This window comes from Numenius arquata, chromosome 32 (assembly GCF_964106895.1).
Source record: "Numenius arquata chromosome 32, bNumArq3.hap1.1, whole genome shotgun sequence".
Taxonomy (NCBI): domain Eukaryota; kingdom Metazoa; phylum Chordata; class Aves; order Charadriiformes; family Scolopacidae; genus Numenius; species Numenius arquata.
In genome coordinates, this window is record NC_133607.1 from 962,686 (window position 1) to 1,033,257 (window position 70,572).

Here is a 70,572-nt window from a genome sequence, read left to right on the forward strand (position 1 = left end):
GGCTGTCATCACGGGACAGTTGGTGGCTCTGGGGCTGGGGGGGCTGGCTTTCTGGGGGGTGCAGGGACGACAGGGAGCTGCCAGTGCTGAGGGGTGGCAACGATGGGAGGGAGGGCCGGGGGCCTTGGAGGTCTGGGGGGGACAAGGGGCACATGGAGCTCTCCCTGCTGGGATGGGCTGTTGTTGGCAGGGAGGGCAGGGAGCGCTCCCAGTCACCAGCACAGGCCCGCCATGCAGGGAAAAATGGCCCCGCCGGTGGGTCGGTGTCGGTGCCCGGGGCCTTTCAAACATCCCGGGGGGGATGGAGGCTCATTGGGGTGTTTCTCGTCGGGATCTTCTCAAACGCCCTGGAAATGAGGGGAAAAAAAAGGGATTCCTCCATAAATCCATTAGACCCAGCTTCATAGAAACGACACCGTTCTGGATGCTGGTGGTTAAAGAAGATGGATTTTGGGGGGTTAAAATAGGAGAATTAATTGGGCGATCACTTCAAATGAGGTCAAATTAAAACTGGAGGCATTTCGCTGGCTGTGAGGGACTGGAGTGTGGAAGCCTCGGGCCACAAAACTCAATGGAACTTGAGTTTGTCCTGGGCAAAAAGGGGAAACCTGAGGGTTTTGCACAAGGAGGGGCCGCTCTGAACCTCACGGCTCTGGGGAAGGTCTCCCTGACTCCAAAAATACAGAGTTTTTTTGGTTGAAAGTCAAATAAAACCACCAAGCGGCCCCGGGCAAAGGGAAATCCTCGAGCGGCCCTCCCCCTCTACCTCTACCCCTCCCCCTCCAACCCCAGGTGGTTTTTTGAGCCCAAAATAGGCATTTGGGGGAACAAAAAAGGGATGGCTGACCTTCCGCACTCGCTGCAGGACTCCGGGATCCCCAGTGCCACCGTCCCAGCACAGGGAGGTGCCGGGATCCCTGGAGGAGCCACCGGTGCCGTGGGGCTGCGGGTGGTGACCCCTCGGCATCGGCTTTTCCTTAGGAATGACATGGGGTCTCTTCCTCGAGTTGCAACTGGCCTGTAAATGGGGCAAGAAATTGCTTAAAAGGTCTCAAAAATGGCAAAATGTGCTGGATTTAAGGCGTTTTCTCAGCCCAGGTGAAGTCCGAGCACTAAACAGCTAAAAAACCGCTGGGAAAATGCAAAAACCATATTATTTCTACTATTCCAAAGAAAAAGGGATTTTCCTCCATGAAAATCTATCAAATGCGTTGAAAACGTGGAATTCTGATGTGCTGAAGCCACACGGCGATCCCGTTCCACCCCCAAAAATTAAAAATAGGTGTATTTCCGTGAACCAAATCCCTGTTTCCTGGCAAGGAGCGTTTCAGCAGATGGATTTGTTGAGGAAACAAAACCCCCCAGCAGTTTTTTTGCCTCCTCTTCCCGCCTTGTCCCGGCCTGTCTTGACCCTTTTCTGTGTCAGGCAAGGACGAGTGCTGCCGAATCGGACTTTTTTCTTCCATGTGTAATAATATTCCATGCACTGGGACACGGTTTTAGTCTGTATCTATGGGGAGAAAACCGGGGATATTAAATACTCCGCTGGAATTCCAAATTAGGGCAAACTGTGTCTTGTAGCGGTGGGGTTTTTAGCAGGAAGAAGGGTCCTAAGATCAGGATTCCAACGTGTCATTGAAAATACGACTTTCTGGGTTAAAAGCGTCCCCGCTAATGAGCTCCGCCCCAGTCCAAGGGCTTTACCTCCTTCTGGATGAGGCGAAAATCCTTCTTATGGATGTAAAAAGCCTCTTTAAATAACTGTTCTTCCAGCCGCGTCCAAGTGTCCGAGCCTTGGGATAAACAGCCACAGGCAAATTATTAGAAGAGGCATTCCCTGTGGAGGAATGGCTGAGTGAAAAAGGGCACGACTTGATTACAATGAGCAACCCAGTCTTTGATAGGGATAAAAGCCCGGAGGAGGCTGTGAACTGTCCTTGAGAAACAGAAGTATGAAGAAGTAGCTACATGATAAGTAAGTGATAAGCGGTACTGCCTCCGGGAGATAGAGAAACATCTGCTGCGCGTGGACAAGAGGTCTGCACTAATTGTGTGAGCGCTCTAGGCGCGTGAACAGAGACTGTAAGCCAATCGTATAGCTGTTGCTAGTGCGTGCTCTGCTTGTCTGTCTTTATATACTCTGTGAGAACTTGAATAAAGTGAGAACGACCATACTCATATTGAGACTCATCGTTACTCCGGGTCCGTCTCCCACTCCGACATGGGTGGAGCTGCTTTGGCAGGGGGGTTGGACTAGATGATCTCCAGAGGTTCCTTTCCAACCCCCTATCATTCTGTGACTCTGTGATTCTGTGACCAGCCCATGGAGACTGGGGTGCTGGCAGAGCCAGGGAAGGGGCAATCCCAGCCCTGTGTGCCCCAGCAAGTGGCTCCGCACCCTGTGCCAGGGCAGTGGGAGCAGAGCTGCCTCCTCCCCACGGTGGGAGGTGATCCATGGGCTGGGAACCCCCTGGGGCTGTCTGGGGTGTTCAGGGCACTGCAGGCACCTGAGGGCTCCCTTCTGTGGGGCCACAGCCCAGGGCTCACCCCAACACAGCATCTCTGTCATCACCTCTGCGCCACGGGACCAGCGTGGCCCAGGCAGAGCCTGAGGGAAAGAGCAACTGGGGAACCCCGGGGTGAGGAGATCGGCTGAGGTCCATCACGGGACCTTGCAGAGAACCATTTTGGCTGGAAACTGGGGCTGGCAGGATGGAAATGTCTCTGTCAGCAGAAATAGCTCCCAGGGACCGTGGGCTCTCACAGCCCCACGGCCTGACCCTGAGCCCGCTGTCCCTGAGACATGCCCCTTCCCCACTGCCACGTCTTGGTGCTCTGGTTTCCTCCAGTGCCCCTCAGGGAGACACTCAAGCACCCGGGCAGGCAAGCACAGCTCTGGCTCAAAAGCTTTTAATAAGAACCAGTCTGGGGGCAGGGGGTGAAAACAGGGGAATACAAACGGAGGAACCCCCTGGCAGTTTGTGCTGCCCCTGGGAAAAGGGAGAAGGTTCCCTGGTGCTCAGGGCTCTCCCAGCTGCACAGACCTCTCCTCCCTCCTGGCTGCACCCAGCTGCACTGCAGGGACGGGCTCTCCTGGCCCAGGGCTCAGGGACTCTTGTGCTCTGAGCTCCGCTGTCACAGCCTCTGTGTCCTCAGGGGGATGTGCCAGAGACACCTCTGCAGCATCGTCATAGCCCGTGCTCTCTGGGGACAGGGACCAGCCATCCCCCTTAGCTGCGGGGGCCCCAGCACTTCTCTGGGAGAGCAGCTTTGCCCCGGAGAGCAGCAAGGCAGGCCATGGCACGCTCAGCCCATGGGGTGCCCCTCCTGCTCTGTGCATCACCTTCCTCCCTCCTCCTCACCACTCCTGAGAGGGTCAGCTCCCTCTCCCACCCACGGTGCCCCCAAGGAACACTCCTGGGGCAGGTTCCCCCATCCCAGCAGCTTGGGCTCTCAGGGTGGCAGCGATTCATCCAGCACCAGGGATGGCACCCCAGGAACCGGCCGCTCTTTCTTTCCCTCTCACCTCCAGCTGCATCCCTGGGCCCTGCTCCTTCCTCTGGCACCCTGGGCATTTCCCAGGCTTCCTGCCCAGGGTCAGAAACCTCCCTGGCATCATCATAGCCATCTGCTGGGTCACCTCCAGGCAGGACAGGGACGTCTGAAAGGGGAGGGGAGCTGGTGACAGGGAGCAGATGCGTTCTGCAGAGCAGAGGATGGGAGGATGCGCAGGGACGTGGGGATCAGACATTGGTGTTGGCAGCCCCACAGGAGATCCCCCATGTCCTCCCCAACTCTGACGGTGACCCCCCGTGACACTGCTGTCCATCACACGTCTGCAGGGAGGAGAGATCCACCCCTTCCCACCCCCCGGTACCTGGTGCTGACCCCGCACCCTCCTCCTCCTCGCTGTCCCCGGGGTAGGACTGCAGCTTGGTCAGGGACCCCTCTGAATAGGAGCCTGGAGAGAGGCCCAGCGGGTGTTAGGGGAGTGCGCTCTGCTGACCCAGCTTGTGCTCAGCGCTGCTGGGGACGGGGGACCCACAGAGCCACGGCTGCATGGGGACGACGGCTCAGGACTCACCCTGCTCCCCTGGGACAAACCCCATCTCCAAGGGCCTCCCGGGGCTGCCCTGGCACAGACCCTGCCCTCACCCCTCAGGGGTCCCCCAGGGTGCAGGGGCCGGCAGAGAGGGGCTGTCCCCACCTGGGACGGGCAGAGCTGGGGCAGAGAAAGCTTCTCTCCTGGGCCCAGGGCCCGGCTGCTCCCCCCACACACCCCACAGCCCCAGCGCCACACAGACCATGGGCCAGGGGGATGGAGGGACCAACCCTGGGTGGGAGCCAGGGCCAAGAGCACTCTAGATGTGTCCTCCATGAGGGACGCACACCAACCTGAGCCGCTGAACCTTGCCTGCTTCTCCCACGCTGGGCTGTAACCGATCTCCTCGTACATGGCCTCCGGGAAGGGCTCCTGAGCTCTCTCAGAGCCTGCGGACAGAGGCAGGGCTGGCCCAGGGATGGTCAGCGAGAGGATGGGATCCCCCAGAGAGCTCACACTCCTGTCCCCCCGGCTCTGCCTGTACCACTCCCTGACACCCCAGGGCACCCCTGGCCTTGCCAGGAGGCATCTTCCCCTGGGAAGGGACCCACCTCTGTGGCCAGCCCTGGCGCTTCGCACTTGCCCGGCCAGGAGGGCCAGGAGCAGGCAGAGAAGGGCTCCCAGGATGATGCAGATGATGATGGGCAAGGAGACTCTCCCGCTGCCAGTCGGACGGCCCCGGGTGGGATCTGCATGGCAGGAACACAGACAGGGCAGCACCAGGACTGGGAGAGGTGGGGGCCGGGACACCCCAGACCTGATCCCCATTTCATACGGGGGTTCAGGGGATGAGTGATGGGGAAGATCCCACCTTCCTCGGTAAGTGACAGCCCTCCACAACCTCTCCTCGTCCCTCCGCTACCCCAGTGTCTTCTTCTGGGAGTTCCACAGCCCAGCAAGGAGCCCTTCCCTCCAGCTGTGGGTCACAGCCTGGCCCCAGGAAGACCCAGCGCTGGTGGGGAGGACGGGTTACCTGCTCGAGGGGTTGGTGCTGCCGTCCTGGGCGCATCTGCAGAGGAGGAGAAGGAGAGTTGGGCTGAGAGGGTGGGGGTGCAGGTACCAGGGAGCCTCCTCTCTGACACACCGTGTGTGTGTGTGTGTGCGCGCACGGGGGCATGTGCAGACATCCCTGACACATCCCACCCAAACATCCAGGAGCTCTGGAGCCACGATGGGACCCAAAGCGGACAGCGGCTCCTCGTGAGGTGTCCCAGCCCTGCCGCTCACCTGAGCAGTTGATGGCAGCGTCCTCCTTATGGCGGCAGGCACCGCTGTCCCCAGGCCAGGCCCAGCAGTCCTGCAGAGATGGCTCTGTGCCCCGGCACTCCACCTGCTCCAGCCAGATGGGGCCGGTCCTCTCCCCAAACGCAGCCTCGGCCGGGACAGACAGCGGAGGTCCACAGCCCAGCTGCCTGCAGGCCACCTGGGCATCCTGCATGTCCCACGAGTCGTCACACACACCAGGAGCCGTGGTGCCAGACCTCCACTCGGCCAGAGCAGCCCTTCTCGCCTCCCACTGCACGAATCTTCTCCCTGTCTGGAGAAGGCAGAGACCTCCCAGGGCAGCGGGACAGCAGGCAGAGCCCTGCCAGGAGAGAGGGGCACGCAGAGGAGCAGCTACCTGTGCAGCTGGTGGGGCTGGGGCACGCAGCCCTTGGGGCCGGGGGCGCTTCTGGCTGACTCCCTGCGGAAGGAAACGCTGTGGGGAAGGGGCTACTGCAGGGGGGTCGTGCTGCAGAGAGCGGGGCTCAGCTCTGCTCCTGCCATCTCACTCATGGCAGCAGCTGAACCCCGCTCGTTCAGGGGACACGCACGGCCGTGGGGGGGAACCCTGCCTGCTCAGCCCCAAAGGGACCCTGCATCACAGAGCAGCAGGAGGGTGTCCACGGAAGGGACACTCCTCGGAGCCCTGGATGTTCCCTTCTCAGACCTTGCCTCCAGAAACCTCTGCCTCGCCCAGGCGAAGTTGGGAGCCTGGCTGGCAACTGTGGGGCTCCGAGAGCTGGAGTCCCATTTGTGCTACCAGCAGCAGAAGCCTCTGGCGTGGAAAGGAAAAGCCCCTGCGGGGCCAGGCACTTGACCATGCCCATTCGGGAGCAGGAACGGAGGGGATGCCGGTGCCCAGGGAGCTCAGAATTACCAGTGCAGGTGATGTGGGTCTCCTCTCACAGGTCATCGCACGACCGTGGGTCCCAGGGAGCAGAGGGACACTGCCAGAAGGAGCTGTTTCTCTCCCCACACTCCACACGATCCAGCCAGGCAGGGCCAGACAGCCTGCCAGGGGGGCGTTGTGTTTCCAGGGACACTCTGTCCCCGCAGCCCAGCTCCTTGCACGCCAGTGACACCGTTTTGGGGGTCATCGACTTGGAGCAAACGCTCCCCCACGTCCCATTGTAGAAAACCTGCAGGCGCCCGGAGCAGTTGCTGCTGTTCTCCAGCCTCAGGGCCACGAACTCTGGGAGGAAAGGCACCGAGGGGGAAGAGGCTGGTGTGGGGCTGTGGGAGCAGGGACACCCCTGCACCCCCCAGGGGCCCTCAGCCAGGCAAAGGCATGGCCAGACAGTCCCCCTTGCACCCCTGGGCAGAGAAATATCCCTGAGGGACAGGCACCCCTGCCCTCCCCACTGACCCTCAGGGACAGCTGAGCTCCCCAGAGACCCCCGCTGGCACTGAGGGGACCTGTGCGCGGGTGTCCCCAGGGTGGCCTTTGCCAGGGGCTCAGAGGTGGCCAGGAACAGCCTCGGCCGTTGCCGGCTCTCCCCTCGTCCCAGCCCTAGTGCCTGGGCACCGGGCTCCCAGCACAGCTCCTGGCACAGACCTGAGCAGACGACTCCTGCGTCCTCTTTGTGCCCGCAGTCGTGCTGCCCCCAGGAGCCTGCCGGGCAGTCCCAGAGAGCAGCTTCGGCCCCGGAGCAGTTCACGCTCTCCAGCCAGATGGGACCAGAGCCTTCCCCGAAGCCAGCGGAGCCCACCGCCTCCACCGCCCCTCCGCAGCCCAGCTGGTGGCAAACGACGGCAGCGTCAGACAGGTCCCAGCCGTCATCGCAGACGGTCCCCCAGCTGCCCTGGTAGTAGATCTCCACTCTCCCAGCGCAGCGCCCAGGCCCCTTCCCCAGCCGCAGCTGACGGCTCCCTGGAGCAGGAGGAAAGCCCAGCTGCCGTCAAAGGCTGCCTGCCTGTGGAATAATTCCTAAAATATAATTTTTATTAAAAATATATGGCATTGTTCACACATTAAGGAAAGGTATAAAATCAAAATGTTTCCAGGGTGGAACACAGCAGCAGCTGGTGTGCAAGGAATCCGCTACATCTATGACTCCCTGAACAATATTGCTTGCAAAAGCAACACAGAGGATGGAGTGGAGTGAAGATTCCATGGCCAAGCTCTTTCATTACGCAGCAGAATGGGAACAAGGTGATCCTATGGAAGTGATAAGCGGCATGCTTGCTACCCTGAGCCAACAGTCTGTAAATTTTGATGAAATGCTGTCCTTTGCTCATTATAATGTCATTTTAATACCAAAACACACCTCCAGCCCGAAGACTACCCACCTCCAAGGTGCGACCACTCCTCCTCGAGTCTGCGCCCTGAATTTTTCGTAAACTCTACCTTTAAATGCGAGGTGAGAGAATTTTACACCAATCATAATAAAGGTATTTATGACTAAAGTCACTCAAACTCCACCTTGAAGGTAAAAAATAATGTAAAAATAGCCCGAGAAAGGGGGGATGCTGGGGAAGACACCATCGTGAACAAGTCAGGGAAGACCCCATCACGGACTGCCTCTGACTCCCGGGACCAGTCGAGGGGCTGAGCCTTTCTTCCCCCCCATAGGGACACCTTTGGGTGAGACTTAGACTATACCGAGTGCTTCCTCGGGGAACTTAGAAATCTCTCTAGAGAGTTACTTTTTTACATTTATAGCCAGGCTGTATTGTTTGGAACTTTGTCACGCGCTTTGTACCATTAACATTTTTTCTTTTACTTGCACGTGCTTTGCAGACTGTACTTATCACCGGCAAACCAAAAGAACCTTTATATCTGTTGCTTAAATAACCTGCACTGTTTAAGTAACTAGCCATTTTGGTTTCTCATTGAGCGCGACCAGACACTAAAGTGCGGCCGTGCTAGTTCGTGAGCACGACTAGACTGAAGGTGCAGTCCACTGTCAGTGTATCCAGAATCGTGATAGTTTAATATATTAAATGCGACTGGACTGATAGTGGTGAATTGGGCATCACTCAGAATTTAAGCCCAGCCACCCCTAGCCTCTCACCTCGGTGAGGAGCATTAGAACGCAAGGGGGTTTATTTTCTGCCAAAACTTTTGCCTCTTCACGCAACACTGCCCACTCAGCCCACAGCCTGGGGGGGCCCTGCCGTGCCACTCACCCCAGCAAACCACCCCCACGTCCTCGGCAAGCCCTGCTTCCAGCGCACTCTCGCCCAGGGAGGTGTTGCAGAGGCTCAGCCTGGCCTCGTGCCCTGCACACCGCACCCCTCGCAGCCCCACGGGACCCGTCCCTCTCCGAGCCTTCGGGGGGTTGTAGGCTCTCTCTGCCTCTCCGCACTGCAGCTGCCGGCACACCACGCTGGCCTCCTGCAGCTCCCACTGCTCCTCCAGGACTCTGCCCCACGTCCCGCGCTGGAAGATCTCCACTCGCCCATCGCACCAGCATTGGGGAGCCTGGCAGCACGTCCCCAGGCTCGGGCACCCTTGCAGGAGGGCCTTGGAGCTCGCCTGCCCGAACTCCCACCTCTGTGGGGAGCTCCTTGGCCAGGGCTCCCTGGGGCTGGTTTCCCACTCCCTGAGCCTTCCCCAGTGAGACGCCAGCTTTGCTCTTGGCGGGGCAGAGCCACAGAGCAGGTCCCTGCCAGGGCACTTGGGGCAGATCCCACAGCGGGGGCAGCAGCCAGAAGTGGCTGGTGAAGAGACACGGGAAAGTGCCCACACGTCTCTGCCCATCTGCATCCCTGGGGATGGGGCAGTGGGAGCCAGAGCCAGGAGGGCCTTTACAACCAAACAGGATATGTTTGGGTCTTGTGGGTGACCAGAAGCCAGCCCCGCTCTGCAGCTCACGCCAACTTCTCTGCTACTGGGTATAACCAGGCAGCCCCTGTGAGTGTGGGATTGGGCTCTGTGGGCTCTCTGTGGGGCTTGGGAAGGGCTGTCTGCAGCCAGGGAGATAGAGACAAGCTCCATAGCCATGTCTCTGGCACACCCTTTTGTGAGAGGGTAGAGAGTATGGGACTCATGATGGCCCCAGGGCCTGAGCTGCTGCCCCAAGGGGCAAAGACACCCTCCTCTTCTTCAGCCCTCTGCCCTCCCACCGCAGAGAAGTCCATCTGAGCAGGCAAAGGGCTCCAGATCACCCCTGGGGAAGCCTTGCACGGGCACAGGGTCCCTGCTTTGGGAGCACGGAAGCGGAAAACAGAGTTAATGGAGTGTTTTCCCAGCACTCACCCGAGCATATGACAGCAGCGTCGTTCCCAGGGGAGCACGGCGAGGCCCCCAGGGCAGTCACTGGGCACTGCCCCAGGTGTTCCCCAGTCCCGTCACAGTGGAACGAGTCTTTCCAGACAGGGCCGGTTCCTCTCCCCAAAAGCCCTCCCCTGGGAATGGACTCGGCAAACCCGCAGTTGAGGTGGTGGCAGAGAACGTGGGCGTCCAAGAGATCCCAGCGGGAGGCACAGAGGGTGCCCCAGGTCCCCTGCACCTCGACCTCCACTCTCCCCTCACACGCCGTGCTGCCGTTCACCAGCCGGAACCCTGTGAACTCTGGGAGAGAGAAGGATGAGTCGGGGCAGACTTGTGTTCTCACTCCATCTGGGGATGGAGGAGAGGCCAAATGGAGAAGAGCCTGCCATCCTCCTCCTTTTGCATGACTTTGGGCTGCAGACAACCACGTCACCCTTTCTGTTCTCACAGCCAGCACAGCATGGTCCCTGCCCTTCTCCCCATCCCCAGCAAAGCCCTTGGTGTTTAACACCCAAACATGAGTCCTTACGTGTGCAGGTGACAGCGGCAGCACTGGCGTGGGTGCAGGGCTGGTCCCTGGGGGACCCTGTGGGGCAGGAGACCAGAAGGGATTCATTCCCCACACACTGCAGCTCCCTGTCCCACAGGGGACCAACCCCTTCTCCAAAGTGCGCTGCCCCAGGGACAGGCAGGGCGGTGCCGCACTGGAACTCCCTGCAGACCACGGCGGTGGCTTTGGGACCAAAGTCGGAGTCACAGACAGATTTCCACTTGTTCCCATCACGGATCTCCACTCATCCTGAGCAGGGGCTCTCCCCTCCAACCAGCCGGACAAATCCTGGACAAAGACTCCTGTGAGTTCCCAGAGCCCTCTGGCTGCTACATTCCCTTGTCCAACCTGGCCAGTAAGGTGGCCACAGGCAAAGAGCCCAGGACCCTCCCAGCAGCTCCCAGTGGGTGCTGGTGGCACAAATACACCAGGGACCCCCTGCTGTTCCTCAGACATCAGCACAGCGCTTGTGGTCTTGCTTCTCTCCCAAAGCCCCAGCCGTAGGCTCGGCTCAGACAAACTGCTGCCCTTTTGGAGAGCCTGGGCTTCCTGGCAGCACCCAGAGCACGGGGGGCCCAGGGAGACTGGCCCATGCCCTGTCGGCTGCTGACCCCTCCTCTGCCCACCGAGCTCGGGGCCAGGCTGAGGAACCCCTTGGAATGGCCAGAAACACAGCCCTCCTTCAGGGCGGTCTCAAGCTGTTGGGACACTGCTGTTAGATGGGAGATGTCACAGGGTACAGGTGTGGCGTGGCTGTACCTGCAGCCGGTGTCTGCGCCAGCCCCCCACTACAGCACCTGCCCGGGGAGGGGGTACTCAGCCAGGGCCAGAGGGCACTGCCAGGCACGCACATCCCCACCGATGGCCGGGCAGAGGGCAGGGGAGCGGGCAGAGGAGCAGCCCTGGGCTGACACCAGCTCCCAGGGCAAGGACAGGCACCCAGGAGAGCCAGAAAGTGCCGGCAAAGCCCCTGGGAACAGGGAGGCGGGGGCTGGGGAAGGTGGCTCAGCACTGACAGAGCGGGGCCATGTCCCCATGGGTTGGCTCTCACGGGGTGAACCTGGGAAAGGAATGGGGTGCCGGGTGCCACCCGGATCCTCTGGCCAAGGCCGGGGCTTCTTCCCTTTGAGCGGCCCCTTTGCTTTGGCTGAGGAACTCGTGTCTGCCAGGAGGAACAACCCAAAAGCCCCTGGACACTCTGTGCCCTTCTCTGGGGCTGTGAGTGTCCACGTGAGCAGCTCTCGGTGCCTCTGGCACAGGGGAACCTGGCCCTCAGCAATGCCAGACAGGTCTTGGCTGAGTTGGAGGAGAAAGATGAGAACCAACAAAAGCCATGGGGCAGGGAGGGGGATTCATCTCCCAACCCCAGGCACCAACTGAGGGTGGGCAGAAGCATCTTGGGGCCCGGCAGTGGGTGGACACCCAGGGTGGAACCCACTGAACTTTCCTCAGGGACCAGGGACACCAGCAGTGACAGTCCCAGCTGGGCAGTGGGACCAGCAACACAGGACCCTGCTCTGGCATCCCTTCATTGCTCCCCGAGGGCACAGCCAGGTCCCTTCCCCCATCCTGGTCCCAAAGGTGGGCAATGGTGGCTCCTTACCTGAACATGTCACTCCAGCATCCTCAGCATGACCACAGTTGCTTTGACCCCATCCAGGGTGCGTACAGTCAGACAGGGCAGACTCGGTGCCACGGCAATTAACATCATCCATCCAAATGGGGCCAGATCCTGGCCCAAAGTGTGTGTCCCAATGAACTTTAAGAGCAGACCCACAGCCCAGCTGCTTACAAACCACTGCAACATCACGAATGTCCCAGGAATCACTACACACGGTCCCCCACTGGTCCTGGTGTTTCACCTCCACTCTCCCAGCGCAGCGCCCACCGCCATCCTGCAGCCTCACCTCCGCAGCCCCTTCAAACACCAACATGGGACTGGTCGGGAGAGCACCAAGCCACAGACTGCAGGTCTGGGGTCCCCCCTGCCCGTCACAGGCACCAGGATGGAGCCCTCTCCCCTCCAGGCTCTCCCTGGGGAAGGGTGGGTGTCCCTCCCCATGGTCTGTGCAGGCTGGGGGTGCCAACTCCAGACCCGCTGGGCAATTTGCTGCCCCACAGCCCTCAGCACCTCCTCCCACCTCAAAGGTGGGCCCATGTCCACCCAAAACCTGTACCCCAGGCCCCACACAGGACACCTGCTCCTCCCCAGCCCAGCACCCCTTAACAGCACCATGTCCATGAATCCTGAGCATCCCCCAACCCATGTCCCCTTCTTGCCACTGGCATCAGTGCTGGGGCCCCAAGAAGGACATCTCTCTGGTGCCAGCTTGTGCAGATGCCCCGGTCCCCTTCTCTGTGTGGAGCACAAACTGGTGTGAGGGTCCCCCAGACCCTGGGGGCACTGAGCAGCACACAAACCCTCTGGGGCCCCCTGGGGATTTGCTGTGCCATGGGGATTGCTGAGTGCCCCGTCATCAGCTGAGCCACCACCAACTCCAGGGGAACAGCGCTGGGGAACAGGCGACCCCAAAAGGGTACCTGAAGATGGGGTGTCTATAAACACAAACAGACATGGGCTGCCCTAAATACTGGAGCCCTGGAAGTGGAGACACCCTCTCCCACCCAGATGGACACAGGCAAAGGCCCAGGGCCCATGGACTTGAGCACCTTCTGACCCTCATCTCAGTGCCCTGGCAGCAGAGAGGCAGCCCAGAGGCTCAGACGTCTCCCTGACTCTCAGCGTGTCACCCGGGGGCCGTTATTCCCCACGGGCGCATGGGGAGCCGGAGCCTGCAGGTGCACAACCCACAGCCCCCGTGGCCTCGCCGCGCTCCCCCCGCTCCCCCCGCAGCGCCCGGGCAGGAAGTCTGTGGTTTCCTCCTGGCGCCGGGCCCAGGCACATCCCTGCGGTGCCCTCGAGCCACCCCCACCCCGACTGCTCCAGCCAGGGCTGCAGGGGCTGCTCCTTCGGCCTCGCAGACACGGGGACGGGCAGCTCCCGGCCCCCGCCATGCCCCTCTGATGCACCGACCCCACAGCCACGGGGGGACACCGGGGATGTCACCTCACGTCCCTCCTGCTGCCACCCCCGTGTGCTCAGGGGTGATAGTGACAGTGACCTCACACCCTCCTGCTGCCACCCCTGGGTGCTCATGGGTGATAGTGACAGTGACCTCACACCCTCCTGCTGCCACCCCCGGGGTGCTCAGGAGTCACACTGTCACACCTCTGTGTGTGTGTGTTGGGTATGGCCTTCTGCTGACAATGGGTCTTCCAAGAAGCCCTATTTGGTGGGGTCTCCATATGACTCTAATGACGTCAGAAGCACCCACACAAGCCACATGCCTGCTCCTTGCCTAAAAGCTCCACGGTGACATCAGCGGTGACAGCACAAGCTCGACAGTCACAAGCTCTGCTCCAGCTCCTGCTCCTGATTCAGGCACCAATGGCCTCACAAACACCTACAGAAGCCATGGTTTGGCTCCTGACCCATCATCTCCTCAGGCACCCCTGACACCACAACACCCTACATAGCCTATGGCCCTGCTCCTGCCCTCTCAGGTGTTAGGGCAGCAGCGACTCCACCAGCACCTACACAACCCATGGGCCTCTTCCAGGCCCATCAGCTGAGCGGTCACAAGTGACCTTGAAACACCTGCACGAGGCAGGGGCTTAGTCCTGACCGATAAGATCCTCAGGGACCTGTGGCCTCAAACTCTCCCACACCGGACATGTTTCTCCTGGCCTCCTCAGGTACCAGTGACAGCACAAAGACACCCACCAGCCAGGTTCCAGCTCCTGGCCCATCATCTGCGCAGGCACCAGTGACCCCACCAGCCCCTACACAATCCATAGGCCTGTTCCTGGCCCACTGGCTCCTCAGGCAGGAGTGACCTCAGAAGCACAGACACGGGACATGGGCCTGCTCCTGGCCCGTCAGGTGTTCAGACATGAGTGATGTCACAAAAGCTACATGAGCCATGGGTGGGCTCATGGCCTCTCACTGAGAGTGACCTCACAAGTACCTCTCTGCCCATTTGCCATGAACTTGCCAGTGAGGTGCTCAGGCTGCAGTGACCTCCCAAGCCCCTACACAAGCTGTGGACCTGCTCCTGGCTTATCAGCTCCTCAGCCAAGAGTGACATCCCAAGGACAACCCCCAGCCATGTGTCTCCCTTTTGTCTATCATGGACACCAGCACCAGTGCCCTCACCAGCCCCTACAAGAGCCCTGCCCTTGCTACTGCTCTATCAGCTACTCAGGCACCAGAGACCTGACCACCACATCTCCCCCTCTTTGCTCTCTGCTCCCCTGGGAGAGACCAGGCAACGAGTGACCTCACAAGCTCCTACCCCAACCAGAAGCCTCCTCTTGGCCTGTTGGCTACTCAGCAGCAGTGACCTCACAAGCACATACCAGTCCATTTTCTGTGTGCTCCTCTTTTGGGGTGACCCCAGACAGGAGCGAAACCCCCTCTCACTCACTTGCTCACACCCACTGGGGGGTTGTACCAGTACATGCATGATGGGAGACAAACTGGAGGAGCTGGAAGTCACATGTAGCAAGAAAGCTGTGATGTGATTGCTGTCACTGAAATGGGGTGGGATGAGTCACAAGAGTGGAGCTGCCATCGGTGACTATAAACTGCTCAGAAGGGACAGGCGAGGAAGGAGGGGCAGGGGGTTGACCTCAATGTAAAAGAATGGATCGACTGCACAGAGAGGCCTTTGGAAACCAGCAATGAACAGGTCAAGAGCTCATGGGTGAAAATTTGTGGCCAAGCAAACGAAGGACACCTTGAGCCTGGTGTTTTCTACAGGGCACCCAGCCAAGGGGAGCCTGTTGACAAAGCCTTCCTACTTCAGTTCCAGGAAGCACCATGCTCATGGGGTCTGATCCTGCCGGGAGACTTCATTCCTCCTGACACATGCTGGAAAAGCAGCAGAGCAAGGTGTAAGCAGTGCAGGAGACTCCCTGAGAGAGTCCAGGAGAGTTTCTTAATCGAGGTGACAGCCAGCCTGGCCAGAAGAGAAGCGTCACTGGACCTGCTGCTCACCGCCATGGAAGAACTAATGAGAGAGGTCAGGACTGACAGCAGCTTGGGATGCAGTGACCATGCCCTGGTGGAATTCCCAGTCCTGAGGGATATGGGCCTGGTGAAGAGAAGCATCAGGACCATGAATTTTAGGAGAGCAAGCTTTCAGGGGTTAAGGGATAGTGGATGGACCCCTTGGGAAACTGCCCTCAAAAGACCAAGGAGCTGAACAGAGCTGAACAGACCAACAGCTGAACAGTGGCTCTTCAAGGACATTTTCCTCGGGGACAAACCACCTCCCTGAGCTGAGGTGAGGGGCTGTTGCTGTCAGGGGCAGCTGTGAGGGGCTGGTTGGTGACCATGACCCTGGGGCAGCTTCCCCGGGGTGTCCAGGTACCATGGCGCAGACCAGGTTCTGCTCTCCTGGTCCTTCATGTCTCGCCCATGGCTGGCTGTGTGAGAACACTGCTATGTGCACCCAGCCTTCACACTCCCACAGCTGAGCTCTGCACTGGTGCTTTCCTCTCCTGAGCACTTTCCAGCTCAGCCCAGGCCCTCCCCGGCTCTCCCCACCTCCCCTGCCATCTTCCCATCCCAGCAGAGCCCCCGGTCTGGCCTGGCCCCCCAGCAGTGCCTGCAGGTGCTTGGGGCACTCACCCCACAGCAAACCTTGGGGGGCAGAGAGAGGGATCTCAGCTTCCTCATGAGCCCCAGGGATGAAGGCTGGACATGGAAGGATGAAACAGAGGTCTGTGACAGTGCCTCTCCTGCTGTCATGCCCAGGAGATGCCCTCCAGCAGCAGCCTGCAGCCCCCTGTGCCAGCCCTGCTCCCCAGGACAGCCCGAGGGTCCTTGCCCTGGGGCTCCTCTGGCAGCTCCTGTGGCCCCAGCAGCACAGCAGCCGCCCCAGTGGGACACACAGCAATGGGTGGCTCTTTTTGTCTGTCCCCTCCACACATGGGGTGTCCTGCTCTTCTCCTGGGACCTCCCCACCCACAGAGAGCCTTTCCCCATGTGAGTGTGTCCGTGCTGGCCTGGCCGGCTGTTCCTGCCCCCCTGCCCGTGCTCCCCACAGGGCCCGGAGCTGAAAGTGCTGCTCTTCAGAGGGAGAGGACTGTGGTGCCCTGGGGCTACGGGGTGACCCTGCCCTGGCGGAGATGGTGAGGGTGGGAAGCAGACTCAGATGGACAGGGATCACTGTGCATGAGCCCCTTTCCATCTTCCACTTCCTGATGGGCCTCTGGCCAAGGAAGGGGCTTGGTAGGACCATGGGGCATTTCCAGTGCCTCTGCATTTGAGTGCTGCACTAAGTCTGGGCTGTGGCGTTTCAAACCGGTGTCATGGTTTAACCCCAGTGGGCAGCCAAGAACCACAGAGGCACTCACTAACTGTCCCCTGGGTGGGATGGGGGAGAGAATTGGAAGGGAAAAATTGAGAAAAATTGAGGGTGGATAGAAAGTTTAATCAGTAAAGCAAAAGCAGCGTGTGTAAGAAAAGCAAAATAAAGGATTCGTTCACTCCTTCCAAGCATCAGGCAGGTGTTCATCTCCAGGGAAGCAGGGCTTCATCGAGCGTAATGGTTACTCTGGAAGACAAATGCCATAATTCCAAGCATCCCCGATTTCCTTCTTCTTCCCCCAGCTTTTATTGCTGAGCATGACGTCATATGGTATGGAATATCCCTGTGGTCAGTTGGGGTCAGCTGTCCCAGCTCTGTCCCCTCCCAAATTCTGGTGCACCCCCAGCCTTCTCACTGCAGGGGAGTGTGAGGAGCGGAAAAAGACTTGATGCTGTGTGAGCCCTGATCAGCAATAACTAAAACATCCCTGTGTTATCAGCACTGTTTTCATCACAAACCCAAAACACAGCCCCCTGTGAGCTACTGTGAAAACATTTAACTCCATCCCACCAAAACCCAGAACAACAGGGTATCATGACTCACTGCCCAGTGATACATCCCTTGGCCTCTGCTTGCAAACAGCCCCTCCTGGGATGGCAGAGTCAGAGGAGCTTCACCCTCAGCTCCAGGACAGTTTTCAGGAAGAGGAGCTGAAAAACTTGATGTTCTGCTGCTGCCTTTGTTTTGTTTCAATTACAGAGGGAATCTGGATTTTCATGTACATCAGGGCATTGGGTAAGTAACAACACATAAATGCTTAAGAAATGAAATTAGGAATAAAATTGCCACAGATCTAAGAAAGAGACAAAGAGAGAAAGAAGAAGAGTACGTCAGAAAACAAAAATTAAGAGGGAAAGAAAGAGAGGAATAGAGGAAGGAAGGGGAAGGAAGGAAGGGCAGAAAAGAAACAAGCTTATGAACAAGAGACAATCCTGGGAGTCATAGGAGACAGTTATCTCATTGATGCCGAAATACAGCATATTGCAATAGTTTCCTCAGGGCATCCTTGATCTCCTGGTTCCTCATGCTGTAGATGAGGGGGTTCACTGCTGGAGGCACCACTGAGTACAGAAAGGAAACCACTAGATCCAGGAATGGAGAGGAGATGGAGGGGGGCTTCAGGTAGGCAAAGAAGACAGTGCTAATAAACAAGGACACCACGGCCAGGTGAGGGAGACACGTGGAAAAGGCTTTGTGCCGTCCCTGCTCAGAGGGGATCCTCAGGACAGTCCTGAAGATCTGTACATAGGACACCAAAATGAAAAAAAAGCAAATAAAAGAAAAAAAGACAGTAATTATAATAAGCCCAACCTCCCTGAGGTAGTCTGTGTCTGAGCAGGAGAGCCTGAGGATCTGGGGGATTTCACAGAAGAACTGGTCTATGCCACTGCCCTGGCAGAGGGGTATTGAAAATGTACTGGCCGTGTGCAGGAGAGCAGTGAGAAACCCACTGCCCCAGGCAGCTGCTGCCATGTGGACACAAGCTCTGCTGCGCAGGAGGGTCCTGTAGTGCAGGGGTTTGCAGATGGCAACATAGCGGTCATAGGACATGATGGTGAGAAGATAATATTCTGATGACATCAAAAGTAGAAATAGAAAGACCTGGGCAGCACATCCCGAGTAGGAGATGTCCCGGGTGTCCCAGAAGGAATTGGCCATGGCTTTGGGGAGAGTGGTGGAGATGGAGCCCAGGTCGAGGAGGGAGAGGTTGAGGAGGAAGAAGTACATGGGGGTGTGGAGGCGGTGGTCACAGGCTATGGCAGTGATGATGAGGCCGTTGCCCAGGAGGGCAGCCAGGTAGATGCCCAGGAAGAGCCCGAAGTGCAAGAGCTGCAGCTCCCGTGTGTCTGCGAATGCCAGGAGGAGGAACACAGTGATGGAGCTGCTGTTGGACATTTTCTCACTCTGGGCATGGGGACTACTGAAAGAGGAGAAGACATTGACTAGTTAGGGCAGACTTCTTTGACTCAATCCCATGCTATTTCCCAAAAAAAAGTCCTAAAAATTGCTTCTCTTTCTTTGAGGGAATTTCATTCATTTCATTTTTGTGACCTCCGGTTTGTGCTGCTGAGTGAGGGCACTGTCTTGGAAAGGGCAGAAATCCTCATCTTTCACAGCAGAATCAGAGAAGGGTTCAGGTTGGAAAAAACCTTAAAGATCACTGAGTTCCAACCCCCCACTGCTCTCAGCCTGACCACTGGTGAGCCCTGAGGGACTAAAGGGTCCCTGTGCCCTAATGCAGGGTCAGGAGAGCTGCTCTGCCCACGAGTTACCTTCTGGTCACCACGCAGGTGCCCTGTGCTTACACGTCTCTCCGTTAGAGGATGTTCTCGCTAGAAACATGCTTGAATGGATTTTTGTGAGCACAGAAGAATCCAGTTTCAAAGTCCATTTCTCCAAGCTCTTCTCTCTTTCCCCGTGCAGCTGAGCAGAGAGGGATGCAGAGGGGTGACCTGGCTTTCTGCTGCCTGGAGGAGTCCCTGCTGGGAGCTCTTTCTCTGTCTCCAAGTCTCCTCCCTGTCAGTGCTCACAGACCCCATCCCACCCGCTCTGAGCTCAGCTCTGCCCTGCAGACCCCTCCTGGCAGCAGGGCACTGCCCAGAGGCATCTCCCTGGATGCAGGTCCTCAGGAGGAGGTCAGGTAAGGGCTGGCGCTGCAGGCAAAGGTGATGCTAGTGCTGTCTGTAGGGAGAGGAGTGGGTGAAGGCACTTAGGAGGCTTCTGGCAGATCTGCTGATCCCTCAGTGTAATGGTTCAGGACTCTCAGTGACTTAATTAACATCCACAGCTCCTTTCCCCTTTCTCTTAGAAGCAAGCTGAGATCACAGAGCCTGGAAAGATCTTCATCTTTAAGGTAGCCCCTGCCTTGACATTCCTCTTGAGATGCTGCTTCTGCCAGTGTCCTGGCTGTGACCTGGAGCTGTGAGCAGCCCCGACCCACACGGCAATTTCTTGACAGCAAAAGGACCCTGCCCTGACAGTGGTTGCTCCTTCCACCCACAGCTTCTCCCCACAGCGCCATGAGGAGCTCCCCAGGCAGGCTGAAAGCTGACCCTGGACGGCAGCAAAGTCCCTGCCCTGACTATAGCTCACTGCAGCACAGGGACCCTGCTCTGAAGGACACCCCTGGCTGCACACTCAGGTTCAGACCCCGGCAGCCATCCCCGTCCTGCCCTGTCCCTGATGGTGCAGCAGGGAAGCCCTGCTCTGGAGCACGTCCTCCACCTCTACAGAAGAGAGAGACCCCACAGGCTGTGGGTTATGCCAGCTTCAGAAGATCCCTTCAGGAACTGCAGCTTCATTGCCCTCCGCCCAGAGACTTACTGTGCCAAGGACTGCAAAGATTTCTCTTCTTTTGAGCACTCTCCATCCTCCCACCCCAGACTGCCTTTAACTTCTCCCGGCCTCACTCCTCTCCCCTCCGTACCTGCAGGCAGTGCCCTCAGCCCTGCTGCGCTTGGCAGAGGAGCTGCTCCTGGGCAGAGCTGTCTCTCTGCAGCGCTGCCCCATGGCCATGAGCTCCCTCCATCCCAGGAGCCCGGCCCAGCTCAGCAGCAGAGGAACAGCCCAAGACAGTTTAATGACCCCTCTGGTGGGTTTGGTTCAGAGTCCATGAAACGCAGACCCTGAGAGCAAGTTGAAGACGACTTTCAAGAAGTTCAAGTCAGACTCAAAGTCCAAAGATTCCTGGAGGGTTAATGGGTCCCACTGAGGACCATTACTGACAAAGTCTCCCCAGTGGCTGCTTAGAGCAGAAAACTGGAGGCAGAGATGACAAAGGGAGTGTAAAGGTGGAACAGAGCAGAGGAAACCTGGATGTGTTGCATTCAGCCAAAGGGCCAAGCCGTGACCCCCAGCCCCTGGGAAGGGAGATCCTGTCCCTCCCACGTTGCTCAGGGCTCTTCCTGGGGCAGTGTGATGTGGGGATGTGCAATGTCAAGGGCAGGACTACGGTCCGATACCTCCCAGGCTCTCGGGTGGGGAAAGAAAGACCCTGGTGCTGTAAGGATAAGGTGCTTTCTTGAAGGCATCAGTGGCAGAGACAACAGCCAGAGCCGAGGGGAGACAGAGCTCATCTCTGTTGGTGTTTTTCAGACTTCCTTCATCCCTCTGTCAGTTCCACCATAGGCTGTCCTGCCAGATCCCACAGCTGCACCTCCTTCCCTGCAGGCTGTAGACATCCCCCCTGCTACCACACCTTGATCCCACCTGAGCATCTTCCTTCCTTTACTGACATCTCTCCTTCCTCCCGGGCAGTTCCTGGAAACACAAAGGCTTGGGCTGATCCCGTCTCCCTCCCACAGCACTGCCCTGTGAGGGACATTGCTTTGTGTCCAGTCTGGGCCTCCTCAGCTGCACTTTGTGGCTTTAGTTCTTTCTCCTGCTGGATTTTACTATAATGAAAAGCTTCATCATCTCTGAAATCAGCCTTCAAGCACTCTCAGGCTACTCCTATGCTGACTGGAGTCCACACACTGCTGGGGCAAAGAACTCCAGCTCCCTCAGCCACCCCACGCAGCTCATGTGCACTGGGTCCCGAACCTCATCTTGGCAGACCTTCACTGGACACTCTCTAGTCCATCACTACTTCTCCAGGCATCCTGGCCTGTGTCAGGAGCAATGTGGCCAGCAGGACTGGGGCAGTGATCGTCCCCCTGTACTCAGCACTGGTGAGGCCCTACCTCGAGTGCTGTGTCCAGTTTTGGGCCCCTCACTACAAGAAAGACCTTGTGGTCCTGAAGCATATCCAAAGAAGATCAACAAAGCTGGTGAGGGGTCTAGAGAATAAGCCTTGTGAGGAGTGGCTGAGGGAACTGGGGTTGTTCAGCCTGGAGAAAAGGAGGCTGAGGACCTGGTCACTCTTTACAACTACTGAAAGGAGGTTAAGGAGCATTAAGAGAAACAAAATGGACTGGGAGGAGCATTGCTGTGACATCCCCCTGTCCTGGTTCCATCAGGGACAGGGTTAATTCTCTCCAGGTTCTGGCAGGGACACAGGTATTCCATCCCATGTCAGCCATGGCCAGTCTATAGCCAGAGCTGGCCAGGGGAGGGGTCAGGACATCTCCGCTTGGGAGGGGGCTGGGGTGCCCTGGGTCCGGTCGGTGAGCATGGTACTGTAATTGTGTTTGTACATCCCTCTGTCAGTGTTACTGCTGTTGTTTTCCTGTTCCCTTTGCTCTTCTGTCAAACTGCCTTTGTCTCAACCCACGAGTTTTGCCTTTTTCTTCCCATTCTCCCCACGGCGGTGGGGGGTTGAGAGAGCAGCCGCCTGGTTCTTTGTTGCTGTCTGAGGCTAAGCCACCACAGTCCTTTTTGGTGCCCAATGTGGGGCTCGATGGGTTGAGATAACACAAACCCGACCAGAGCTTCTTAAAACGAATTTGTTGTGTACCTTTATTGTATGAGTTAAATAGCCTCCAGTCACCATGTTGTTTGTTTGTTCTCGTGGCTCTGCTATCTAAATCCTCTTCCACCTCCCTTTTCTCCTTTGGGCCAGGTATGACAGCTTTTGAGAATTTTGAATATCCTTGGGACGTTCAAACCAGCCTGGTCCTATCGTTATGTCTCCTGAAGGTGTTCCAGGTCTTGTTTAGTGTTAAACAACTATTTAAGACTATCACCCAGATATCCCTCCCAAGGGTGGATAGCCATAGGTGGCATGGCACGTGGGAGAATATGGGCAGGTATGAGCTTGGGAGTGAAGTTTGGGACTTCACTCATGAAAAATTACAGGACCCTGAAAAAGTGATAGAATATTTGAAAGGAAAACGCTGTGGCTGTTCCAGAGAGGCACAACTCACCGCACTGTGCTGGGCCCTGGCCAGTATCTACCAACTCCAGTGATACGAAGAAAGTGTCTCTTCCTCCCTCATCATGTCTGTGGAGAATTGCTAATGTGTTCTCCTCAGTCCCTTTGGTGGCAGAGTGCAGGCCACAGTTTGCTTTCACCTGGAAGGGCATCCAGTGCACCAGGAACCAACTGCCCCACGGTTGGAAACAGCCCCACCGTTTGCCATGGCCTGATCCAGACTGCACTGGGAAAGGGTGAAGCTCCAGAACATCTGCAGTACATTGACAACATCATAGTAAAGGGTCAACACAGCAGAAGAAGTTTTTGAGAAATTGAATAAAATAGTGAGAATTGCCTAAATTTATGAGCAATGGACTTTGATGAAACTGAACAAAGTGCAGAAGTGATGGAACCAGAACTGGCCTCAGTAACTGGCACCCGGCAGTTTTCTCGAGACCGACACGTTCAACCCACAGACCATGGGCATGGGCCGTGCCAGATACACCACCCGTGAGCTCCCAATGCAGTGTGCAACAATTCTGCACGACAGCCCATCCCTCCTGCCCTGAAAGACTGTTCTGACAGATGGACCCCAAAACCATGGACTAAATGAACTCAACAGGCATTTCAGAGGGAGGGACCATAGACTAAGGGAGTGATAGCTCTGTGTGTGTATATGTATCTCTCACAGACAGGAAAAGTGCCAGTGATTTATTGAAAATTATAAGACTTGAGCATGATGTAGATGGTATAGGATAAGGGGTGGGTGCTGTCCTGGTTTCAGCTGGGATAGAGTTAATTTTCTTCCTAACGGCTGCTCAGTTTTGGATTTTGTATGAGAATAATGTTGATGATAGATGTTGTTGCTAAGTAATATTTTTAATAAGTCAAGGACTTTTTTCAGCTTCCTGAAGAAGCTGAGAGGGAGCACAGACAGGACAAGCTGGCCAAAGGAGTATTCCATACCAGAGACGTCATGCTCAGTAATGAAATGGAGGTTGGGCGGGGGGCAGAGATCCGCGATGGCAGCTCAGGACAGGCTGGGCAATCGATTATTGGGTGGTGAGAGCAGTTTGTGTTGCATCTATTATTTTCTATATTCTGTTGCCATTATTATTCTTATTATTATCCTCTTCCATTATGATTCTATTAATCTGTTTTATCTCAACCTATGAGGTTTTTTTCAATTTTTTTCCCTCTTCCCCCTATGCTACTGTGGAGCAGGGGGGTGAGGAGTGAGTGAAGGGCTGTGTTGTCCTAGTTGCCAGCAAAGGATGAGCCATAAAAACGTGGGAGATGCTGTGTTATTGAAGAGCTGTTATCTGAAAGGCTAGATCTGACACAGTGTTGTGCAAGAATCAGACACAATAGGATCAAGCCTCAGGACAAGTAGCATAATTCCAGAAAATTACCAGTAAGTAGGATTATCAGAAGAGAAACAAGCAGACTCGTGGCCTAAGATAAACTCTGGGAAATGTGCAGAGAAGCAGAGGCAGGTTATTGTCGGTGAAAGAGCATCCATTGGGCCAGTTTCAATAGGGCATCCTTGAGCTCCTGGTTCCTCATGCTGTAGATGAGGGGGTTCACTGCTGGAGGCAGCACCGAGTACAGAAATGAAACCACTAGGTCTAGAAATTGGGAGGAGATGGAGGGGGGCTTAAGGTAGCCAAATATGCCAGTACAGACAAACAGGGAGACCACAGCCAGGTGAGGGAGGCACGTGGAAAAGGCTTTGTGCCGTCCCTGCTCAGAGGGGATCCTCAGCACGGCCCTGAAGATCTTCACGTAGGACAGCATGATGAAAACAAAGCATCCAAAGACTAAACAGGCACTGACCACAATAAGCCAAACTTCCCTGAGGTAGTCTGAGTCTGAGCAGGAGAGCTTGAGGATCTGGGGGATTTCACAGAAGAACTGGTCCAGGACATTGCCCTGGCAGAGGGGTATTGAAAATGTACTGGCCGTGTGCAGGAGAGCGTAGAGAAACCCACTGCCCCAGGCAGCTGCTGCCATGTGGACACAAGCTCTGCTGCCCAGGAGGGTCCCGTAGTGCAGGGGTTTGCAGATGGCAATGTGGCGGTCATAGGCCATGACTGTCAGAAGAAAAAACTCTGCTCCAAGGAAGAAGAAAAGCAGAAAGACCTGGGCAGCGCATCCTGAGTAGGAGATATGCCTTGTGTCCCAGAGGGAATTGGCCATGGCTTTGGGGAGAGTGGTGGAGATGGAGCCCAGGTCGAGGAGGGAGAGGTTGAGGAGGAAGAAGTACATGGGGGTGTGGAGGCGGTGGTCACAGGCTATGGCAGTAATGATGAGGCCGTTGCCCAGGAGGGCAGCCAGGTAGATGCCCAGGAAGAGCCCGAAGTGCAAGAGCTGCAGCTCCCGTGTGTCTGCGAATGCCAGGAGGAGGAACACAGTGATGGAGCTGCTGTTGGACATTTGCTGCCTCTGGGAATGGGGACCTGCTCAAAGACAAAAATACAGTGAGTGAGTGAGTGGAGACTTCTCCAAGCAACATCAATCCATGTCCCAAGGACTCTGCCCCTGCTGCACACCCCCCTTTTCTTCTTCCAGGAGACCTTCCTCAGCTCCATTCCATGAGCTCTGGTTGGTGCTGGCTGAGTGTGTCGTGAGGAGCAGGGTCCCTGTGTGCCGGCTGCCGAGGAGCCAGCACTGCTCTGCAGCAGTGGGGTCATGGGAACAGTGAGGGCAGGGGCCAGTCCTGGTGGTTGACTTTGTGGGATGAAGTTGCCCCTAGTGCAAAAGGGCTTGTCAGCATCTGCACTCCCCGTGCAAAGGAACTGAGGTGGCAGAAGGCAGTGTCAGAGGTTTGGGGTGGTTCACAGCTCCCCCCATCTCACCTGGAGAGTGTTCTTGGATGTCAGAAGCTCTCAGCATTTCTGCTGCACTCAGGGAGAGCAGAGTGAGTCCTGCAAGGCAAGAGGAATGCCTGGGGCTTGGGGGAGCTGCTTTGTCCCTCTGCCTTGTTCCCGCCTGACAAGGGCTTGCGCCTTCATGAGATGGAGGGCGATCACACTCTGATTTGGGTCAAGCAGACAGTGCTGAGAGCAGAGGGACCCACCTCCGACCACTAAACGTCTCACCCTTCCTCAAGGTCTCAGCACCCCACTTCCAGCCAAGGACACACAGGGCTCAATTCACCAAACCAACAGCATTTCCTCAGGCACAGAGTCTCTGTGTGTCTCCGTGGGGCTTTCAGATAACACAGTGCTGCTGTGGGACAGGTTTGCATCCTGCAAACATCCACAGCTTGGGCAGATGACCAGGGAGATGCTCCATTGTCCTAATGTGGGCATCTCAGTAAGAGAGAATTGGCTCATTCCCAGCCCCACAGGCTGCATTGCCCACAGCCCCACAGCTTAGAGGAACGCTGGGACCCTTGTTCCCATGGACACACCTGCAGGAATGGATGAACAGGAGCAGCGTGTGACTCTGCAGCTGAGATTCTCCTCCCCGGGGTGTCTGACAGCAATAAAAAGAGAACTTTAAAACAGACACGTGGAGAAACAAGTAAAAATGCAGTGAGGGTCTGTCTGAGAGAGGGAAGGGGAGAGGCAGCCGGACACTCAGCACAGCGTTACCCTCACCCAGCTGTGCCTGTCACCTCCCAGACAGGGATAAAGCGGGACAGATGCCCTCACCCCCCATTGCTGGTCACCAGAAATGGGCTCGTGGCAGGAGGGACGCCCTTCGCCTCTTCTGCTGCTCTGCTGGACACGGAGCTGACTCCCACCCGAGACCCCATGGCCGTGAGGGCCAAGGGCTGCTCTGGGTTTCTCAGGGAAGGCATCTGCACTGCAGGGGTGGCCGGGAGGTGCCCATGTCTCCCCTGCAGCAGGGTTTCCAGTGGCAGTTCCCTCCTTCCCTGCCCATCTCTACCGGTCTCTGATGCCTGGAGCTCTCCCTGCCAGCAGCTGTTTCTCTGGCCCCACGTCTCTTCCCCACCAGGGCTCACAGACCCCAGCCCAGCCCTTGTGTGCCCAGCTCTGCCCTGCAGCCTCTCCGTGTGTGCGGGGGCTAAAGAGCAGGTCCCACAAACCCTGATGAGACTGGAAAGGGGATGCTGGTGCTGTCTGTAGTTCCCAGAAGAAAACGTAAAAATGGAAACTAAACACAGGCTCAGGAAAGCTCCTAATCTATGCAGAACCTTTCCTTTGGCCTTTCAATTGAAAAATCCCCTTGAAAATGCGCCACTGCTCACACAGCCAACCAAGGTGAGAGGTATCAAAAGAGAGACACTTTGCTTCCAGGGAACTCCATTTTGGAAAGTCCCCTCGGGAACACCCGGAGGTGATCTGGAGCTGTGAGCAGCTCCAACACACACAGCAACCTCTCAACAGCAGGAGCCTCCCCTACCAGAGGTTACTCCTTCCACCCACAGCTTCTCCCCGGGCAAGCTGAGAGCTGACCCTGGCAGGTGGCAGAGTCCCTGCCCCAGCACACACAGCCACCGGGGTGCAGGGACCCTGCTCTGAAGGACATCCCTGGCCAACCCTGGCTGCACACTCACCTTCACAGCCCTGGGGTCACGGAAGAAGGCAGCCATCACGCCCTGTGCCTTTGATGGTTCCACAGGAAAGCCCTGCTCGCCATCACGTCCTCCTACTCCACATCAGAGGAGTTGTGAGAGTCCTCCCAAAAGATCCCACAGGCTGTGGGATGTGACAGCTTTTGGAGATCTCTCCAGGAACTACAGCTGCTTTCCTTGTGAAGATTTCTTCCCCCCATTAACTCTCAGCATCCTCCCTCTCCAGACTGCCTTTAACCTCTCTCTGCCCCACCCCTCTCCCCTCGGTGCCTGCAGACAGTGTCCTCAGCCCTGCTGTGCTTTGCAGAGGAGCTGCTCCTCTTTCCTCTCATCAGCGCTGCCCCCTTCCCATGAGCTCACTCCATCCCAGCAGCCCAGCCCAGCTCGGCAGCAGATGACCAGCTGTAACTCTCTGTGCCTCCTCCCCACCTCCCCTGGGTCCCTGGAGTTGTCCCTGGGCCTCCAGGGCTGACAGCTCCTCAAAGGGTCTCTCCTGGGGAACAGAATTCAAAGCCAACTGAAGCAATTACCAACTGCCCCTTGACACCATGTGAGCAGAGTCCAGCAATCGCTAAAGCATTGTCATGTTATCAAGGCTCTTTTCATCACAAATCCAAAACATGCTACCATACGAGCTACGGTGATCAAAATTAAATCTGTGCCAATCAAACCCAGCAGAGGACCAAAAGGTGAGGTGTTCCCAAGACCTGTCTTCAGGGAGCTGGTCAAATGCCTTGTCTCGGATTCTGTAGCAGCAACTCAGACACCTGGCTCCTGTTGAGAGTCTTTTCCTGAATACCAACATTTATGGAGCAACCTGGTCTGACCTCAGAGCTGGCCTTGCTTTGAGCTGTGCAATGGACTAGAGATCTCTGGAGCTGCTTCCCTCTCTGAATTTTCCTGTGAGCCTGTGACAGAGATACCCTCCCCTTCAGCCGAATCCTTTCTTCTAGGACATGAGCTGCGAGACACAGGCTGCTGGAAGTGTGGGTGGTAAGGGACTGCTGGGGGTCTCCAGCCTGACCTCCTGCCCAAAGGGTAACTACCACCAACCCCGTGGTCACGTTGGGGGCACTTTTTGGAGCCGAGACCTGAAAACCTCCCAGGACAGGGCTCCCAGAGACACTCTGGGGTTCCTGCTGCACAGCAGCACCTCACTCTCAGGTTTTTGTCACTTTTCCTGTTGCCCTGTGTGAAGCTCCCAAGAGGCCGTTTGGGGCTGTTGCCTGTGCCACACCATTTCTCGTGGCAGAAGAGAGGTCTCTCCCGGTAGATGTAGGATGCTGTTGGGTTTTCCTCAGCATCCCCTTCAGCAGCAGGCTAAGGAGGCTCAATTCCCTCACTGTCTCCACAGTGCTGATGTTAATTAGGCCCCCAACACCATCCTTGTTGCCTTTCTCTGGATCCTCTCCAGCTTCTGCCCATTCCTCCAGAACTGGGAGACCACTGGCTTGTATGGCATCCATTGTCATGTCCGGGCCCTTTCTCTCAGGGACACTCCTCACCCAGTCAGGTCACAGCCCACGGGGCTGCACAGGGGATTCTGTCCCTGGTACAGAGCTTGTTCCTTCTCCTTGTCTGTCTTTGGGAGGATTTGGCAGGGGCTGGGGGGCTGCGGGGGCTGGCAAAATCACCAAGAGTGTCCGGGTCCTTCTTTACCGGAGATCTGTTGTGCCAGCATTTACAAGATGTTTGCAGATGGCTCATCCTCATTTGTGCTTCTACCAGGATAACAGCGCGAGGAATTGCAGGACACTACAGGTATGGACAAAGCAGTGCTTGTTGACTGGAATTGCTGCCCAGGGTAGAAAGCATCACAGACCCACATCAGAAACAACAAAGGAAGACACAAAACCAGAAGAGAACAGCCAATGCAGGAAGGGTTAATGGGGTAGGCTGTTCTTTTTGGACGGTATGAGGATGCTTAAAATACAGAACTTTTGAGGAGGGTAAGAGGGAACCAGGACATGAAAGGTGAAGCAAAGCAGGGGATCAGGGCTGTCTGGGGGTACCTGTGAGGCAGCCTTGTACCGGGTGGGAATGACTTCCACAGTCAAGGAGATCCTGAGGACATTCCTTAACGTTGGCAATAGGAGGGAGAAGGGAAAACAGCATCGTTCAGGTTGGGAGGGAATTTGGATGGTATGTAAATGAACTTCCTGCTCCAAGCAGGGTCACACCAGGTCACCGAGGGGCTTTATCTGTCTGGGCATTGAAAACTTGCAGACTGAGAGCATCTGTTCCTTCCAATGTCACTGCCTGCAACTGAAATCATGGATCAGCACAATGATTTTCGCAGCGTCCCTGTATCACAGGGTGTCCACACCAAAGGACATTTCCAGCATCATCTCTCCCTTCCCGAGATCACGTTCGCCTTCACCACAGGCCCTTGGGACTGCAAAGAGACATCAGACAGCAAACCTCTCTGCTGCTGGGACTGCACTGCCCAGCTCGGTTTCTCTCTGGCCTTGGGGAGAGCAGGGTGTGCTGCCTTTGGGAGACCCTCATGTCTTTACATGACTATCTGCCATCCACTGCAGCACGTCCCTGCTCTGAAGCAAAGCCTTTGCACACAGGAGTCTTGGGTGTGTGGCAGCAGCTTTTCCCACTGCAAGTCTTCTCTCAGCCCTGGGGTCACAGCTGAGGTGCTTCAGCCCGGACATGCACCCCGTCCCTCGACTGGGCACAGACAGGAGGAGCCGGAGCCCCTTGTTTCTCTTCATTCCACTTTGGGGGAATAGCAGCTGAGGCATGCTGGGACACCTCACATGATGGGCGCTGTGATGGGTTGGTAGAGGACGACAAGGATCCATCGGCCAGAAAGATCATGAGGGAGGTATCCTCCACGTGAAGGAGCTGCTGAGATGTGTGAAGCTCCTCTATGGGATGAACAAGTTGTGTGAGCCCTTGTTGGTGAGGGTGAGAGGAGAGACTGGTAAGGGTGATGTTGTGGTGGGAGACAAAGAAACCATTCAAGTCCCCCTGCAGACTTTAGTTTCCTGGCATTTACTGGAAAGGGACCACAACAGCATTCAAACAGTCCTGGAGGTTTCTGGAGGGTCTTGGTACACGGGTACTTAGTACACAGCTTGGGACACAGGTCTTTAGAGCACAACTGCCAGATGGGCCAGTGATGGGGATGCTCATCGGCATCTGTTTGTCCCGAAGAAGGAAGTGTTGGACATGGATGTGAAAACTAGTGTCAGCCTTGGCTGTCATGACCATGAAATAGTGGGGTCCCACCTCCCAAGGGGAAGAACAATAGAAGAGTGCAGATGCCAGAGCTCAGAGGAGCAGACTTGGGGCAAGTCTTGGGACTTTGAGTGGGGGAGCCCATGTGAGCAGCACAGAAGGGCAGCAGAGCTCAGTAGAGTTGGTCTTCAAGGACAGTGTCTTTCAAGTATGAGATTGTGCATTCCCATAGTCAGGAAAACAAACAGAGCTGTCAGGAGAGAAACTTGGGGAAACAGGAAACTCCTGGGGAAGCTCCACAGAAAAAAAGGGAGTATGCAAGAGGTGGATGCAAGGACTGAAAGAAAGGACTAATTCAAAAATAGAGTTAGTTTTAGGAAAGGCAGAGCTCCCATGGAGTTGGCACTTGCAAGGGAGTTCAGGAGCATGTGTAGTTGTTATTACTTCAGGAACCATTCAAGAAGAAATGAAGAGAATGCGTGGCCAGTGCTGAATTGAGTAAGAGTAGGTGAAGATGGGTGTGAGGTACTTTTGGCCTTTGTCTTCCCCAGTAAGGTCTTCCAGTTCCATGTTCCTACAAGATAGAACCCCAGGTGAAATCCAGCAGTGGATGGAGATCAAGTCAGGGGTTACTTAGGTAAGGTCAGCCCTTAGTATTCCAGAGGATCCGATGGGATGAATCCAAGGATATCGAGAGACCAGGCTAATGCCAGGGCTGCTCTGATACTTGTTGGAAGGTTATCATGACTGGAGAAAGCCAAAGGCAAATCTTGCATACATCTTCTCAAAAGACCCAAGGTCTGAGCAGGGGAATTACAGGCTGCAGTGACAGAGGCCAGGGGCTGCGTGGCTGGGCAGCAGCTCTGTGGAAAAGGCTCCGGTGGTCCTTGAGTTTCATGAAACAAAACATGAGCTAGCAGAAAATGCGGCCAAGACAATCCTGGGCTGTATGAGCAGGACCACAGCCAGAAGAAGTGATTCCCCCCCTCTGCTCAGCACCTTTGACACCACATCCAGGGTACTTGCCCAGGTTTAGACCCTGCTCAAGGACAGTGAGACATTTGCAAACAGGAGCCTCTTCACTGAGGGCCACTACGATGGTCATCCTTCCATTAGCCTTCATGTGTTTGTGGAATTTACCCAACAACAGCAGTATCTGCAATAACAACAACCACAGACGCAGCATTATTCTGACTAAATACAGGTATCTGCAGTGGAGCAGTCTGCATGTGTGGTACCCACTTTGGGCAATGCCAATTAAATCAGTATTTGCAATACACAGCATGATGGCAAATCCAAAGGTACGCATCTAAAGCGGTTCAGATGAAGGGCGGCACTGCAAAAGTCACCCTTTGTGTTCCCAGGTGACGTGACCACTGCTGATTTCCCTCCCAGGAGGGGCAGAGGCTGGATCCCCCTCTGAGGAAGGACTCCCTGCAAGGAAGCCACTGCTGCGGGTGTTGCTCCCCTGGTATTTCCTGGCACTTCACTCAGCATCTGTTTTGATGTACTTAGTGTTTTTCTGGACAAATCTGCACAGAAGAGCTGAAAAAGGCAATGCTTCCATAAACGATGGTCATAAAGGTCCTGTCATTGACAAAAAAGTGCACCATGAGCTCTGGAGGGAGTCGGAAAGATAGTTAATAAGGATCAGGGAGATCCAGAAAGCTCAAGGCCTCTTCTGAAGGCTAAGCGGCCTTGAGCAGCAGTGATTGCCCCTGTGGAGGTCTGGGAGAGAGAACTGGGGCACATCAGAGAGAATCAAAGGGATGGCTGACGGCTTTAGCAAATCCTTACAACTGTGTCAAAGCCCAGAAAGGGAAGGCAGTTGATGTTGCTTTGCAGAGGAGACAAGGAGAATGCTTGTCCCAGGAATCTGGCAGGAAGGACCTTGCCCTCTTTTCACCCTTCACCTCCAGACTTGGATGGCGCTCAGGAAACATCCATGAGCCTGGAGAATGTCCAGGTGTCCTGGGATGAGGTTCCACATGAGTGGAGACCCCACTGTGATGTGTCTTGTGTTCTGGACTGCCCCACGTCTACTGCACGGAGAAGGAAGAGACCTTGCCACCCTGCAGTGCCAATCAGTCACTTGTGTTGTGAAAATCTGAAACCGGCTCGTGCTGATGGAGGAGAGGGACAAGGACACAAAGTACAGAATTGCAAGGGTAAATATTTATTCTTTTGCATGAAGTGTCCCACCTGCGTTGGGGTACCTCAAATGTGGTTTTATGCAGGGCTCTTACACCGTTCAAGCGTTCAGGTACCACATGATTTGACTAGTCACTGATTAACATAAACAGTACCAATTCCTAATCATAGTAAAACTTTGCAAAGCAAGTTTATTCCTGCTGTACCATCAGCCATCAGCATTCTCGCTGCTTGTCTATTGCTCCAGACGTCCCTGGAGTTGGTCTCTTGGAGTTACTGATCTGTGATGCTGGACACTGGGAGAGTTTCAAAGATGTGTTAGAGGGACCAGGACACTGGCGGTATCTTGGATCTCCAGGGGTATCTTTTATCCTTCATGGACAGCTCTGTGATTCTGAGAAGAAAAGTCCGTATTTTGAGGGCAGGGCTGTTCTTCTGCTCCTTTTGATGAGCTGGTGTCCATTAGTTCACTCACTCAAGCACGATAAATCAGGACATGATGTGAGCTATATAGATACATATCTTCAGAAAATTAATACATTGTCATACTTTAAAGACTGATTGGCATAAGAGTTAGGGAGGTAAATTTTGCTAACCTTGGACCAGGGGATGTCTGTGGCCAGGTGGGTTCTGCAGAGAGCCCTTTGTTGGTCAAGGATCACCTCTTCATGATCCACAATGGTCCATCCCAACGTGCAGGAAGTCATGCCAAGGCAGCAGGAGGCTGGCATGGATGAGAAAGGAGCTCCTGACTGACGTCAAGCATGAAGAGGAAGCACAGAGAAGGTGGAAGCTGGCACCTTCCAGCCTCAAGGGTTCTGTGGAGAGGGCCATTTGTATGTGTGTCTGCTTGTGTGTGCACGGGGGAACTGGAGGGATGAAGGAATCCTGAGGCCAGCTCCTGGACAGATGGAGGGCCTAAGACCAGCTCCTGGACGGATCCGTGCTGTGTATCTGTGCAGGTAACATCTCCCACTAATGTGACCAAGGGTGCAAACAGCCCAGCCCTCAGTTCCCTTTCTCCACAGACTGTGGATTGTCTCGGCCTGGAGACCTCCCGAGGTGCATGAGAGATTGTGCATGTCCTTCCACCAGGGCATGTCCTTCCCTTGATGGTGTCAGGGAGAGCACTCAGGTTCCCCATGACCACAGAAGTGAGCAGACATAAGTTTGTTCACCCATCTGCAATGTCTGTGTCCCACTCAAGTCAGTGACTTGACTCAAGGCTGGTTGGGAGGTCACCCCAAACAGGTGTCATCATATCTGGAGCTGAAGTTTTGGGTTTCCTTTTCCCTCTTACCCCCTCCCAAGTTCTTCTCTTTAATCATGCTCACAGATTCCCCCACAAACAGCCCAATGCTGCTCTTTCCCCACTGGCCTGGCCTTGGCTTGTTTTGTGCCCTTGTATCGTGTTTCTAAGAGGGTTGTCGTGCTGAATCCTATGTTGGTCAGTACAAAACTAGCAACTCCTTTAATTAGACATCGTATCCTGCAACTGCTCATGCAGTTCTCTTGTAGTGATGGCTCACTCTAACCAATGTGATGTGTCTGCATGAAAACAAGAACTGACCAAATGGAGCTTCAGTCCAGAGGGACCTTGAGAAACACTGGGATTGGGCTAACAGAATCATAGAATTACAGAATTTTAACGTTTGGAAGGGACCTTTGGAGAATATCTAGTCCAAGCCCCTGCCAGAGCAGGGTCACCTAGAGCAGGTTGCCCAGGAACGCATCTGAGTGGGTTAGGAATGTCTCCAGAGAAGGAGACTCCACAAACCTCTCTGGGCAGCCTGTTCCAGGGCTCTGCCACCCTTTAAGTAAAGAAGTTGTTCTACATGTTCAGATGGAACTTCCTGTGTTCCAGCTTGTGTCTGTTGCCCCTTTCCCTGTCACCTGGCACCACTGAGAAGAGCCTGACCCCATCCTCTTGACACCTGACCTTTAGATAGTTATAAGCATTGATAAGGTCCTCTCTCAGTCTTCTCTTCTCCAGGCAAAACAGACCCAGGTCTCTCAGCCTTTCCTCATCAGGGAGGTGCTCCAGTCCCTTGATCATCCTTGTAGCCCTCTTCTGCTGAACTCTTTTGTGTAGTTCCTTGTTTGTCTTGAACTGGGGAGCCCAGAACTGTGCTCCAGATGTGGCCTCACCAGGGCAGAGTACAGGAGGAGAATAACTCCCTTTGACCTGCTGGCCACACTCATTTTAATGCACCCCAGGAGACTATAGGCCTTTGTGGCCACAAGGGCACATCGCTGGCTCATGGTCACCTTGTTGTCCACCACGACTCCCAGGTCCCTCCCTGCAGAGCTGCTTTCCAGCAGGTCAACCAACCCCTAACCTGTACCTTGAATGAAACACAAACCTCTTAAGTTTTACAAAAGTGGCCAGTCCTGTGTTGGGGAGGGGAAGAATAAACCCATATATCAGGGAACCTAAAAGGATGAGCAGTGACCCTGAGAAGAATGGCCTGCACACGATGAAGGACACCATAGGAGCCAGTGGTGCATGGTCTCCATGAGCAAGGCCAGCTGCAAAGGGGGATTTATTAAGAGGAGCAAGGCTCCATGCTCTCCAGACAGCTCCACATTCATAGATTCATAGATTCATAGATTGGTCCAGGCCGGAAGAGACCTCCAAAGGTCATCTAGTCCGACCTCCCCGCAGTCAGCAGGGACACCTCCTACTAGACCAGGTTGCCCAGGGCCTCGTCGAGCTTCACCTTGAATATCTCAAGGGAAGGGGCCTCAACCACCTCCCTGGGCAACCTGTTCCAGTGTTCCACCACCCTCATGGTAAAGAATTTTTTCCTAATATCCAATCTAAATCTCCCCTTCTCCAGCTTAAAACCATTGCCCCTCGTCCTGTCGCTGCAGGCCTTTGTAAACAGACCCTCCCCAGCCTTCCTGTAGGCCCCCCTCAGGTACTGGAAGGCCGCTATGAGGTCTCCCCGGAGCCTCCTTTTCTCCAAGCTAAACAACCCCAGCTCCCTCAGTCTGTCCTCATAGGAGAGGTGCTCCAGCCCCCTGATCATTTTGGTGGCCCTCCTCTGGACCCGCTCCATCAGGTCCATGGCCTTTCTATATTGAGGGCTCCAGACTTGCACACAGTACTCCAGGTGAGGTCTCACCAGAGCAGAGTAAAGTGGCAGAATCACCTCTCTGGATCTGCTGGCAACACTTCTTTTGATGCAGCCCAGAATGTGATTGGCCTTTTGGGCTGCGAGAGCACATTGCCTGCTCATGTCCAGCTTCTCGTCAATCAGCACCCCCAAGTCCCTTTCCTCAGGGCTGCTTTCTAATACCTCATCCCCCAGTCTGTATTTATACTGAGGATTGTTTCTTCCCAGGTGCAGAATCCTGCACTTGCTTTTGTTGAACCTCATGAGGTTCATCTGGGCCCACCTCTCCAGCCTGTCCAGGTCCCTCTGAATGACGTCCCGTCCCTCCGGTGTATCGACAACACCACACAGCTTGGTGTCATCTGCAAACTTGCTGATGGTGCTCTCAATCCCTCTGTCTATGTCTTTGATAAAAATGTTAAACAGTACTGGTCCCAGGACGGACCCTTGAGGGACACCACTAGTCACTGCTCTCCATCTGGACTTAAAACCATTGAGTACCACCCTCTGGGTGCGACCATTCAGCCAATTCCTTATCCACCGAACCGTCCACCCATCAAATCCGTATCCCTCCAATTTGGCAAGTAGAATGTTGTGAGGAACTGTGTCAAAGGCCTTACAGAAGTCCAGATAGATTACATCCATAGGTCGCCCCTTGTCTACTGACCTAGTCACTTTATCATAGAAGGCCACTAGGTTAGTCAGGCAGGACTTGCCCCTAGTAAAGCCATGTTGGCTGTCCTGAATCATCCCCCTGTCCTCCATGTGCCCAAGCATGGCATCCAGAAGGATCTGCTCCATGATCTTCCCAGGCACAGAGGTGAGGCTGACAGGTCGGTAGTTCCCAGGGTCCTCCTTTCTTCCCTTTTTAAAAATGGGTGTGATGTTTCCTTTCTTCCAGTCTGCAGGGACTTCACCTGACTGCCATGACTTTTCGAATATCATGGAAAGTGGTTTTGCAACTTCATCAGCCAGTTCCTTCAGGACTCTGGGATGGATTTCATCAGGTCCCATGGACTTGTATGTCTTTAGATTCCTTAGGTGATCATGTACCATGCCTTCAGTTATAGTGGGATGGACTTTGTCACCTGGATCCTCAACTTGTGGGCCATCAATACAAGAGCTAGGAGAGGGGTTGCCAGTGAAGACTGAGGCAAAAAAATTATTGAGAACTTCTGCCTTCTCTTCCTCCATTGATACAAGTTCCCCATTGCTGCTCTTTAGGGAGGGTACATTTTCTTTAACCTTCCTTTTCTGGTTAATGTACCTGTAGAAGCCTTTCTTGTTTTTCTTTATGTCCCTTGCCAAGTCCAATTCTAGCTGTGCCTTGGCCTCCCTGACCTCATTCCTACACAGCCGGGCAACATCCCTATACTCTTCCCAGGTTGCCTGTCCCTTCTTCCATTTCCTGTGTAGCCCCATCTTACCCCTTAGTTTGACCAGCAGGTCCCGGCTCAGCCATGGTGGTTTCTTGCCTTCCTTACCCAATTTCCTACATGTTGGGATTGAGATCTTTTGTGCTCTATGGAGAGCATCCTTAAAGATCTGCCAGCTTTGTTCTGCTCCCTTGTCCCTAAGGGCAGTTTCCCATGGGGTCCTATTTACTAACTCCTTGAAGAGTTGGAAGTTCGCTTTCTTAAAATTTAGCATCCTGATGGTGTTCCTCTTGGGCTTCAAACTTCTTAAGAGAGTGAACTGCACTAGAGCATGATCAGTGCAGCCCAGACTGCCTTCAACTTTGATATCCCTGATGGCCTCACTTGCATTTGTGACCAACAAGTCCAACAATGCATCTCCTCGAGTAGGGCTGGTGATTTCTTGTCTCAAGAAGTTGTCGTCTAGGCACTCTAGAAGCTTCCTGGAGTGCCTGCAGCCAGCCGTGTTGCTTTTCCAACAGATGTCAGGGTGGTTAAATCACCCAGCAGGATGGGAGCCTGTGATCGTGATGCCTCTTCCAGCTGGAGTAAGAAGGCATCGTCGACAGGCTCTGCCTGGTCAGGAGGCCTGTAGTAGACTCCTACCACAAGGTTCCCTTTGTTGTCCCGATCTCTAATTCCTACCCACAAGCTTTCTACCTGCTCATGGCTATTCTTTAGCAACAACTCTTCACACTCTAGCCATTTCTTCACATAGAGGGCAACACCTCCACCCCTTCTTCCTCTCCTGTCCCTTCTGAATAGTTTGTAGCCATCAATGGCCACACTCCAGTCATAGGACTCGTCCCACCAAGTTTCCGTAATTGCTACTATGTCGTAGCTTTCCTGTAGCAGGATGGCTTCCAACTCATCCTGTTTGTTTCCCATGCTGCGTGCGTTGGTGTAGAGACACTTTAGTCGGTCTGCTGGCTGTGTCTCCTTCTTAGAGGGGCACTCCACTGATCTCCCAACATGTTTTGTGCCAAATACACTTCTGTCCCCTATTGTCTCAGGGGATCTCGGTTCCTCTCTGCAAGACCATGCCTTTGTTACAGTATTTACAGCATCTCCCACTTCAAGTGAGATGGCAGGCTGAAGGCTCTCCTTAGGCTTATTTCTGCTGGACTCGTGTTTAACCCCTTCCCCCTTCGAGCCTAGTTTAAAGCCTTTTCAACAAGCCCTTTCAACATTCCCCTCCCAGAGGATGGATGGCCTTAATGTCATCTGGGTGAAAGCCCTGGGTACATCCCTCACTCACACTCACCATCTTACCTGTCCCCAAACAGGAACTGGTGACTCCTAAATCCACTCCTATGTCTCTAAAAGCTCTGAGCTTTTCATTCCTGAACACACAGAGGAAGAGGAACTGCAGGGATGCAGTTTGCAGTTCCTCAAACCTGTGTGGAGAAAGAGCCCAGTATGAAAGCACAGCACTGGGGAGATCCCATTTTATTACAGAGATGCTAGGAGAAAGGCCAGCTCTGAGCCACTGTTAAACACAGTTTTATAAGGGAACCAGGTGACACCAAGTAGGTACATGCCTCGGGTGCCGTGATGCAAATGCAGACATATCTGTAGAAATAAAATAAACATGAACAAGAATGAAAACAGAGATAACGATAAATACAATGGATCAAAACAAAACATAAAAAAAGGATGTAAGGATGTAATCAGATACTGTGGGAGTCATTGGTGAAGAGAGCTGGAAAATTTCTCACTCTTGACAAACATCCATGAAATCAGACTCCTAATGGCATCCTTGAGCTCCTGGTTCCTCATGCTGTAGATGAGGGGATTCACCGCTGGAGGCACCACCGAGTACAGAAATGCCAACAGCAGGTCAAGGGATGGGGAGGAGATGGAGGGAGGCTTCAGGTAGGCAAAGAATCCAGTGCTGACAGTCAGGGAGACCACGGCCAGGTGAGGGAGGCACGTGGAAAAGGCTTTGTGCCGTCCCTGCTCAGAGGGGATCCTCAGCACGGCCCTGAAGATCTGCACATAGGAGAACACAATGAAAACAAAACAGCCAAATGCAAAACAGGCATTGACCACAAGAAGCCAAACTTCCCTGAGGTAGTCTGAGTCTGAGCAGGAGAGCTTGAGGATCTGGGGGATTTCACAGAAGAACTGGTCCAGGACATTGCCCTGGCAGAGGGGTATTGAAAATGTATTGGTTGTGTTTATCAGAGCGGAGAGAAACCCAGTGCCCCAGGCAGCTGCTGCCATGTGGACACAAGCTCTGCTGCGCAGGAGGGTCCTGTAGTGCAGGGGTTTGCAGATGGCAACGTAGCGGTCGTAGGCCATGATGGTGAGAAGACAGTACTCTGCTACGATAAAGAAAGAAAACAGAAAGAGCTGTGCAGCACATCCCCAGTAGGAAATACACCTGGTGTCCCACAGAGAATTGGCCATGGTTTTGGGGAGAGTGGTGGAGATGGAGCCCAGGTCAAGAACAGAGAGTTTGAGGAGGAAGAAGTACATGGGGGTGTGGAGGCGGTGGTCACAGGCTATGGCAGTGATGATGAGGCCGTTGCCCAGGAGGGCAGCCAGGTAGATGCCCAGGAAGAGCCCGAAGTGCAAGAGCTGCAGCTCCCGTGTGTCTGCGAATGCCAGGAGGAGGAACACAGTGATGGAGCTGCCGTTGGACATTTGTTCCATGTACACGTGGGGGTCTGTTCAAAAAGGAAAAGACAGTGAGGAGTCAGGACAGACACCTCTGAGCAGAACCTCTTCCACTTGTCACATTGAGCTCCCCCAAATGACCTCTGTCCTTCCAGGGAGACCTTGGTGCAGATCCTGGCGTGATCCTTGGTTGGTGCTGGCTGAGGGTGCAATGGGGAGCAGGGGACTCTGCTGGAGGCTCCAGAGGAGTCAGTTGTGCTGTGCAGCAACAGGCAAAGAGGAACCAGGAGTGGTCGCCGGTTACATCTACCCCTGATGGGAAAGAGCTTCTGACCATTGTCACTCCCAGGTCCCCTGGATGCAGAACAGAGCTCGGAGGGAGGATGTGTGTGTGTGTGTGTGTGTGTGTGTGTGTGTGTGTGTTTATTTTTCTGCTGTTGCCCCTGTCCCACCTGAAGAGTCATTTCTGAAGGCAGAAATCCCTGGCATTTTTGCTACACTACAAGTGCTGTTTTGAGAGTCCTGGGAGGCAACAGGACAGACCCTCAGTGCAGAAGGAGGAGAGCTGCTCTCTCCATCCCTCCTGCTCTCAGCTGCTTTGTGCTGGAACCCCTTTGGTCTGGAGGATGATCCCATGGAGAGCAGAGGAGTCCAGATCTGCAAACTCCCCTCCCCAGTGAAGATCTGTCAGCTTTTGGATGCCCAGAAGATGGGGTGTCCCTAATGGGGAGTTAACGTTACCCTCATCCCATGGACTGCATTGCCTTGAGACCCACAGGTTAGGAGAGGGCTTGGGCACCATCAGCATGGCAGGACCTGCAGGGTCAGTGTCTGAGCTCCTGCTGAAACCGTGCGATGGTTCAAAGGACCCACAACTATTTATTGTCAGACAATTACTCTATCACCCTATGACACCTCACACCAAAGAATGGGAATTGGGAAAAAAAAGAAGCCCATAGTGTTGAAATATAAACAGATTTTGTAGAATAAGATGAAATAATTAACATTAAAACACTTAAAATACATTAAATAATACTAAAGAATTAGTATCCTTTCTGATACCAATATAAAATGTACAAGGTTTATACTCAGCCCCTGGCTGCTCACCCACCTTCACACCCTGCACCATCCCCAGGACAAGGCACCCATCCTGGCCTGTCCCTCTGAGGGTGCTGCAGGGAAGCCCTGCTCTGGAGCACACCCTCATCCTCCTCTGCACTGCAGAGAGAGCCCAAAGGCTGTGGGCGATGACAGACTGAGGAGAACCCTTCAGGATCTGCAGGGCCATTGCCCTGCAGCCCGAGACTCACCGTGGAGAGGGCTGTGAAGCTTTGTCCCACCGTCAGCTCTCAGCTCTCCTACCACTCCCAACTGCCTTGAACCTCTCTCCGCATTGATCCTCTCATCCTCGCGCCTGAAGCTCTTCCCTCAGCTCTGCTGCGCTGGCTAAAACTGTCTCTCTGCAGCTCTGCCCGCTTGCCAGGAGCTGCCTCTGTCCCAAGAGCCCGGCCCAGCTCAGCAGCAGAGGACCAGCCCAAGGCAGTTTAATGACCCCTCTGGTGGGTTTGGTACCGAGCCCATGAACCTCAGACACTGAGAGCAAGTGGAAGAAACCTCTCAAGAAGTCAAGCTGTGACATCATCTCCAAAATAAACACTTTCGGGGAGTGTTCATGGGTCCCAGTGAGGACCATTCCCAACAAAGCCTCCCCAGGGGCTCGTTAGAGCAGAAAACTGGAGGCAATAAGGACAGGCAGGTAAAGGACAATTAAAGGTGGCTCTGATGCTGAGGAAACCTGACTGTGTCCCATTAAGGCAAAGGGCCGGGCTCTGACCCCCAGCCCCTGGGAAAGGAGATCTTGTCCCTCACACCTGGCTCAGGGCTCTTCCTGGGGCAGTGTGATGTGGGGATGTGCAATGCCAAGGGCAGGACTATGGCAGGACCCATCTGGGTGGGGCAAGGAGGTCATGAGGTCTTCCTGAGTGAGGTTAAGGGACCTTCTGGTAGGCCTTGGTGGCAGGGACAATAGCCATGATGAAAGAGACGTCACGTCTTTTTGGGGGGTAAACCCAGTCTTCCTCTGGCCCTCAACGGTCTCAACCGTAGTCTCCCCTACAGTGTCCCACAGCTGCACCTCTGTCTTCGAAGGCACCCAATTGTCTTTTCCATTTCACCGCAACAGCTCACTACCTTTCCTGATACCTCTCCATCCTCTCTCCCTGGCTGTTCCTAGAAAGAGAAAGCCATGCGCTGGTCCAGTCTCCCTCTGTGTCCCCTATTGGACCACAGCACTGCCCTTGGAGTGACATCTCTTTATCCTCAGTTTTTGTCTCAACATGGCCAGGCACACTTTGTGACATTCTTCCTTTCTCCTGCCTTTTTTCCACTATGAAGAAAAGCTCCACCATCTCTGAAACTCCCTTCAAGCAGTTCCAGGCTGTGACTGTGATGCTCTGAGCCTCCACTTCACCAGGCTGGAGAAGCCCATGTCCCTCAACCTCCCCCGAAAGGGGCCTCATGGCCTTGAGGCCATGAATCCCCTCTTGGCAGAGCTCCTCTGGACACTCCCCAGTCCTCCCCGCTTGTCAAGAACAGGAAGCCCCAAAGAGGGCCACATGAGTCCAGAGGTGGCCATACCAGGTTTCAGAGAGTGGGATGACAGCTCCCCTGGGGTGGGTGTCCCACGCTCCTCCTAACGCAGCCCCACACGCAGCTGCCCTTGTTCCTGGCGAGCGTGCACTACTGGCTCCTATGGCATCCCTCGGGGTGCCCAGGCCCTTCTGTATGGGAGCACCCAGCCAAACCGGTTTCAGAGCGCAATAGGTGAGATGCAGGGGGTTGTCATCCGACTCAGCTTCATCTCTGCCTTGCCTTGTCTATGCAGAGATAACTTGGGGGGAGCTGCAAAAACGGCTCAGCCCGGGGTTGTCTCAAGATTGCATCACAATAAGAACCGAAACCGAATGGAGCCTTAACTCTCTTAACGAATAAAATGCCCCGAGTCCCATCCCACCACTAGTCCCATGACTTTGAGTGCTAGACATCACAAAATTGGCAACAGAGACTTCGCCATCGCACCACCAGAGGTAAACATCCCAGATAGTGTAATCCACTCAGGCATAATCCTGCACCCCCACAGAATTAGGAAATATAAACCACAAGGTTTGAGGAGGAAAATGGGGGTAATCTTCCAACGATACAGCTGGCCTGTAGGAGATTCGTCCCCCACCTTGTCCAGGACGCTGTACAGGGTAACTTCCCAGGGATTGAGCGACCTTACCTGAGAGAAAGGGTAAGTGATAAAGAAACATACGTATGGTATATGGCATGCTATTAAGATCGTGATTTGTGCACTCTTTTAAGGTATTAATATCTAGCGCGCTTGTGGTTTGTGTTGTTACTTTTTGGGATCACTTGTAGGTTGCAATAGTGTATTCCGTGAATTGTTTTTAAATTGCAATAGTGTAATCGCCATTGTACACATAGAACTCGCAATAGTGACGTATTGGACCTGTGAGTGAAGTCCAAATAAATTGTTAATTTGAACCTCTCAGTGAAGTCCTTTTTCCCGTTTCGTCACACCTTCTCCTCAGGATCCCTGCCCAGCCAGTCAGGTCCCGGGCTGCCCTCATCTACGGGGTTATTCTTCCCCCCAGTGCAGCTCTGGCCACTTCTCCATGTGAAACTTCCAGAGGCTTCTGTTGCCCAAATCCCAGGGTTTCTCAAGGTCCCCCTGGACTGAAGCTCCATTTTGTCAGCTGTCCATATTAGTGTGCAGATGGTTACCCCGATGGTGGTGTCCCTCACAAGAGAACAGCATGGGGGGCTTCAGGGCACTACAAATACTCAAAGGTGCTGCTACTTTATCTCAATTTCTATCCAATGTAGGAATAGACATGGTGGCCATCTCAGAAACAGCTGCAAAGCCACGGCCAGTGAGGAAAGAGGGAGCAGAGGTGGATGTTTGTACTGGACGGTGCAGTGTTTCATGGGTAGATGGTGTTTGTTCACACATTACACTGAAGAGCCTGGATCCGCCTTCTTGATGACCTCCTGGTAGTTGTGGAAAAGTCAATTTTAGTTCTTCCCAAAGCCTTCTCTTCTCTACAATTGAACAACTTCATCTCTCTCAGCCTTTCATACTTATAATTTCAACCTTACAAATGCTGCCTGAGAGGGTTAGGGCTCTTCCAGTCCTATTGGATTTTACTGGGTTTCCAATGCACCTCAGGGATGTTGGAATATCATCACCCTCATGCCATCCTTTTCTGCATGTGTCACTCTCATTTGTCATCCTCTTGCAAAGCACAGCTCTTGCAGGCTGTCAGGAGAGCCTGTTCTGTCTGGACAAGCTGTCACCCACAATGACACACTGAACTTCCAGTGTTCCAGGCCCTGGTGGCACCATGACACCACTATGAGGGTCTGACTCAAGGGTTTCCATGACTGATGCTGACCCACATGCAGATGAGGAGTTAATGGCTGCAAGAACCACAGCAGCCATCATCAGAGACAACAGGTTTATCATGGGACTGTTCAAGTGTGAAGGGAGCTTGGGACGTCTCTAGACCAACCTCCTGCTCACAACAGGGTCAACACTGAATTCACCACAAGTTCCTTCCAATTCACTTTGTCCAACTGAGTCCTGAAAACCTCTTCTGAGGACTTCATCAGAGATCCTTGGGGAACTTCAATCTTGCTCTATGTTGTTGCCAGTTAAGGCTGGTCAGAGCAGACCGTGATTGCTGGAAGCTGCTGGCAAGCTCTCGCAGCTTCTAAAGAGCTCTGTCCTTGATGAAAGGGGGCACTGCTGAGAGGTTGCTGAAGCTTGTCCATCCCTTGGACTATTAACCTCTGCTGCTTTTCCACGCAAGAACCAATGACCCTGTCCCTGGAGACCTGGAAGACATGAAGCTTTCTGTTCACTAATTTTACTTTTAGCTAAGCCTCTTCTAACTCTCTGAAATTAACGGCGTATTGGGCAGAAACCTGTTTGTTCTCAGCATGATAAGACATGATAAGACAGTTTACAGCTGATGCCAAGGAATGGTGTGCAGAGAAGCTCTTGCTTATACTTATTAATATAACAACCAAGGTCAGCTCATGTTGTTATTTGCCCTGTTGGAGGGTCAGAAGTGGAAAAGCGTAGAGGGGTCGCACCTGTGGGAGGAGGGGACAGGAGAGGTGACCCCAAACCGACCAACAGGGGATTCCATCCCATCTGCCTCATGCTCAGTATAAAAGCTGAGGGATCAAAGGGTCAGTCTCTTTCTTCAACGGCAACATCAGAGGAGGGCCCTGTCTGTTCATCTGCCTTTGATCCCGAGACGTGTTCCTGACTCCAGATCCGGAATCCAGTTCGCATCCATCACTGGGTCCAGTCTGGGACTTTCCCAGTGCCTGGAGGTGACATGATTGTCATCCTGGGATCTTAATATGGTTTTGAATATATTGTATCTATTTCATTATTTTCTTTTTATTTTATTAGTGACATTGCATTAAAGTAGCTTAGTTTTTTCTAAACTCTAAATCTCTTTACTCTCTCCCTCTTCTGCTCAGAGTGAGAGGTGGGGGAGAGCATCTGTCATCTCGTTATGGGCCAATCCAGCCCAAACCACAGCATGAGGCCATGTCTGGAGTGCTGTGTCCAGTTCTGGGCTCCCCAGTTCAAGAAAGACAAGGAACTACCGGAGAGAGTCCAGCAGAGGCTACAAAGATGATCAGGGACTGGAGCCCCTCTCTGATGAGGAAAGGCTGAGAGACCTGGGTCTGTTTAGCATGGAGAAGAGAAGACTGCGAGGGGACCTCGTTGATGCTGATCAATATCGAAAGGGTGGGTGTCAGGAGGATGGGGCCAGACTCTGTTCAGTGGTACCCAACAATGGGCAATGGGCACAAAGCAGAACACAGAAGTTCCATCTGAACATGAGGAACAACTTCTTTACTGTGATTGTGGCAGAGCCCTGGAACAGGCTGCCCAGAGAGGGTGTGGAGTCTCCTGCTCTGGAGACATGCAAATCCCGCCTGGATGTGATCCTGTGCAACCTGCTCTGGGTGACCCTGCTTTGCCAGGGGGTTGGACTAGATGATCTCTAGACGTCCCTTCCAACCCCATCTCATTCTGTGATTCTGTAACTGGAGAAGAACAGGCTCCATGGAGACCTTACAGAGGCCCTTCAATATTTAAGTGGAGTTTATAAGTAAGATAGAGACTTTGCACCAAGGCCTGTAGTGACAAGACATGAGATATCAGTTTTAAACTGAAAAAGAGCGGATTTAAAATAGGCATAAGAAAGAATTTTTTTATGATACGTTTTGTCAGATGCTGAAACAAGCTGCCCAGAGAAGTTGTAGGTGCCCCAGGGTATGAAGGCTATTGGGGTATGAAAGTGGATATGAGGATATGAAGGTATCAAAGTGTGGTTTTTATGAATATTTCAGAGAGTATATTTTGTGAGGGTTTCAGAGATCGTCTGCTGACAAACACCAACGAAGGAAAAGACTGAGTCATTCACAACTATTGGATTTCTAGAGCTTTCAAAGATTGTTTGATACTAATTATTTACTGCTTTTTGCAAAAAGATAAGCATCTTAATTATATAGGTTAACCACTGTATCTGTTTGTGTGCGTGCCATTCAATTTAGGAAACTGTTGTGAGTCTTCTGTTTGTGCGTGTGTGATTTCATTTAGGAAACTAAATGAACGTCTCAGCTGAACCTTGCCATTTTTGAATCTTTAAAGAAGTTCTCTGTGTTGATTATAGCAAATTTTGTTAAATCATTTTGATAATTGGCAGATGATTAATATTGTCAAAATCATACAACTTAACCCTGTGTTAATATATCTTACGTTGCTGCCACCTCACAGTTGTGCAGGATCCTAAATGAACATTAGCAACAAGACATGACATGAGGAGAAAGCAATGTCCCTTGAAGGGTAGTGCTGTGGTGCCTGAGCTCAGCCAGAGGGAGCCTGGATCAGGGCAATGCTCAGTGTTCCAAGGAAGAGGCAGGGAGGAAGAAGAGCTGTCAGTAAAGGCAAGGGGATGCCGCAGCGGGAGCAAGGGGAGGACAGAGGTTGGGTGTCCACAGCATGCAGGTCTTTGTCCCCGTGGCTATGGCTGTTGTCTCTGCTACCAAGGCTGGAAAGGAGACATGTTAATCTCATGGAACGGGGGCCTCATTGCTTCCTTGCACCCCCTGCCAGGGAGGCTGGGAGGTGACTGTCGTGGTCCTTCCCTCGGCATTGCACACCCCACATCACGCTGCCCCGGGAAGAGCCCTGAGCCAGTGTGAGGGACAGGACCCCCCTTCCCAGGGCTGACCCCTTGCCATGATAAAACACAGCAAGGCTTTCCTCAGCATCAGACACACCTGCACAGTGCCTTTGCCCACCTGTAATCACAGCCTCCAGTTTCCTGCTCAGAGAAATCCATGGGGAGGCTTGGTCTGTAATGGCCCTCGGTGGGGCCAATTAATGCTCCAAGAGACTCTGGCATTTGCTTCTGGCTTTGACTCCTGGAGAGGTTGTTCAAGCTCCTCTCAGTATCTGAGGTTCATGGGCTCAGCACCAAATACACCACAGGGCTCCTTAAAGTGCAGAAAGCCCTAATGAGCCACATCTCTTTCGGAATTTCATTCAGGGCTTCCAGACATGTACAGCTGATTGGAAAGGTCTCAGGAGTCTACTTAAAGCGGGATTTCAATGAGAACTATAAATGAGAAATTAATTTCCCATTTTGAGAGGGGATCTTATTATTTTTTCAGAGGAAGCGATAGCAGCTTTGTCCAATTGACATTGAACCAGAGGGTCTCCTAAGGAGGACCAGAGAGGCACCAACTGCCATCTCCTGGAGGTCCCCCCTCTCTGTACAACTTTCCCCCCACCTCCTCCACCCCACCATTTCTCTTGGGGGCCGCCTGGGACTTGCTTCCTTTTCCTACATCAGACTTTGTCACTGACTCTGCAGCTGAATGTTACAGCACCATTGCACCAATTCCCACCTGATTTACCCTCAGGCTTGGCTGTAAATAGACACAAGACTCTTATTAATTTTGAACAACCACAAGTGTGATATGACACAAATTAATAAAAAGAAGCAACACGTTCCTCGGCTGTGTTCCAAGTACGAACCTTGAATAAGGTCCACCTTCCTCAACTGGGGACCATAAAAGAAATATTTTAGAAGGATAGATCAGAAATGATAAATAAACACACCATTAGTGAGTTGGTTACAGAGATCATTCAGCAGACTCCTGGCAGACAGGCAAGCTTTTAGCTCCCTGAGGGTCAAAGCAGTGAGAGGTGACTGAAGGAACAATGTGTAAGGGGAGGACAAAACTCCTGAGGAGCCAGGAAAGAGCATATGGCCAGAGAGTCTGCTGAGAAGGTGTCTATGGACACAGCCCATTTAATCAGGAGAGGTGGGAATACCTGAAAAATAGTGAGATTAAGTGTAACAGACTATGGACACTGCGAGTCATGGCAGGATCCGTATTTTTTTCTTCTGCAGTTAATGCATATCCTGAAATTCCCCAATTTGGCATGCTTTGGGGAAAATTTGTTGGTTTTAGTAGAAGGATTCCATCTTTTCAGCTGGTGAAAATGTGCTCATATTTTTTTAAATCTGGAAAAATTTTCTCAGGCTCTCAGGTAGAGCTCCAACATCCATTTTGCCTTATTCTTAGCTAAATTTTCAGCCCAGAGCCTTGTTCACCAACTCATGTCTCTGCTGATCTCCCTGCCCATCTTCCCGTGGTCACATCTACTCAGCTGTCTGTGTCGCCTGATCCCATGCCCACCTCTAGCGAATGAAATTAGTTGTTGTGGAGCAACATTCTACAGTAAAATGAAAAACCATTTGTCAGTGTGGAAAGCATTACTGAGTTATGACTGAGAAAGAAAAGAACCTGGGTTACATCATGTGCTCATTAACACCATTGCATTTAGTAAAACTTTTCCTCAAAGACAGTCTCTCCTCAAAGTCTCCCTGCAACTGTACAGAAATTGAGATGCCAGAACAAACTCATTATGGTTGCTGCACACTAACAAGTTCCCAGCGGAAAGCCACAGAGTGTGGAGGCTGTGGAGGGCCATGTCAGGAATAACGAGTCTTAGAGGTTTGGAAGAGTCTGCTGAGGGCTGTGGACGGATGAAGCCCCCATCCCTGGGGGCTGATTAGAGCAGAAAATCAGAGGCAGTGATTTCAGGATGACAAAGAAAGGAGGCAGAGACGTCCTGTAGCCCCTTGGATGCACCCTGTCAAGCCAAGGGGCCCAGTGCTAACCCCCAGCCCATTGAAATGGTGATGCTTTTGGTCATCACCACATGAGGTTTCCCTCTGGTCACCAGGAGGGCCCACACACGCCGAGCCCTTACACACTTCTGCCCCTCAGACCTGGCACTGCCCCACTCACCCTAAGCCTTTGCCTGTGTCCTGACCCTAACACCTGACCTGGAGCTCTCATCTTTAGCCCTTCCCTGAACACCAGTGCCAAAACTGAAACCCTCACCCACTGCCTGAAGCCTAAAGCCAAACCCAACTCCCTAATCCTGGCCCTCAACCTCCCTTCATCTTCAACCCCTCTCCTAAACCTAACACATGTTTCCCAGGAGGCAGAAGGAGGGCAGGGATTGTGAGGTTCTGGAGGGAAAGGCCAGGGAGATGAGAGGAGAGGTTAGGGGCAGGCAAGAGGAAGATGAAGGTAAAGGTCACGTTTCCGGAGAGTAGGTTGGGATGTCATCTCTACTGGAGGAAGCTGGCAGGGAAGAAGCAGCACTGTGAGGTGCTCCAGATGCCTGAGAGTTTCATCGAGGAGAGAAGGGAGTGTGGGTCAGGTCAAAGAGAGGCGTGTTTGATGAACAGCGTTCAGTTTCTGTGTGTGAGTTCCCTACTCCTGAAATACAAGCCTTAACCCTGGCCCTCACCTCTGGCCCTAACCCAACCCCCCAACCCACAGAGCCGACCAGCGCTCAGAGCAGTTACAAAAATCCCATGGGAGAATCCCAAACCCTCACCTGAGCCTCACCCGCATCCCTTACCCTCAGAGGAGAGCTCTCCCCCCTAGCTCTACCCAGAGCACAAAGCAGAAGCTCACCGGACTTTTGAGTTTGAGGGAACCCAAACTGCTGACAGAAACCCCCAACCCCTAAGGCCTCACACCCTCCCTCGAAACCCCGAACCTTCCTCCTCTCCTCTAACCCTCACTCTAAGCTGGTTTTCTCCCAGGAGGCAGAGTGAATGCAGAGATTGTGAGGTCCCGGAGTGTCGGAGTGGGAGACGGACCCGGAGTAACGATGAGTCTCAATATGAGTATGGTCGTTCTCACTTTATTCAAGATCTCACAGAGTATATAAAGACAGACAAGCAGAGCACGCGCTAGCGACAGCTATACGATTGGCTTACAGTCTCTGTTCACGCGCCTAGAGCGCTCACACAATTAGTGCAGACCTCTTGTCCACGCGCAGCAGATGTTTCTCTATCTCCCGGAGGCAGTACCGCTTATCACTTACTTATCATGTAGCTACTTCTTCATACTTCTGTTTCTCAAGGACAGTTCACAGCCTCCTCTGGGCTTTCATCCCTATCAAAGACTGGGTTGCTCATTGCAATCAAGTCGTGCCCTTTTTCACTCAGCCATTCCTCCACAATTCCCCCTTCTTGTTTTTGAGCAATCCAGGCTTGGTTTACTACTTTTAACATAGCTCTCTTAATACAACTAAGCACTAAACATAAGCAGAGACCTATAATCATAAGGGTTATTATAATGCGCAAGCCTTCAACAAGCAAGCCTACTAACCATTGTGGCATATTCCCAAACAAGTTAGTCAGCCACCCATCTAAAAACCCATGGTTTTGATGAATTTTGTTTGCATGCTCTTTTAACCACTGCAACTGTTTATGAATTGATTCGCTGTGATCGGACAAGTTCATACAGCACATGCCTTCAAAATCCTCGCAACCATGACCTTGAGCTAATAGCAGAAAGTCAATTGCCGCCCTATTCTGCAAAATTGCGTGGTGTAAGCTATTTTGATCTCCTAACAGAGTTTCTGTTACCTCAGTGGTGACTTTAGCTTGTTTTTCAGCCCAACAAGCTAACCGTCCTATCTCCTTCAAAGCTCTGCCTGATGCTGCCCCAGGTACAAACAGGGATAAAAACACTCTCTCAGTGGGATTGAGTAAGGTAACTTCATCATTGCAATTTGGTGGGAGACCCGTGACTGCCCATTTCGTACGTGCGGCGTTTTCTCCATTGGTCCCATTTTTCCACCAGTTTTGATTTGGGGCCGACAATGTTAATTTGCCAAGATAACATGGACCACCTATCCCATTTTTCGGAATTCCCTGCCATGCCCTGTCACCACATATCAAAAACACGTCTGGCGGCAAGGCTTTTGGGGTGGCATTGTTCCAAATTTGCTGTTCCCCTTTCGTTCCAACCCCAAGGGCTCCCAATCCTTGTTTTGATGTGTCATTTGTGCCACAGAATGCGCCTTTATATCTATAGTCATAGTAGTTTGCTTTCGGAGTGACGTTTGTCCACCCCATCCAATTAAATGATCGATAATAATTTATGCCAGTAAAGGCAGGTCCTCCAAAAAATATGCAGGTTTGAGTCCAGTTCTGGGAGACATTTCCAATTCTCATTGATCCTAACAGTTCTAATTCTTGAGGGTCCCAAGGCAGTGTAACATTCAAGCTATTAAGGAGCGTGGCACTACAATTACTAACACTCTGAGAATTAGTGCAGTTCTGCTTACTATACTTGCTAAAGTCTTCTACCTTAAAACCAGGCACTCCTATCAAACATGTCCGAAAAGGCTCTGTAGCAGAGGCAAGCGATAGACAAAAGGCTTGTTGTCCTGTCTTATTCGCCCAGGTGACCCACATGTTTTCCCTAGGTTCAATCTTGTGGAGGGTCATTACCGCCGGGATCAATATCCCCAGGGTCAGGATCTTGAACATCTTGGTTGTCAGGCGGATCATGTCGAGTCAGAGCAGGTTTTACAGCTCGACTGGGCACCCACACTGGACCGCAATCTGTGGAGACACACATATAACCTCGACCATTAAATATAACAGGAACAGGCCCCATCCAAATTCCAGAGACTGGATCTTTATACATCACTTTGAGTTGCGGGAGTATTGTTGTACTATTGAACTTAAGGTTTTGATGGTGAATCATCACTGGCAGTTCCTCTCGATCACCCACGAGACAGAGAAAGTTCAACGTAAGGAGCACACGATGTAGCCTTTGCTGAGCATCTGTCTCTACTCCCTTTTGTTTACCTAGATAGTCCTTCAATACTTGATGAGTGCGTTCCACTAATCCTTGTCCCGTAGGCGAATGTGGGATCCCTGTCGTGTGATCGACCCCCCATCTTAGCAAAAACTTTCTAACCTTTTGACTAACACAAGCAGGCCCATTATCAGTTTTAATGCATTCAGGCACTCCTAATACAGCAAAGCAAGCAAGCGTTTACATACATGATGTGCCTTTTCTCCAGGCAATGTGGTTGCCCAGATCATTTTTGAAAATGTATCAATGGTCACATGTACATACTTCAAGCGACCAAACTCTGGGATATGTGTGACATCCATCTGCCATAACTCTAACGCCTTTAATCCTTTTGGGTTCACTCCTAACCCTATTCCTGGGCCATGGCTCCCACATTTCGGGCAGGCTTGGATAATGCCTCGAGCCTCATTTTCTGTTAAATTAAATTGTCTTTTTAGCCCTTTTGCATTTTGGTGAAAATTCTCATGACTCTGCCTAGCTTGTTGAAATTTATCCATAGGGGGCACATGACACACTGGACTAACCAGGCTGTCAGCAAGTTGATTGCCCTGGCCTAATCCAAGGTCTAGCTGATGACTACGAATATGGATAACACAACAGGCAGCTGTTCTTTGGTCAAGTATAGATCGCAACCAAATAAACAAACTCCCCAGCCTAGGATTAGCTGTCTCTCTAAGTAGAGCGTCTTCCAGGCGTGGCACTATTCCAGCCACATATAATGAGTCTGTTACTACATTCAAGGGAGCGCTTAGCCAATTGTTCAAGGCCCAAACTACTGTGGTTAGTTCCAATGTTTGAAGGGAATCTCGAGGTTGTCCCTCTATGATATGCTGACACCATTGACCCTTTTCCTGCCAAACACAGGCTGCACGCCGCAAGCGTTTGCCTGCATCTGTATACACAGTGATACCATCTGACAATGGGTCTTTCTGTACCTTGGGTCTTTCTAGCCACTGATTTCTTTTTAGAACTTGCCATAATTTCCCTTGTGGTTGTTGTGAATGCACTCTCCCACTGTAGCCTAACAAGGCCTCTTGCATGGCAGCGTCATTGCGCAGCCACCATTCTAAATCTACAGTGTTAACAGGTATGCTAATATCCTCTGGTTCTTTGCCACTGATTTCTATGATTCGTGATCTTCCTTTTCGTATCAATTCACCTACTGCTTCAGTTCGCGTTTGAATGCTCGTTTTTGGTTGTACACTTAAGAACACCTATTCTAAGACATTGAACACATTCTCTTTTGTTACCTTCCCTTCGCATTTGTCAGTGGCATCACCAAAGAAGGAGAAGAGAGTAGCAAGTTCCCCCTTTTTGTTTTGCCATTGACAAATGACTGCATATGGTGAATCTTTCCCATTACATATTATCAGAGACACTGACAACATTAAAATGCGTCGAGATGACCACGTCGATTGCAGTTTTTGTGCAATTTGTTGTAGTGCTGCTTGCTGCGTCGCTGTCAGAGTAAGCCGTTGGCTGGATGATTGCTTCTCAATAATTCTGTCGTGGTTTTGGCTGAATTTACTAAAACCGGACCGGCAGATGGCCCTTCCCCCCCCTTCCCCCCCCTAAAAAGAGGAGAGAGGAGGAGAAAGAGATAAGGAGATTCAGAAGTTTAGAATGAACTAAACTACTTTAATGAAAAATTAATATTAAAATAAAAATAAAGAAGAAAATAATGAAATAGATACAATATATACAAAACCGTATCAAGCTCCCAGGATGACAGTCACATCACTGGCAGGCACTGGGGAAGTCCCAGACTGGACTCAGTGACGAATGGGAACTGGATTCCAGCTCTGGAGTCAGGAACACCCGGATCGGGATCAAAAGCAGATGAACAGACAGAGTCCTCTCTGGACGTCGGCCATCGCAGGAAAGGGGCTGACCCTTTGATCCCTCAGCCTTTATACTGAGCGTGGGGCAGATGGGATGGAATACCCTAGTTGGTCAGGTTGGGGTCACCTGTCCTGTCCACTCCTCCCCACCGACGTGACCCCTCTACGTTTTTTCCGTTTCCGACCCTCTAAGGGGGCAAATAATGAAATTGGCTGACCTTGGTTGTTATAGCAATAAGTATAAGCAAGGGCCTCCCTGCATACCATTCCTTGGCATGGAGCACAAACATTGGTCTTATCACTCTGAGAACGAGCAGTTTTCTCCACAATATGCCGTTAATTTCAGAGAGTTAGAGGAGGCCTAGCTAGGATGTAAAGTTACAGAACAGAAAATTGGTTCGGTTTTACTTCAAACCGGGACATTCCACCCCTTATTCCATACCATTTGCATCATGCTTAAATTACAACTACTATCATCTATAAAATCTATACATACATACATATATAGATAGATATATGTAAATCACTCAGTTATAATTTATCTCTATATACAAAAGCTTAAGTCCATTTCACAGTAGATCAGGTTCTCAGGGTAGGAAAGACAGTGTGAAATTCATTGTGGTTCGTGCCCATGGGTAACATGTCCATCTCAGAGAAGTTTTACTAGACGCCACTTGATCAATCCGGCTAGGTTTCATCCTGAAAAACACTTACAAAACACTGTTAGTATTGTAAACAACTAACATCATACTCGGAATTAAGTATTCTCACCCAGGGTCAAATTCCCTTGAGGTACACATTGAACTTCTCCATTCTTCAGCATCACCCACCAAGTACATCCAGGTCCTTGAGCAAAAACAGTCCCACGAATGGGTTTGCCTTTGCCCGAGGCAGGAAAAACCCATACAGTTTTCCCTAGTATATTCCTTTCATGCACCACAGGGACTTTATCCCCTTCTACAATATGTAAAAGGCCTGATTGAGCAGGACCACCTCGATTGATGGATCCCCTGGTATTAACTAACCAAGTAGCGTGAGCTAAATGCTTGTCCCAATTTTTAAAGGATCCACCACCCATCGCTTTTAGGGTAGTTTTTAACAATCCATTGTATCGTTCAATTTTTCCAGAAGCTGGTGCATGATAGGGAATATGATATATCCACTCAATACCATGTTCTTTTGCCCAGCTACTTATAAGATTGTTTTTGAAATAAGTTCCATTGTCAGACTCAATTCTTTCTGGAGTACCATGTCGCCACAAGACTTGCTTTTCAAGGCCCAGGATGGTATTCCGGGCAGTGGCATGGGGCACAGCATAGGTTTCCAACCATCCGGTGCTTCCTTCCACCATTGTAAGCACGTAACGCTTACCCTGGCGGGTTTGAGGGAGTGTGATATAGTCGATTTGCCAAGCCTCCCCATACTTGTATTTCAACCACCGACCTCCATGCCACAAAGGTTTTAACCTTTTAGCTTGCTTGATTTCGGCGCATGTTTCACAATCGTGGATAACCTGCGCTATTGCGTCCATGGTTAAATCCACCCCTCGGTCACGAGCCCATTTGTACGTTGCATCTCTTCCTTGATGACCTGAAGTGTCATGGGCCCATCGAGCTAAGAACAATTCACCTTTATGTTCCCAGTCTAAATCTGTCTGGAAAATCTTAGCTGCTCGGTCCACTTGCTGATTGTTTCGATGTTCCTCAGTGGCTCGACTCATAGGTACGTGGGCATCTACATGGCGTACTCTCACGACTAGTTTCTCTAGCCGGTCAGCAATATCTTGCCATAATTCAGCAGCCCAAATGGGTTTACCCTTGCACTGCCAGTTGCTCTGCTTCCATTGTTTTAACCATCCCCACAGAGCATTTGCCACCATCCATGAGTCAGTATAAAGATAGAGCATTGGCCACTTTTCTCGCTCAGCAATGTCTAGGGCCAGCTGGATAGCTTTTACCTCTGCAAATTGACTTGATTCACCTTCTCCTTCAGTAGCTTCTGCAACTCGTCGTGTAGGACTCCATACAGCAGCTTTCCATCTTCGATGCTTTCCTACAATACGACAAGATCCATCAGTGAACAAAACATACTGTTTCTCATTATCTGAGAGTTCATTATATGGCGGGGCTTCCTCAGCACGTGTTACCACCTTCTTTGGTGGCATTGTGAAATCTCCGCCTTCAGGCCAGTTTGTGATCACTTCTAGAATTCCTGGACGATTTGGATTTCCTATTCGAGCTCGCTGTGTAATTAAGGCAATCCACTTACTCCAGGTAGCATCGGTGGCATGATGAGTAGAAGGAACTTTACCTTTGAACATCCAACCTAACACTGGCAATCGGGGTGCCAGGAGGAGCTGTACTTCAGTACCAATTACTTCTGAAGCAGCTCTAACTCCTTCATACGCTGCCAAGATTTCTTTCTCAGTTGGAGTATAGTTGGCCTCAGAGCCTTTATAGCCTCGACTCCAAAATCCCAGGGGTCGACCTCGAGTCTCCCCTGGTCCTTTCTGCCATAGGCTCCAGGTAGGGCCATTATCTCCAGCTGCAGTATACAGCACATTTTTAATGTCCTGTCCTCTTCGGACTGGTCCAAGTGCTACTGCACGCACAATCTCCTGTTTAATTTGTTCAAAGGCTTGTCGTTGCTCAGGACCCCACACAAACTCATTTTTCTTTCGAGTCACTTCATAGAGAGGTTTCACAATCTGACTATAACCTGGAATATGCATTCTCCAGAATCCCACAACGCCTAAGAAGGCTTGTGTTTCCTTTTTGTTAGTAGGTGGGGACATAGCTGTTATTTTGTTAATCACCTCCATTGGGATCTGGCGACGACCATCTTGCCATTTAATTCCCAAGAATTGGATGTTTCGTGCAGGTCCCTTGACCTTACCTCTTTTCACAGCAAAACCTGCTTTCAGAAGAATCTCAATTACTTTCTTACCTTTCTTGAAAACTTCTTTTGCTGTATTACCCCACACAATGATGTCATCAATGTATTGCAGGTGTTCTGGAGCTCCACCCTTCTCCAGTACAGTCTGGATCAGTCCATGGCAAATAGTAGGGCTGTGTTTCCACCCCTGGGGCAGTCGATTCCAGGTATACTGGACACCCCTCCAGGTGAAAGCAAACTGTGGCCTGCACTCTGCTGCTAAAGGAATAGAGAAAAAGGCATTAGCAATGTCAATTGTAGCATACCACTTGGCTGCCTTCGACTCTAGTTCATATTGCAGTTCTAGCATGTCTGGCACAGCAGCACTCAGTGGTGGTGTGACTTCATTCAGGCCACGATAGTCTACTGTTAGACGCCAGTCACCATCAGACTTGCGCACTGGCCATATCGGGCTGTTAAAGGGTGAGCGAGTCTTGCTGATCACTCCTTGAGTCTCCAGCCGACGAATCAGGTTCTGAATGGGAATCAAAGAATCTCGGTTAGTGCGATACTGTCGTCGATGCACCGTGGAAGTAGCAAGTGGTACCTGCTGTTCTTCAACCTTCAGCAATCCTACCACAGAAGGGTCATCTGAAAGGCCAGGTAAGGTAGACAGCTGTGTAACACCCTCAGTCTCTACAGCTGCTATACCAAAAGCCCACCGATACCCTTTCGGGTCTTTGAAATACCCTCTCTTGAGGTAGTCTATGCCAAGGATGCACGGAGCATCTGGGCCAGTCACAATAGGATGCTTTTCCCATTTATTCTTATTCAAGCTCATTTCGGCTTCCAGTACAGTCAGTTCTTGAGATCCTCCTGTCACTCCTGCAATAGTAACTGATTCTGTCCCTCTATGATTCGATGGCATTAGGGTACACTGTGCACCAGTGTCCACCAGGGCTCTATACTTTCGTGGCTCTAATGTGCCAGGCCATCGAATCCACACAGTCCAATAAACTCGGTTATCCCTCTCCTCCTCCTGGCTGGAGGCAGGGCAACCCTAATGCTGAGGACAGCATCTCCAATTGCAAGGTGAGTTCCTGTCTGGACAGGGGCAGTGCATATTCTGAACTGGAGCAGCCATATTCATGTAACCATCCTTTCTTCTGTTTGCTTTACCTTGCAACTCAAGCACTCGTGCCTGTAGGGCTGAAGTAGGTTTTTTATCCCATCTCCTCATGTCCTCTCCATTATTGCAGAGGCAAAGCCACAGGAAACCTCGAAGCGAGTCCTGTTTCCCTTTGGTTGGTCTCATAGGAGGGCGTTTTTTCTTAATGGCTGCAACTCTGGTCTTAACTGCAGCTTGGGTCTGAGCAGGCACCTCAGTCTGAGCTGCAACTTGGATCTGAGCAGGAGCTTGAGCCTGAGCTGCAACTTGAGTCTGAGCTGGAGAAGAGTAAGATTCTCTCCCAATCTCAGCAAGTTTTTCAAGCAGTTTGTGAAAAATTGTGTCGTTTTGCTCAACTATTGCCTTGGTCATTTTCTCTATTGTCTCATTCTGTGTCTTATTCATATTCTCTATTGTTTCAGCTTGTGTCTTATTCTGTTCAGCCATCTTCTCAGTTTGTTCAGCCACTTTCTTAGTCAGGTTTTCTATTGCTGCAATACCGATGGGACGAGAGAGACTATCTTCATACTGTCGCACCCTATCAGCGACCTCATTTACAGTTGGTGTATCAGTATCAGATGCTCCCCAGACCATTGTTGACAAAGTGTGGGAATACACTGATGGTGCACTCTGCACAAACTTTTTCAACAAAGGTCGTTGACATGGCATTTCATCAGGATTTATAGTCACTTGTCAATCACCATAAATCACTTCTCGAATAGCCAGTTCTCTCAGGTATTTAATACCTTTCTCCATGCTGGTCCATTGCCTTGGACGGCTTTGGATATCATCCTTAAAGGGATATCTGCTCTTTACAGCTGATAACAGTCGCCTCCAGAGACTGAGAACCTCTGCCTTATTCCCAATCGCTTTATCAATACCTCCCTCTTTGGCCAGATTTCCCAGCTGGCTGGCTTCTCTACCATCTAAGTCTATGGAATTAGCTCCACTGTCCCAGCATCGGAGCAACCAAGAGAGAAGTGGCTCCCCATCATGACGAGTAAAATCCTTCCTTAGATTTCGCAAATCCTTTAAGGACAAAGAGTTAATAATTACATCTACATCTGAGGCATCATCCTGTATCGAGGCTGGTTGAGAAGGACCCTCTCCCCTATCTACCTGAGAAGGGGCTGTTGACTGTGTTGTAAGAGGGTGCTTTCCTTTATCTACGCCAGACGGACCCTGTCCTGCATCTTCATCAGAGGAACCCTCTCCCGAGCTCTCTAGCTTGGGCATGTCCTTGTCGTAAGGTGCAGGGGACGGAGCCAACCTCTTTTTCTGCTTCCTGGTCACCGGAGCAACTTGTGCGGGTTCTGCTGGCGCTGGGGGAGCGGGAGTGCTCGGTTTGGGAGCTGGAGCAGTGACAGCGCTGACTGTCGGGGCCGGAGCGGCCGGTGCAGCTGCGGGCGGGGGAGGGGCTGGCGATGGAGATGTGGGGGGTGCGGGCGGCGGAGCCACTTTTACCGCCGGCTGCGGAGTGACCGGGGCCGGGACGGGCTGGGGCGCGGCTTGTGCCGAAGCCGGTGCCGGAGCCTTGGCTTGTGCCGGTGGCTGTGGGGGAGCAGCCGATGCCGTTGGCGCCGGTGTCGGCGTGGCCTTGGCCGGTGCCGCTGGCTTGGCTTGGGCCGGGGCCGGGGCTGGTTCTGTTTGTGTCTGCACTGAGACTCTCGCTGGGGCAGCCACTGTCTGCGTCCCTGCTGTTACTGTCGCTGGGGCTGGAGGGGCAACGGTTTGCGTCCCTGCTGTGACTCTCGCTGGGGCTGGAGGGGCAACTGTTTGTGTTCCTGCTACGATTGTCGCTGGGGCTGGGGGAGCAACTGTTTGTGTCTCTGTTGTTTGAGTAGCGAGGTTGCCTATCACACGATGCTCATTCTGATATTCCTCAAGTCTAATAAGATCTAACGCCTGCAGCACATTCAGTGTCATAAGTATCAAAATCAGGCCCACATGACAGAGACAATCATAACAATCTTTCTCTGTCCAGCCCGTAGGTTTTCCACCCCTTAGTTCAATTGGTAACATTTTTAAATAATCATGAACAGGCAAAGTAAACTTTCCCCAGGCAAAATCAAAAGTGTAATTAGCGGCAGAATCTATTATGCGATGCCCGAAACATGAAGATACCCTACCAAATGCAAATCTCAGATTATACACCTGAGCACCAGCCCACACCAACATAGCACGCCTATACCACCGCATCCAAACACAGAACAAATATAAACCTACCTCAATACAACAAGTCAATATGTCCACCCAGTTAAGCACCACTAAATCAATCAACTTCATAAAAAAGTCTCTAAAAATATCATATACCATATCCTGTAGGTACAACATGGTGAAAGCTATCGGTTCTCCCTGAGCAAACTGGAATTCAAACTATTCAGGCAATCTTAACAGACCACAGTCGTCGAGCCCCACGTTGGGCGCCAATAAATCTGTCATGGTTTTGGCTGAATTTACCAAAACCGGACTGGCAGATGGCCCTTCCCCCCCCCTTCCCCCCCCTAAAAAGAGGAGAGAGGAGGAGAAAGAGATAAGGAGATTCAGAAGTTTAGAATGAACTAAACTACTTTAATGAAAAATTAATATTAAAATAAAAATAAAGAAGAAAATAATGAAATAGATACAATATATACAAAACCGTATCAAGTTCCCAGGATGACAGTCACATCACTGGCAGGCACTGGGGAAGTCCCAGACTGGACTCAGTGACGAATGGGAACTGGATTCCAGCTCTGGAGTCAGGAACACCCGGATCGGGATCAAAAGCAGATGAACAGACAGAGTCCTCTCTGGACGTCGGCCATCGCAGGAAAGGGGCTGACCCTTTGATCCCTCAGCCTTTATACTGAGCGTGGGGCAGATGGGATGGAATACCCTAGTTGGTCAGGTTGGGGTCACCTGTCCTGTCCACTCCTCCCCACCGACGTGACCCCTCTACGTTTTTTCCGTTTCCGACCCTCTAAGGGGGCAAATAATGAAATTGGCTGACCTTGGTTGTTATAGCAATAAGTATAAGCAAGGGCCTCCCTGCATACCATTCCTTGGCATGGAGCACAAACATTGGTCTTATCACTCTGAGAACGAGCAGTTTTCTCCACAATATGCCGTTAATTTCAGAGAGTTAGAGGAGGCCTAGCTAGGATGTAAAGTTACAGAACAGAAAATTGGTTCGGTTTTACTTCAAACCGGGACAAACACCTATTCTAAGACATTGAACACATTCTCTTTTGTTACCTTCCCTTCGCATTTGTCAGTGGCATCACCAAAGAAGGAGAAGAGAGTAGCAAGTTCCCCCTTTTTGTTTTGCCATTGACAAATGACTGCATATGGTGAATCTTTCCCATTACATATTATCAGAGACACTGACAACATTAAAATGCGTCGAGATGACCACGTCGATTGCAGTTTTTGTGCAATTTGTTGTAGTGCTGCTTGCTGCGTCGCTGTCAGAGTAAGCCGTTGGCTGGATGATTGCTTCTCAATAATTCTGTTAAGGGTGCAATGTCGGTATTGGAGATGCCAACACAGTTCCGCACCCATTGAATATCTCCAAGCAGGGTTTGGACGTCAGTCAGTGTGCGCAATTGAGTTGCAAGCTCGGTTTTTTGCGGTCGAATCTTGGAGTCTATGATAGACCATGGTGCTTTGTTTTTGAGCTTCAGCCCTTTCTACTCTCAATAACATTTCTTCAATGCCTGCTCCTTTTGGTAGACTGGCTAGAATTTGCTTGGTGGTCTTATTGGCATTGTCAAAAGCCAATACTTTGAACGTCTGTTGTTTACCGCTGTCATCTAAATCAGGGTGATTCATGATTGCTTCCCACAGTCGGTCAACAAAGTTACTATATCTTTCTGTAGTTCCTTGCATCATGGTACCAAATGACGGAATAGTAAATCCTGGGAGGCCAAGAAACGCCTCTAGGGCAAGTTGCGCCGATCGCTGTAATAGGTTTGCTGGAAACGTCAATTGTACTTGCAAATCACTAAATTTTCCGTGCCCTGCGAACATCTCTGCCGTGACTCCACGGAGGGGGTCTCCCTCCCCTTGTCTTTGAGATGCTTCATTCATAGCTCATTGTTGCCAGGAGGATTCCCACAACAAATATGGTGTTGGAGTAAGCAACAGTCTCATCAGGTTACGACAATCATATGGACACATCAGATCAGCAGAAAAAATCCAGCTGACAATTTGTCGGGTAGCCTCAGATTTTACTCCATAAGTTGAGATGGTGGTGCGAGCTTGTTGTAAAATTTTCCAATCATGTGGCTCCCATTTGCCAGTATTGTTTACATGTACGACGGGACACGCAAGAGGTGGAGTTCCGCCCAAACTAGTGGCTGCTCCCCACTGTCCTTCTAATATAGCATCTCTAATAATGCCATTCCAGCGTGCAGTTCTCGGAGGTGTCGAGGGATTCACTAACCATGGAGGCATGTTATCATTGTTCTTCGCCACACGTAAATCTAACTCGTCGAGGCGCCTTAAAACTGTCTGTAGCAGTTTGTCTGTGGACAGTTTACGACTCTTGTCCGGGGGTGGAGTTGGCGGACCAGACGAACCACTGGAGGGGGGTAGCGGTGGATACAAGGCAGGCGGAGTTGCTGGAGGCGGTGCTGTGGGCGGAGGGCGACACGCTGCTCCTCCCAAATCGATGAGATCAGTAGACGTTTCAGGCCCCTCCCCTGCTGGAGTTTTCTGAGGAGGCGCTTCCGCATTTGCATTACTTTTCTGTTCTGGTTTCGCATCAGTCACTTCTGCTTTTCCCGAGTTTTGCAAGGGGTTCAGCGGCAAGTCTTTACTTTTCTCAGGAGGGTCAGAGTCCTCATTAGCTCCAATTTCAGCAACAGGTTTACACACAGTCCCGGTCATTCCCTTTACCGCGGGCAGCCCAAAGAACCGCGCAATAGGTCCAGGCTTACTTTCAGGTTTTAACGCGGCCGCTCCTGGACCTAACATTTGAGCAGCTGCACAGGCTACTTCCCGCTCCGCTTTCATCGCTTCTAAAGTCTCTAGCACAGTATGCCACAACCCACGGATGGCTTTTATCTCTTTCTCCTCTTTTTCATCCCCCTCGATTGTTTTTTTGCCACATCGTCCCTCCAAAATCCCGCCATTCCGAAACAGAAAACAGCATAGGTGTGTCAGAAAAATGACCCCATCGCTGTCCTAATTTAATTAACTTTATCAACATTTTCGCCGGTACTTCATTCCCTCTCTTAGAGAGGATTCCAGCGAGTAGCATGGCCGCAGCTTCTACTTGCATCACTGCGCCTGGGAGGCGAGAGGCCACCTCGCACTGTTGTCTGCTCCCGACTTTGCGCCCGAGCAGCACTTCTCCCAGCCGTGGTTTTCCATTCCCCTCCTCTAGCTGCTTACCGCAGACTCGGAGAACTCAGTCCCGCTGAGCTATGGATTTCTGGGCATCCTCTGCTACCAGATGTCGGAGTGGGAGACGGACGCGGAGTAACGATGAGTCTCAATATGAGTATGGTCGTTCTCACTTTATTCAAGATCTCACAGAGTATATAAAGACAGACAAGCAGAGCACGCGCTAGCGACAGCTATACGATTGGCTTACAGTCTCTGTTCACGCGCCTAGAGCGCTCACACAATTAGTGCAGACCTCTTGTCCACGCGCAGCAGGTGTTTCTCTGTCTCCCGGAGGCGGTACCGCTTATCACTTACTTATCATGTAGCTACTTCTTCATACTTCTGTTTCTCAAGGACAGTTCACAGCCTCCTCTGGGCTTTCATCCCTATCAAAGACTGGGTTGCTCATTGCAATCAAGTCATGCCCTTTTTCACTCAGCCATTCCTCCACAGGGAATGCCTCTTCTAATAATTTGCCTGTGGCTGTTTATCCCAAGGCTCGGACACTTGGACGTGGCTGGAAGAACAGTTATTTAAAGAGGCTTTTTACATCCATAAGAAGGATTTTCGCCTCATCCAGAAGGAGGTAAAGCCCTTGGACTGGGGCGGAGCTCATTAGCGGGGACGCTTTTAACCCAGAAAGTCGTATTTTCAATGACACGTTGGAATCCTGATCTTAGGACCCTTCTTCCTGCTAAAAACCCCACCGCTACAAGACACAGTTTGCCCTAATTTGGAATTCCAGCGGAGTATTTAATATCCCCGGTTTTCTCCCCATAGATACAGACTAAAACCGTGTCCCAGTGCATGGAATATTATTACACATGGAAGAAAAAAGTCCGATTCGGCAGCACTCGTCCTTGCCTGACACAGAAAAGGGTCAAGACAGGCCGGGACAAGGCGGGAAGAGGAGGCAAAAAAACTGCTGGGGGGTTTTGTTTCCTCAACAAATCCATCTGCTGAAACGCTCCTTGCCAGGAAACAGGGATTTGGTTCACGGAAATACACCTATTTTTAATTTTTGGGGGTGGAACGGGATCGCCGTGTGGCTTCAGCACATCAGAATTCCACGTTTTCAACGCATTTGATAGATTTTCATGGAGGAAAATCCCTTTTTCTTTGGAATAGTAGAAATAATATGGTTTTTGCATTTTCCCAGCGGTTTTTTAGCTGTTTAGTGCTCGGACTTCACCTGGGCTGAGAAAACGCCTTAAATCCAGCACATTTTGCCATTTTTGAGACCTTTTAAGCAATTTCTTGCCCCATTTACAGGCCAGTTGCAACTCGAGGAAGAGACCCCATGTCATTCCTAAGGAAAAGCCGATGCCGAGGGGTCACCACCCGCAGCCCCACGGCACCGGTGGCTCCTCCAGGGATCCCGGCACCTCCCTGTGCTGGGACGGTGGCACTGGGGATCCCGGAGTCCTGCAGCGAGTGCGGAAGGTCAGCCATCCCTTTTTTGTTCCCCCAAATGCCTATTTTGGGCTCAAAAAACCACCTGGGGTTGGAGGGGGAGGGGTAGAGGTAGAGGGGGAGGGCCGCTCGAGGATTTCCCTTTGCCCGGGGCCGCTTGGTGGTTTTATTTGACTTTCAACCAAAAAAACTCTGTATTTTTGGAGTCAGGGAGACCTTCCCCAGAGCCGTGAGGTTCAGAGCGGCCCCTCCTTGTGCAAAACCCTCAGGTTTCCCCTTTTTGCCCAGGACAAACTCAAGTTCCATTGAGTTTTGTGGCCCGAGGCTTCCACACTCCAGTCCCTCACAGCCAGCGAAATGCCTCCAGTTTTAATTTGACCTCATTTGAAGTGATCGCCCAATTAATTCTCCTATTTTAACCCCCCAAAATCCATCTTCTTTAACCACCAGCATCCAGAACGGTGTCGTTTCTATGAAGCTGGGTCTAATGGATTTATGGAGGAATCCCTTTTTTTTCCCCTCATTTCCAGGGCGTTTGAGAAGATCCCGACGAGAAACACCCCAATGAGCCTCCATCCCCCCCGGGATGTTTGAAAGGCCCCGGGCACCGACACCGACCCACCGGCGGGGCCATTTTTCCCTGCATGGCGGGCCTGTGCTGGTGACTGGGAGCGCTCCCTGCCCTCCCTGCCAACAACAGCCCATCCCAGCAGGGAGAGCTCCATGTGCCCCTTGTCCCCCCCAGACCTCCAAGGCCCCCGGCCCTCCCTCCCATCGTTGCCACCCCTCAGCACTGGCAGCTCCCTGTCGTCCCTGCACCCCCCAGAAAGCCAGCCCCCCCAGCCCCAGAGCCACCAACTGTCCCGTGATGACAGCCTTTGAGATCATCGAGTCCGTCCATACACACACAAGAAAAACCCCCAACAGTCTCGGGCACTAGAGCATGCCCTGAAGTGCCACGTCTACACGTTTCTTAAATACCTCCAGGGATGGCGACTCCACCACCTCCCTGGGCAGGCTGTTCCAGTGCCTGACCACTCTCTCGGTAAAGTAATTCTTCCTAATATCTAATCTAAACCTCCCCTGCCCCAACTTCAGACCATTCCCTCTGGCCCTGTCATTATTCTCTTGGGAGAAGAGGCCAACACCCACCTCTCTACACCCTCCTTTCAGGGAGTTGTAGAGGGCAATGAGGTCTCCCCTCAGCCTCCTCTTCTCCAAACTAAACATGCCCAGTTCCCTCAGCCTCTCCTCATATGACTTGTTCTCTAGACCCCTCACCAGCTTGGTGGCTCTCCTCTGGACACGCTCCAGCAGCTCAATGTCCTTCCTGTAGTGAGGGGCCCAGAACTGAACACAGCACTCGAGGTGGGGCCTCACCAGTGCCCAGTACAGAGGCACCATCACTGCCCTACTCCTGCTGGCCACGCTGTTCCTGACACAGGCCAGGATGCTGTTGGCCTTCGTGGCCACCTGTGCGCACTGCTGGCTCATGTTAAGCCGGCTGTCCACCAACACCCCCAGGTCCTTTTCTGCTGGGCAGCTTTCCAGCCTCTCTTCCCCATGCCTGTAGCGTTGCCTGGGGTTGTTGTGACCGAAATGCAGGACCCGGCACTTGGCCTTATTGAACCTCATCCTGTTGGCCTTGGCCCATTGATCCAACCTGTCCAGGTCCCTCTGTAGAGCCTTCCTGCCCTCAAGCCGATCGACACTCCCACCCAACTTGGTGTCGTCTGCGAACTTACTGAGGGGGCACTCAATCCCCTCGCCCAGATCATTGATAAAGATGTTAAAGAGAACGGGTCCCAGTACCGAGCCCTGGGGGACACCACTCGTGACCGGCCACCAACTGGATTTAACTCCATTCACCACCACTCTCTGGGCGCGGCCCTCCAGCCAGTTTTTAACCCAGCGGAGAGTGCTCCCATCCAAGCCATGGGCAGCCAGTTTCTCCAGGAGGATGCTGTGGGAGACTGTATCAAAGGCCTTGCTAAAGTCCAGGTAAACAACATCCACAGCCTTTCCCTCATCCACCAAGCGGGTCACTTTATCATAGAAGGAGATCAGGTTTGTCAAGCAGGACCTGCCCCTCATGAACCCGTGCTGGCTGGGCCTGATCACCTGGGTGTCCTTCATGCGCCGCATAATGGCACTCAGGATCATCTGTTCCATGACCTTCCCAGGCACCGGGGTCAGATTGACAGGCCTGGAGTTCCCTGGATCATCCTTCCGACCCGTCTTGTGGATGGGCGTCACATTTGCTAGACACCACTCGGCTGGGACCTCCCCAGTTTGCCAGGACTGCTGGTAAATGATGGAAAGTGGCTCAGTGAGCACCTCCGCCAGCTTCCTCCGTGCCCTCGGGTGGATCCCATCTGGTCTCATAGACTTGTTTGTATCTAGGTGTTGGAGCAGGTCCCTCACCACCTCCCTTTGGATTACGGGGGCTTCATTCTGCTCCCCGTCCCTGTCTGCTAGTTCAGGGGGCTGGGTACTCAGGGAACAACCAACTCTACTACTGAAGACTGAGGCAAAGAAGGCATTCAGTACCTCAGCCTTCCCCTCATCCTTTGTCACTACGTTACCTCCCATATCCAATAGAGGATGGAGATCCTCCCGAGTCCTCTTCTTGCTACTAATATATTTATAGAAATTCTTTTTATTGTTTTTAACATCCAAGGCCAGGTTAAGTTCTAGCTGGGCTTTGGCCTTTCTAATCTTTTCCCTACGTAACTTTACTGCACCTTTGTAATCTTCCTGACTGGCCTTCCCCTTTTTCCAAAGGCCATAAACTCTCCTTTTTTCCCTGAGCTGTGACCCTACCTCTTTGTTCAGCCAGGCCAGTCTTTTCCCCCGACGGCTCGCTTTACAGTGTACAGGGATGGCCTGCGCCTGAGCTTTTAAGGCTTCTTCCTTGAAAAACACCCAGCCTTCCTGAACTCCTTTGCCCTTCAGGGCTGCCTCCCAAGGGACTTTCCCAACCAGTGATCTGAACAGGCTAAAGTCCGCCCTCCGGAAGTCCAAGGTGGAAGTTTTGCAACCCCCCTTCCTTACCTCTCTAATAATTGAAAACTTGACCATTTCATGGTCGCTAAGCCCAAGACGGCCTCCGACCACCACATCTCCCACTAGTCCCTCTCTGTTTGTGAGCAGTAGGTCTAGCGAGGCGCCTCCCCTAGTTGGCTCACCTACCAGTTGTGTAAGGAAGTTATCTTCCATACACTCAAGGAACCTCCTAGCCTGCCTGGTCTCTGCTGTGTTGCATTTCCAGCAGATGACCGGTAGGTTGAAGTCCCCAACCAGAACAAGGGCTGGCAATTGAGAGACTTCAGCCAGCTGCTTATGGAACACCTCATCTGCCTCCTCATCCTGGTTGGGCGGTCTATAGCAGACTCCCAGTAGAGAATCCCCCTTGTTAGCCTTCCCCTTCATCCTTACCCATAAACACTCAACTTCATCGTCACTGGAATCTAGCTCTATACAGTCAAAACACTCCCTAACGTACAGAGCCACACCCCCGCCTCTCCTTCCTTGCCTATCCCTCCTGAAGAGCTTATAGCCATCCATCGCAGCATTCCAGTCGTGACCGTCATCCCGCCATGTTTCTGTGATGGCGACTACATCATAGTTGTCCTGCTGCACAATGGATTCCAGCTCATCCTGTTTGTTGCCTGTGCTACGTGTGTTAGTGTAGATGCACTTGAGCTGGGCTCCCGATTTCACCCCCATCCTTGGCCCTTTACCCCCAAGCTCATTACCAGGGGGCCTGGTTTTATTCCCTTCCCCCTTCGATTCTAGTTTAAAGCCCTGTCCATGAGCTTTGCTAGCTCTTGGCCTAATACCCTTTTCCCCTTTCGGGATAGGGTTTTTCCATCATACTCAAGCAGACCCGGCATCCTGTAAATCAAACTATGGTCTGTGAACCCAAAGCCCTGCTGGTAGCACCAGCTACAGAGCCAGGCATTGATCTGCCTGATCTTTTTGTTTATCCAGTCATCGGTCCCCAAAACTGGAGGGACAGGTTTCGCATCCCCCTTGACGCTTCCCACCTCGCCTTTTCTTTTCCTGCAGCTCAAGGTGATTAACGGGGGACGTATTTCCAATCAGTTCCTCCAATGGCCCCTGCAACCTTTGCCAAAGTCTCACCAAAATGAAGGGGTTTTGGCTAAATACACTAAAAGCACTAAAAATTGCCAACCACCTGCTTCCCGGATGGCGTTGTCACCGGGACCGAGGCGGGACCCACCGTGACATCGCCCCAAAGGCATCTCGGGGTTTTGAGGGACAATTTCCATCTCCTGCTGCCTCCAGCCACAGTTTCTGGGCGCACACAAGGGCAGGAGGGGTTCTTCTGGCATCAACCAAGTCGAAGACACCCAAACTTGGCAAATTCTTCTCTGAAATCCCTGCTGAATCGTTTCGTCATTTCTCCCTTCTCGGCGCCGGAGGGGAGCTGGTCCATGCCCCTCAACCACCAATTAAAGCCAATGAAACAGGGCTTAATTTGACCTTGAGCAGAACTGGAGGGCGTGAGGGCAACGAGCCTCCTAAATAGAACGTAAAAAAAGGGGAAATTAAGGAAGATTTGGCATTGCTGACCAAACACCAACCCCTCCCACAACCAGCCCTAGAAAAAGCACACCTCATGGGAGAAGAAATCCCCATTTCTGGTTAAAACCCAAGGCCAGGAGCTGTCCCCCCCCCACCCCCCCCCCCGGGCCCAGGCGGGCTCTGGGGAGGGAAGAGGTTCTTTTGATCCAAAGTTGCAGAAAGAGAAGGAGCAGAAGCGTTTCCCACCCCCTCCCCCCTGCCCCGGGAAGAGGCCGAGGGGCAGGAAGAAGGAAGGAAAGGCTGCCCAGGAAGTGGGGTTTGGGGAGAGTTTGGGGGATTCTCCATGAGGGAAAGGCTGTTCCCGGCTTCGCAGGATGCTGTGGGGACACCCCAGGGCTGGTTTTGGGGGTGAGGGAGACTCCATCCCCAAGGGAAAGGCTGTTCTGGCCTTGCAGGAGGCTGTGGAGTCACCCTGGGGATGAGTTTGGGGGCTGTCACCCTCCTCTGGGTCACGCTAGACGGCTGCCACCAACTGCTGGGTCACGCTGCAGGACTGTCACTCACCATTGGGTCACACTGCCAGGCTGTCACCCACTGCTGGGTCACAGGGCAGGGCTGTCACCCCACCGATGGGTCACCCAGCAGGGCTGTCACCCACCACTGGGTCACACCATCTTCCATGACATGGGAGGTTGCCAGACGCTCCTGCCCTCGGGCATGGCATGGGACAGTGACAGCCTGATGGCACTGCTCACACCGCTGCACAGACCCACTCGCACACGCAAACCGGTGACCAACCGCCTGTAGCTGCTGGCGGATCACCAACCCTTGGAGACACGTCCAGCTGTGTACGGAAAGGACGTACCCGTGTCAGCCGGTGGGTCAGACCACACAGAGATGGCACAATCCCATCAAAAGGAGCCTCAAAGCCACCTCGGGGAGCTCTCGCTGGCTGGTCCATGGGGGCTGCCCAGCCAAGGAGATGTCCCTTACCCATATCGATTGTCAACTTATAGTACTATAATAAGGTTGATCAGACTTGGTCCATAGACTGTAGCTCTTTTATCGTCCCACACCCAAAGAACCCTTGTTGTGCAACAGGCATCCACCTCGGGTGGAAGTTTCACACAATAACTCCCAGTGTTTGGCAAAGAAAGCTGGGTGAGAGAAGCACCAGGATGGATGCACAGAGAAAGCCCAACAGAAGTTCCCTCTGCCCATCTGAAAATTAAAGGGAAAAAAAGGACTCAAAAAACAGAGCGGCCTTCTCCATCACCCCAGTTTAAAGAAGAGGAAGCAGCTTTTATTTTTACACCACTGAACAAATCCTTCATTCGGCCTCCTTGAGAACACTGCTTGGGGGTTCAGGAGGCTCAGGCAGACCTGATAAAATGCTCAGAGTGACCAACAGGGATGTGGCGGTGTGCTCCCCCTGTTCCCCCCCGCCCAGCTCCTGCTCGGGCCTTGCCCATCATGGCCATCACAACATCAGTTGCGATAACTTGCACCTGGACTTTGGGGGATGGCTGGCAACATAGCCAAAACACTGTCTGGAGTGGGGACCTAGAAATTTTGTTCCCATGAGAATATGACTATAGGTCAATTATCTTACTCTATAAATAGCGGACAGCCCCAGAGCCCT

The 70,572-nt window shown here is 52.5% G+C and overlaps 3 protein-coding genes and 1 pseudogene across 3 annotated transcripts; all 4 read right to left on the reverse strand.

Annotated features, from left to right (window-relative positions):
- Positions 1 to 1,671: 1,671 nt before the first annotated feature.
- Positions 1,672 to 11,742, reverse strand: LOC141476436 (scavenger receptor cysteine-rich type 1 protein M130-like). The gene is given in 15 exon segments (XM_074165113.1): positions 1,672 to 1,793; positions 3,527 to 3,661; positions 3,878 to 3,961; positions 4,396 to 4,491; positions 4,654 to 4,791; positions 5,076 to 5,111; positions 5,330 to 5,562; positions 5,564 to 5,639; positions 5,724 to 5,786; positions 6,243 to 6,557; positions 6,921 to 7,235; positions 8,495 to 8,808; positions 9,536 to 9,881; positions 10,111 to 10,433; positions 11,735 to 11,742. Coding segments are annotated over 15 exon segments (2,604 nt in total).
- Positions 11,743 to 17,525: 5,783 nt separating this feature from the next.
- LOC141476440 (olfactory receptor 14J1-like) lies at positions 17,526 to 18,464 on the reverse strand. The gene has a single exon (XM_074165116.1). The coding sequence runs from the start codon at positions 18,462 to 18,464 to the stop codon at positions 17,526 to 17,528; it is 939 nt and encodes a 312-aa protein (XP_074021217.1).
- A 5,395-nt stretch (positions 18,465 to 23,859) lies between these two features.
- On the reverse strand, positions 23,860 to 24,798 carry LOC141476439 (olfactory receptor 14C36-like). The gene has a single exon (XM_074165114.1). The coding sequence runs from the start codon at positions 24,796 to 24,798 to the stop codon at positions 23,860 to 23,862; it is 939 nt and encodes a 312-aa protein (XP_074021215.1).
- A 13,673-nt stretch (positions 24,799 to 38,471) lies between these two features.
- On the reverse strand, positions 38,472 to 55,651 carry LOC141476437 (olfactory receptor 14C36-like; annotated as a pseudogene).
- Between the last annotated feature and the right edge of the window lie 14,921 nt (positions 55,652 to 70,572).

Excerpts from the sequence above, each read along its gene's own strand:
- LOC141476440 (XM_074165116.1), bottom strand. The coding sequence starts at position 18,464 with ATGTCCAACAGCAGCTCCATCACTGTGTTCCTCCTCCTGGCATTCGCA.
- LOC141476439 (XM_074165114.1), bottom strand. The coding sequence starts at position 24,798 with ATGTCCAACAGCAGCTCCATCACTGTGTTCCTCCTCCTGGCATTCGCA.